The sequence below is a fragment of the Urocitellus parryii genome, chromosome 1 (assembly GCF_045843805.1).
Source record: "Urocitellus parryii isolate mUroPar1 chromosome 1, mUroPar1.hap1, whole genome shotgun sequence".
Taxonomy (NCBI): Eukaryota; Metazoa; Chordata; class Mammalia; order Rodentia; family Sciuridae; genus Urocitellus; species Urocitellus parryii.
In genome coordinates, this window is record NC_135531.1 from 179,088,025 (window position 1) to 179,159,604 (window position 71,580).

Here is a 71,580-nt window from a genome sequence, read left to right on the forward strand (position 1 = left end):
ACCATTCTCCTCTCAATGCCAGAGGTTCCCAGCTGGCAGAGCCCAGAGACGAAATTTAGAAGAGAAACCTAAGCAAGTGTCCTAGCCCCGGGTCCTCTTTCACAAGCACTCAGTTCCCTTTTTAGGTCAGATCACTCCATTCATCCTGGGTCTCCCAGGGAGTCATATGACACTGAGCAGCTAGTAAATGAACTCTGTTTTTCCCCCAAAGGGAGTGTCCCTCTGAACCCAAGTTTCTTGGGGACAATGGGCAGGGACAGGCTCAAGGGTGGAGAAAAGGGGAAGATAGATGTCCATTCTCCACATTTGCTGGGTTCAAAGTCTTGTTACTCATCAAGGGATGGGAATATCCCATTTTGGTCAATATCACATTTTTTTTATCCTAGTAAATATATATATATATATATATATATATATATATATATATATATATATATATATATATATATAACATTTACAATTTTAACAATTTCTAAGTGCACATAAGCATGTCATGTTTTCAATTTCAATTCACCCCTAAGCATTTTCTAACTTACCGTGTATGTGTGTGTGTGTGTGTGTGTGTGTTTCTTTGACACTCTGGTTGTTAGACTGTGTTGTTTAATTTCCATGTATTTGTGAATTTTCCATTTTTCTTTCTGTTGTTGATGTCTGACTGCCTCTCACGGTCAGAGAAGATACTTTGCATGACATCTACCTTTGAAAATCTGTCCAGACTGAGTTTGTGGCCTGACATGTGCTGCGTCCTGGTGAATGTGCCTCGTGTACTTCAGAACACAGAATGCAGATTCTATCATTGGGTGGAGTTTCAGTACGTGCCTGTCAAGTCTAGTGAGTTTGTTGTTCAAGTCCTCGATTTCCTCTGTCCACCTGAACTATCTGCTACTGAAAGTAGACTATTAAAGTGCCTGTTTCTCTCTTGAATTCTGTCAGTTTCTGCTTCATGTATTTTGAAGGTTGGGTCTATTCATGCTGCTATAACAAAACATCCAAGACTGGGTAATTTGTAAAAATTAGAAATTTATTTTTTACACTCCTAGAGGCTAGAGAGTTCAAGATCAGGGTGCCAGCTGATGCAGTTGTCTGGAGATGGCTGATCTCTGCTGCCAGGATGTTGCCTTATTGCCATGACCTTCAAAGGAGAAAAATATGCAGAAGGTAGAAGGGTCAGCAAGCAAAAGGCTGCTGGAACCTCTTTTATGAGTCTTAACCCAATTAATGAGGGGATGACCTAATTATCTTTTTTGGGGTGTACTGGGAATTGAACTCAGGGGCACTTCGCCACTGAGCCACATCCACAGCCCTATTTTGTATTTTATTTAGAGACAGGGTCTCACTGAGTGGCTTAGCACCTCACTGCTGCTGAGGCTGGCTTTGAACCCATGACCCTTTTGCCTCAGCCTCCCCAGCAGCTGATATTACAGGCATGCACCACCATGTCTGGCCTCATTACCTCTGGACACTTAATACCACTAGCTATTAAATTTCTTTCTTTTTTGTACTGGGGATTGAACCCAGGGGCCACTGAGCTATATCCCCAGCCCTTTTTAAATTTTTATTTTGAGACAGGGTCTTGCTAAGTTGCTTAGGGCCTCACTGAATTGCTGGGGCTGGCTTTGAGCTCACAATCCTCCTGTCTCAGGCTCACCAACCACTGGGATTATAGGCTTGAGCCACCAGGCCCAGCCAGCCATTATGTTTTAACATCTGGAATTTGAATGGTCATATTCAAAAAAATAACATTTGTAAACATTTATAATTGTCATATCTTCTTGTTGTATTGAATCTTTTACTGGTAACCAGTTTAAATTTAAAGTCTGTTTTGTTGGATAATATCACCATATCACCTCTATTTTTTATCACTTTTATGTGGATTATCATTTCATCCTTTCACTTTCAATCTATTTATGTCTTTAAATCTAAAGTAAGCATCTTGCAGACAGCATGTAGTTTGTATCATATTTTAATCTATTTTACCAAGCCCTGTCATTTGACAGGAATCCATTAATATTTAATTATCAATAAGGAAAGAATTTGTGCGTTTTGCTATTTGTTTTATTTTGCTATTTTATTCGTAAACTTTTGTGTTTCATTTCCTCTGGTACTGCCTTCTTTCTGCTTAGTTGATTTCTTGTAGTGAAACATTTTGATTTCCTTATCATTTCCTTATGTGTAAATTCCATAAATATTTTCTTTGTGGTTACCATGGGAATTCTATTTACATCTTAAGGTTTTAACAATCTAGTTTGAATTTAAACCATCCTAATAGAATACAACAGTTGTTGAAGTGCCCTATCTCCCCTTTCAGTCATTGATGTTTCTCTAAATCCTGTGCACAACAGAGTAGACTAGAAATTGAATTTTTATGCATTTATCTTTCAATAGCTTATAAAATTAAAAATAAAGTTGTAGTTCAAAATTACAATCAGGTCTATTTTTATAATAACCCTGGAATTAATCTTGTTTTAGAGATCTTTATTTCTTCATATGGCTTCCAGTTACTATGATATTTCCTTTCATTTTATCCTGAAGGACTGCCTTTAACATTTCTTGTGGGGCTGGTTTCATGGTAACAAACTCCATCAGATTTTCTCCCACCCTATCATCCTTTCTCCCTTACTTCTGAAGGACAGTTTTGCCCAATATTAAATTTTCAACTAACAGCTTTTTTTTTCTTTTAACCATTTGAATATATCAACACACTGAGTGATCTCTGATTTCTGATGAGAAATCATTGAGAAGACTTGTATGTGATGGGTGGCTTTTCTCTTGCTGCTTTGCATATTTTTTTTTCTTTATAGAAAATGTTATTCATGCCCATTGTCATGAATCTCCTTGAGTTTATCCCACTTGTTTATTAAGTGAGCTTCTTGAATTTGTAGATTTGTATCTTTCATCAAGTTTGGGCTATTTCCTAGTTGTATTTTTTCAAATATTCTTCTGATATTTTATCCCTCTTATCCTTCTGGAATTACCACAATGTGCATGTTGGTCTTGATACCCTACAGGTCCCTTAGGTCCCTGAGGTCCTATTGCCACAATGTGTGTATTGGTCTTCTTGGTACCCTACAGGTCCCTTAGGCTCTGTTCACTTTTCTTTACTCTTCTTTCTTTCTGTTCTTCAGACTCAGTAATCTCAATGGTGTAACTTCAATTGTGGGGATTCTTTCTTCAGCTTGATCAAACCTGATTTTCAATCTCTATCGTGTATTTTCTCATTTTATTATATATTATTTCCACTCAGGAACTTCTTTTTGGTCCCTTTAATATTTTATACATCTTTATTGAGATCTTCATTTTGTCCATATATTATTTGCCTCTCTTTGTGCATATCTGCCTTTAGCTCTCTGGTCCTCTCTAAGACAGTTGTTTTAAAGACTTTGTCTAGTAAGTCTGGTGTTTGGGCTTCTTCAAGCATGTTTTCTGCCCATGGGTTTTGTTCCTTTGAATGAGCCATACTTTATTGTTTTGTTGTATACCTCTCAGTTGTCACTGAGAAATGGACATTAAATCTTATTATGTTTTAACTCAAAAATAATATTCTCTCCTTTCCCTCAAATTTGCTCTTTGGTCATTATACTATACGTCTATGATGGGAATCAGTCTAAAATGAAAACTTGTGGTCTTCTCAGGTCTTTCTTGAACTTGCCTCTTTCTCTGGGCATACACAGACGATTTCTAATCGTCCCTTTACATGGGGCCATTTTTGAATGTCCAAAACCACAAGCACTGGTCTTGAAGCCTTCTGGAAGCCACTCAGTTGATGGGGATTAAAATAATCCCCAAGCCTTCATGTTTATCCACCCCTCAGTGATCAGAAACAGCAATTCATACTCAGAACACAGAAATCTAAGAATTTCTAGGGCAAGGTCCTGATTGCCTACTGTAGCTTCAGCAGCCAGGCAGGAAAAATTGGTTGCTGTTCCCACAGGGCAGAGGGGTTGGCGATGGGCAGCCACGACTGTGCTGATGGTTGCAATCGACAGAAATTAGCTGCAATTTACCAGTCAAGCTGGAAGTCTGATCTAGAAATACATTTTGGAATCAAGACACAGGTGGTATTTTAAACCTCAAGATAAGTAACATCACCAAGAAAGTGAGTGTAGTTAAAAGAGAAAAAAGGTAACCAGTAGAATCCTGTAACATTAAGAGATGGAAAAAGGAAGAAATCGGTAAAATAAGTAGAGAATGGCTCTATTCTCTGAGATGGGGAAACTATCAAGAAAGTGCTGTTTTAGAAGACAACTAAAGAGATCATTCCAAGGAGGGCATGGCCAACTCGATGAAGGGCTGATTATAAGAAACATGACTAAAATCGTGATCACAGAGTGTCCCACGCAGAGTTCATCAGAGATACTCACCAGGGCAGTTTGGGTTGAGTGAAGGTGATGAAAACCCCACTGGAGTTGTTGTAAATGAGCTTGAGAGGAGAGGAACTGAAGGCAGGGAGCCTGAGGAAGTTCAGTAGAAAGGAGAGTCAAGTACTAGGTGGTAGGTTATAAGAGAGTCAAGAGCAATTGTGTTAGGAGGGAGAAATAGCAATACGTGTGCTCAGCAGTTGAGGATGCCCTAGTGGAGACTGTGAAATCAATGCTGTAGATTTGAAGGAAGAAAGTGTCTGCTGGGGAAATGGCCTTGAATAGGTGAGAGGGGGTGGAACTTGGTGCCTACCTTGAGGGACTGGCTCTTTTTGTTCCTGTTGTTGTTTTTAGATATACATGGCAGCAGAGTGTATTTTGACATATTAAACATTACATGGATTATAACTTATTCTAATCAGGATCCCATTCTTGCAGACGTACATGATGTGGAGTTACAAAGTTATGTCCAATTCATTCTACTCTCTTTCCTATTCCCATCCTCCCTCCCTTCCCTTCATTCCCCTTTGTTTACTCCAATGAACTTCAATTCTCCCCCCTCCATACACACACACACCCTCCCTTGTGTGGGTTAGCACCCACATAGAGGATTTGGCTTTTGATCAGTGCTTGGAAATTTCATCTACATCATGAGGAGATGGCAGAATCCTTGGTGCAGATGCTGGAGGTGCTGGGAGTCTTGGAGTTTTCTCAGTAAAGAGGAGGGCAAGGTTGGCAGCTGAGAATGAAGACAGGAAATGAAATGAAGACAGATACGCAAGAGTTGCTTGGGAGAGTGAGTTGAACAAAGAACTATCATACAATTACCAGACAGGATTAATTTTCATTGACAGTTTGTGTCATGTAATTAAAATGAGATCATCAGCATGATCACATCATTTTCCCCCCAGTCACATTCAACTGCACAGAGCAGAATCAGATCTGTTAGAGTTATGGGGGGTTTGGGGGTGTTTTGTTGTTGTTGTTATTGTTGTTGTTATTATTGTTTTTTTTGCTTTTTTGGTGCTGGGAGTCGAACCCAGGGCCTCGTGCACACCAGGTAAGCACTTTACCATTGAGCTTTACCCACAGTTGTGTTTTTTTTTCTCTTTTTACCAAGTAAAAGGAGGATGAAGGAGTTGAAGATGTGTGCAAGAGGTGATTGTAACGGCTGGCCAGGAATTTAGACTAATCAAGTAGGAGACAGGACATGAAGTAGACCATGGGCCCTGGGAGAATGGTAGAAAAATAGATCAGAGGTCCTAATGACAGGGGATTGCTGGAGTTAGTATGCTAAAGGAGTGCACTGTAAGGGCAGGAGGCACAGCCAGAGGGTGGAATGGATGAACAATTGGGAAGGACTGAGTGACTAAAAATAACAGGGTAAAGCCTGACCCCAGGAGGATGTGGCTCAGTGTTTTAGTCGGGTTTTCTTGTCCATGATCAAAATACCTTACCAGAACAACGTAGAGGAGGAAAGGTTTATTTTGGCTTATGGTCCATGGTCGGCTGATTCCATTGCTGTGGGCCTGAGTGAGGCAGAACACCGTGGCAGGAAGTCAAGGCAGAGGAAAACAGCCCAGCTCATGACTACTAAGAAGCAAAGCAAGAGAGTGAAAGGAGCCAGGGATAATAGAATCCCAGGGGCACATCCCCAGAGACCTACTTTCTCCAGCCATGACCTACCTGCCCACTACCACCCATTAATCCAAATTATTAATCTGTCAAATGGATGAATCCACAGATTAGGTTACAGCTCTCACGATCTAATCATTTCACCTCTGAACACACCTGCATTGTCTTACGCATGCCTGGAGAATGACTAACCACCACCTTCCCAATAGTTCTGATTAATTTTTTGTTCTATCCCGTTTGCTCTCAAACCCGGATTGCTCAGGCAAAATTGTTTTAGATCAATGAGAATGAGCCCAGATCATCCTTATACAACTGTAAAAACTGCAGTTTCTAACAGTGGCTCTTGGCTTCTTTTGACACCTTCTTGTGCAGAGCCTCCGGGGTCAGTATTTTGAGTTCCACGTCTCCTCCAACCTGCTCAACCCCCTGAACCTGCTCAGAGAAAGGGAGAGTATTACTCATTGACACATCAGTGAAAGTCCCCATTTCCTCTCCTAGAAAGGAATGCATTTTTACATCTGATTGCTAGTTAGTTGAATCAAAAGTTCGATCCCTTGTGAAAACATCTCAGGTGCCGGGAAGGCAGGGTGTGTTATCTGGGTCCTAGAGAACTTGTGCCCCTAACGTTGGAGCAGGGAGGTAACTGCCTTCTGGATTTTGTCCTGTGTGGATCAATTTGCTTCTCTATTCTTCTGTTCTCAGAGCACAGATTGCAATCCTGACACAACCATTCCAACATGTGAGTCCTAATCAAAGGCAGGAGAGGCTCTGTGTGACCAGTCCCACGCCTGTCACCTCTCCCATTTTAGTGGTTCTCCAAAGATGAAAGATGTGTGTTGAGCTAAGGTCTGACAGTAACGAGTCTTACATCTCTTTTCCTTAATGTCTCTTTTAATTAACTTTATTGAAGTGTAAGTTACATACTGTAAAATGTACATATTGCAAATGTAAAGTTGAATGAGTTTTACAACTAACACAGAATCAAGATACAGAAATTTCCATCCCCCAGAAATTTCCTCTGTGCTTTACTGTAGTCAGTCCTCCTCAATCCCAGACTATCATGGCTACTTCATGACCCCACAGGTGAGTTTTGCTAGTTCTGAAACATATATGAACAGAATCACACGTGATATCCTCTTTGAGGTCTGACCTCTTTTGCTCAACATAAAGGAATTTTTAGAGTCATGCATGTGGTGGCTGATTTCTTGTTATGGCTGATGATTATTGTCCCGTTGTATGGCTATATTACAATTTATTCACCTGTCTAGGTCATTTGTGCTTTTGATTTTTAATTTTTAGAATTAATCGTCAGTCCTCAGACTTCTTATGCACCAGACACTGAGCTGGTCCCGAGGATGATGTGTGATCCACTGTCACTCACACTGGAAGGAAAAATAGATAGTTGATAGAACATTTTCAAAAATTTGTCCCCTATATAAAACATATCTCATCGGCTGTGCTGGGGTGTTCAGGTGGACAAGAGCATCCATGACCCCACTGTGAGTCCAGGATGGCAGGGAGGCCAGAAGAAGGGTGGAGACTTGGTTTGCCTGTTTGCAGTGAGTTTTGCTTTGGACTCTTAGGTTGGTGTGGGTGATTTTTATATCATGCAATAACATGGTTTCCCCAGTTTTGAGCTGGAATGCGGTTACTCAAGGGTCCTTCTTGCTGATTTTTCCAGGCAACTCACTCACTGAACTAATTTGGGACCCACTAGTTACTGCAAAATCGAGTTCTGCAGAGAGGCTTCTGAGAGTGGGTCAGACTCACATGGGGGTCCCACCCCCATTTCTCTTGTCTAATAAAGCACCGAGAGCCACTTGGCTGTCACTTCAGAGAACATGAGAAGTTGATGTAAGCGTATTGCGGCCTCTTCGAATAGACATTTAAATACTCCAATCCAATTATGTTCACTCTGCTGGAAAAATAAAGCCAAACACTGCATTTCTTGAGCAACCTGGTTCCCAAATGCAAATCAACTACTTTGGGGAAGAAGCAGCCAGATCTGTGTTCTAGGAGATAAGAATATAGGAGGAAATTAGGAAATGTGGTACAGTTGTGTGATTTCTGCTTGATGGAAGGTTTAAGGGGTTTTTCAGGGTGTCACATTGATGCTGACCTGGTGTTGAGTGCCACTCAGCACAGAGCCCTTTTGTTTACAAATGTGCTTACTCAACTTGTCACTTCCCTTGGTCCTCCCAGTCACCCTGTGGGCACAGTCGTGCCCTTCCCTGCAATGGGAACACTGAGACCCAGGGCTAATGAGAGGGCCGGGGCCAGGGTGAGTGTGTGAGCAGCATTGTTATAAGTGCATTGGCTTATTTTAAATGTTGGCTTTATTTTAAATGTTGCTATTTATCTGATCAAAGAATTTTTGTATAGATTTAGATTTAAAAAAAAAAAACATTTACTTTTTTAAACTATTTATCTTGAGAACTGCATCTTCACAAGGCTATTCTGGGCCAGGCTCTTAGTCTCAGGCCCTGTGGCATGGAAAGATTAGTTTGAGTCACATAAATTTCGATTTATTGCATGTGAAAAAGGGATGAACATCAGTAATTTCATATAGTTCATCCTAAATGGATTCCCCCAAGATGGGGTTAAGGGCTCCCCCATATCTGTGCTGTAAGTGGACATTTCATTACCCTCTCAGATGTCTTCCCCCTGGCTGCACATTAGAGTCACTTATTAACACCTCTCTTAGGCAGAAAGTGGGAAGCTGGCGTGTGTGTTTTCAAGAAGTTCCTCTGGTGCAAACATCTGGATTGGAGCCTCTGGATTAAATCAGAATTAAACCAGGTTACAGAGGCAAGATGTCCTGGATTCGAATTTTAATGCCAATCCTTTCTAACTGCATCATCCAAGAAAGCTAAGTTGCGAGTGTTGGCTATTTTATGCCTAGCAGATAAGTAACGACAGATCCTAGGTAACACTCCATGCTCCAGCAGCTATGAATTTGTGCTGAGGTTCAGAGAAGTGAAGTCATTTAACCAATTCCATACCGCAAATTCATGGAAGAGCTGAGTTCAAGACTCAGGTGCATCTAGCCCCAGAGCCAGAACTGAAAAGTATTTGACATCCACTAAATAATCCCTCCAAAAATAAATACTTGATAATTATCCCATAGCATTTTCTTTTTTAAAAAAAATTCTTTTTTAGTTATACATGACAGTAGAATGTATTTCGGCAGAGCACAACTTATTCTATTTAGGATCCTACTCTTACAGATCTACATGAAGTGGTTTCATTGGTCGTGTATTCATATATAAGGATAGGAAAGTTATGTCCAATTCATTCCACTCTCTTTCCTATTCCCATCCTTCCTCCCTTCCCTCCATTTCCCTTTGTCTAATCCAATTATTTCTATTATTTCACCTCCCAACCTGCCTCGTTTGGGGTTAGCATCCATAAATCAGAGAGAACATTTGGCCTTTGGTTTTTTTGGGGGGATGAGCTTGTTTCACCTACCAACCTATGGAAACAACCTAGGTGTTCTTCAATGGATGAATGGATAAAGAGAATGTGGTATAAATACACATTGAAATATTACTGAGTCATAAAGAAGAATGAAATTATGGCATTTGTGGTAAATGGATGGAACTGGAGAATATCATGCCCATAGCATTTTCTAATGAGCCCCATCCCCACCCCCATGAGCATCAGCACTAAGCTGAGGAGGAAGAGGCGGAGGCAGAAGGGAGGTACTAGGATCAAGAGTGAGCAGGTTTATCTGCCTGGGGGTTTCCCTCCCGAGGGGGAAGTCCTCTATGATTGGGCACTCTCTGCCCCAGACTTCTGGCCAGCTGCCTCAACTTCCTCATCCCAATTCTCTCCTTCAGTCTTCTCCTTCCCAGCTTCTGTTCCTGGCCCTCTGCCAAAACCAGTGACCTCCTTGTGTTGAAATTGTGGGCGCCACCAGGGATGCCTGTCTTGCAGGGGACTTCCAGTAACACACTTTTCTGAATTCCATTCCCCTTTCACTTTCTGCCATGCCCCCAGCCAAAGAGAGTGCCCCACCTTGGCTCCGGCCTCATCTGCTGTGCACTCTCTTTACCTTTTCTGTCCCAAAGAGACTCCAGATCTCACCAGCTGCCCTGCCTCAGTGAGTTTAGACTCCTTCTGTTTCCTATCTGGGAAGCCCTTGCCTTTTCTTGATCTCCAGATCAATCCCGTCAGCCCTCTAACACCACCTCCTTGATTTAGGTAGTGAAGCTTTTTCTGATAGGCCCACCTTCCTTGCCTCCCCTGCACCAGGACTGCCCTCTCAGCAGCATCTGTCATTGCTCACTGCACAGCAACTTTCTGCAATTTCATCCGTGTCCATGTCCATCTTTCATACTGGACTGTGAGCGATGTTAAGACAAAGGCACACCTTCATCTCCCTGGTACCTGCAGCTTCGCTGCTTCTCCAGGGAAGACAGCAATATGGCCATAGTGTTTATTAAGTACCAGGTGCATGCTTAGCCACCTTACGTGATTTAATTCACTCCATACAACATTTATCAGCATTTTCCTTATTTTACAAATGAGGAAAGTGAGGCCGAAAGCTTGAGTGGATTGCCCTGGTCACACAGCTCCTATGGAGAAGAGAGAGAACTTGAAGCAGGTCTTCTGGTCCTTAGTATTTGCGTCTTAACCACCATGCTAACATTCTTTGTAGGGATGGTGACAGGAGACCGAGAGGGAAAGCATCCTGCCCTCACGGAGCTCAGATCTCACCAGGGCTGCCGGAGCAAGAACACATGCACATCCACACACCCAGAACCTGGGAAAACCACAAGAAGAACTCCAGCCAGGTGCTAAAATGTGTGCTACAGAACAATGCCTTTCAAACTTTCATGTGCATATGAGTCACTTGGGAATCTTATTTAAATGTATTTGGATTCAGTCTCTATAAGGGAGTAGCCAAGACGATGCATGTCTCACAAATTCCCAAGTGATGTTGATGTCGATGGTCCAGGGACCAGGCTTTGAGTAGCAAAGGATGAGCTCTCTAAGCGTTGAAGTAGGTCAGAAAAGGGAGATTTCAGTGTGGTCTGGGGAGGTCCTGGGACAGCTAGCCTGCTCCAGGCAGAGGGGAGGAAGAGAACCCTCCTTCCATCCTTGCAAGGGTCATCCAGAGGTCTGGGAACAAGGGAGTGTCCCAAAGTTCCAAGATCACCCTGAACAGTAAGCTGCAGTAAGCAGAAGCTCCACATGGGAATGACCTGTATTTGAGAAATACCCTGTCCCCCCGATCATGTCAGAAAACATTTTGCAAATTCAGAAATCAGAGCCAAAGGGAAGTCCTATGTGGTCTACCAGTAGCTACAGCGGTTACATGGGAACGAGTGGTTCCTCTTAGGGGAGCATTTCTGCTGGCTCCAGGACTTTGTCCACCTATAAAGCTTAGTAATGGAAAATAAGGCATCCTTCAAGGAGGAAGCATTCTTGGGGAACACTGAAGAAGAAGCAGCTTCTGACCAAATCATGTTTCCTGGGATAGAGACCTTTGAAATCTGTGGTAAAGTACCCCCTCCTAATAACAGAATTATCTGGTAATTCAGTCTTTCTGTTGTTGAGCTATAAGGAGACCAGTCGATAGAAAATCTAGATTTGCACCCTTATTGGATTTTGCATCTGACTCTCACTATGCAAGTCTGGAATGTATCAGAATGTATGGAATCTCTGGAATGCTATATAATAGATGTTATATCTTTAGCATTTAAGGTTTTTTTTTCTTATACTTCGCCATTCTTTAAATCTTAATTGAATATTTTTGCCTTGAATAAATGCTAGTGCTTATTAAATGCCCACTTTTTAATGAGTATCTCATTCTGACACACAGGTTGTATGTTAAATTAATATGTAGAACTGAGGAGGTCAAAAACTTCTACTGTGCTGAAGCCAAGCACCACATGTTTTTTTGGTGCAATTCCTTTAAAATTCTTTGATAGATTCTGTTGTAACTGAGGTGTTGATCCAGAAACACAGTCTTCATTTCATGTTGGTCGGGATATGTTCATAGCTTCAGAATTAGTTTGTCCTATATTGAACACAGGTTTTAAAAATTCATTCCACCCTGTTGTCTCTATTTTCTCCCTCAGTGTTACCCAGGTGATGTGTTTTTTAAATCTCCTAGAATCTGTTAGCATTTTTAAGCCAGGGGTGGGTTTGCTTCCCACAGTCAGTCTCTGATTTTTCCCATTCTAGAACATTCTCCTGGAATCATCTTCCAAGGTGATTAGGCATTCCCACTTTCAGGTTTTCTGGACTTTGGGTGTGTGGAAATAACATCCCTGGTCTGTCCCTTGGCCTGGTCTGGAATTGGTGGATGCAGGAAGATGAAGGGTTGGGGTGCTGTCTTAAGGAATTTATGGTATAATGCAGAGAAAGGCATGTGTGTGCGTCACTGTAATCACTGTTGGCTGTTCAGAACTTTTCAGAATATAGTGTCCTGGATATGTGGCTTTTTAGGATATAGAAAGTGTTTTAGAAAATCAGCTAATCAAACATGCTACCCCCTGGGCACCAAGTGCAGCACCCAGGCAAGAGACATGAATGAACAGGACCATTGGCTTTGAGGAGTCCACGCTTGGTGGTGGTGGCGTGAGGGCTATCCATAAGCTGACCTTTCCCATACAGTTTGTCACCAGCTGTGACAAAGATTTTTACAGGAAACCATGGAAGGAGCTACCTGGTATGGGGCCTAAAAGTAGAGTCACTTCTAAAGTTAAAAGGGAAAAGAAGGTGAGTGACAGAGAGGGGAGTGTCTGGGGCAGGGGTGGGAGCCACATGTCTATATATAATAAGAAATGCAAATGGCTTTATCCTATGGGGCCAAATCTGGGAGGAGAAGCTCAGTGGAATTGAGGCGGGGACCAAGGAATGTAGACTTTATCCTGAGATGATGGAGGAGGCTGACATGGGGCTAAGAAGCACTGGTTTGCATCCGAGTTGCTCGCTGTGGTAGATGGGAGACTGGGGGACAGGCTGGAAAGAGGTGAGGACAGAGAGGATGATGGCAGCAAGAGATGATGAGGGGCAGGGGCTTTATGGAAGGAAAAGGGAGAATGTCCTGGAGAAATATTAGAAGTCAGATCAGGTACGGGGTGGTGGTGGGGGCGCTCTACAGGGAGGTGAGGGAAATGCGAGTCAGGGGCACTCCCAGATAGCTGACCTGGGTTGTGGGTGCCATGGACTAAAAATGGGACCAAAATACCAACACCCCTCCCTTATGCATGGAACATTTTCCTATCATGTGGATAACTTCCTGCCTTCTAATTCAAAGTTCATGGAACATATGGAACTTTCCAGATGAGTATCATTATGAGCTGTAATGACTGTGGGGCTCTGAAACACAGTGACCCCTCAGGGTTCGTCACATTGATTGAGACGACTTGTTTCATTACTGATGCTCCCAACGACTTTATTTCTGTTTATCCTGCTAAAGATCTTTCCTGCTTTTTTCTTTCTTCTTTTTCTCCTTTCTGTTTCTCTCTCCCCCCCCCCATCCTCTCTTCCTTCTTTCCTTTTTCCTTTCTTTTTTTCTTTCTCTTTTCTGCCACATAGAGTTGTTTGATTGTGTGTTTGTTTCTTCACCCAGAGTTCACCAAAAACATCACTGGAAAACATTGGCCAGATCATGTTCTCATTTATTTTTGTCCATTCTTGCTGGTGTTGAAATATAAAAGATTACCTTCCCCTGCTTGAAAAAACGTAAAACTTTTTTTTTTTTTAACAACTCAACAATACCATGAGGGGTGTTTTATACATACTCTGAAGCAACTTTTAGAAAGAAGCTTCAGAAACTTTTGAAATGTAACCATTTTATCTAAAATTAATCTAAAAATGGCAATGAGTATGAATTTTGCAGGTTATTTTTCAAGCAAAATAGTCTCTCTCCCTCTCTATGGCCATTGTGTGACATCACACCTTCTCCCTCCGAGCTGCCCAGTAGTAGCAAGCCCCACTCTGTTCCTTTATCACCTCCGAAAGCAGGGTGCTCTTTTTATGTTGTTCTTACCAACATTTTTGGGGGGGTTACTGGAGATTGAGTTCAGGGGCACTCGACCACTGAGCCACATCCCCAGCCCTATTTTGTATTTTATATAGAGACAGGGTCTCACTGAGTTGCTTGGCACCTCACCTTTGCTGAGGCTGGCTTTGAACTTGCGATCCTCCTGCCTCAGCCTCACAAGCCGCTGGGATTACAGGTGTGCGCCACCATGCCCAGCCTTACCAACTTTTTGTGATAGAATTGAAAAACAAAAATTGTATAGGTTTACAGTATAACTGCAATGATTTGATATACATTGTGAAATGATCACACAGTGATTGCTTTGGTACCTGAGGGGACCAGACATCCCTGTGGCTCTCGTCGTACTTAAGGTTTAACAGAAACCCAGGTCCTTTCTGGGTCTAGTGTTCTGCCCCATCTCCCACCTCAACCATGGAGCATTTGAGTTGGAATGAGAGGATTTCTGTTTATGTCTGTGGACTATATATCTTTCTGGGATGCACCTGTTTCTACATTTTTGAAAATTAGGCACATTTGTCTGGCTTGGGTCTTCCTGATCCTCCTGCTGTGCCTGTACCTTGAGGAGGACTGTGTTTCAATCAGATTTTTCATCACTGTGACCAAAAGACCTGAAAAGAACAATTAGAGGAATAAAAGTTTATTTGGGGGCTCATGGTTTCAGAGATCTCAGTCCGTAAGCAGCCAACTCCATTCCTTGGGGACTGAGATGAGGCAGAACATCATGGTAGAAGAGTGTGGTGGAGGAAAGTGGCTGGGGACATGGCACCAGGAAGCAGAGAGAGAGAGAGAGAGACCTCTCCTCACCAGGACAAAATATAAACCCCAAACGTGTCCCCAGTCACCCACCTCCTCCAACCACAACCTACCTCCCCCTACCAGGGGATTAATTCTCCAACTGAGTTAAGGTTCTCTTAACAGTCTTTTCCCCTCTGAACCCTCATGCATTGTCTCATACATGAGCTTTGGGGGGACACCTCACATCTCAACCATAATATTCCACCCTTGTCCCTCAAAGCTCATGTGTGTCTCACAATGCAAAAAATATTTAGTCCATTTTCAAGAGTCCCCAGAGTCAGCTGTTCCAGGAGTGCCCCCAAATCCAAGTTCAAAGTCTCTTTTGAAAATCAAGGCAAACTCTCAGCATGAGCTCCTGTAAAAATCAGAAGCAAGTGACATGTGTCCAATATATAAAAGTACAGAGTAAACTTTTCCCTTCCACGTGGGAGAAATAGGGGCACAGAAAGAAAGGAGGAGACCAAAGCAAGATCAAAATCCAGCTGGACAAGCAAGTCCCGTAGCTCCATGTTCAGCATCCGGGGCGCAGGGCATCCTGACATCCTCTCCAAAGAGCTTGGGTAGCTCCACCCCTATGGCTTTGCGGGTAGCAACCCACATGGCCTCTCAATTCTCTTGGCTCAATTCCTGCAGCTTTGCTAGGCAGACATTCTGCAGTACTGGTATGTCTTCATCTTGGGGGTCTCTATAGTAGCTTCAGCTTCTTCCTCACATCTCTACATCACCCCTTCAGAGGTTTCCTGCAGACTCTGACCCTGCTACACTCTGCCTGGCCTCTCTGGCCTTCCTTGAAAATCTTGATGGACGCCTCCATCACCCCCTAACTCCAGCCTCCTGCAGTCACCACCTATCCGCAGATGAATGCTCTGATTAGGTGAAGGCTCTCCTGACCCCATCATTTCACCTCTGAACATTCTTGCATTCTTGCACGTGAGCCTTTGGAGGACACCTCATATCTAAACCACAAGAGACTTTCCCACATCTGTGGGCTCTTGTGAGTCTAGCACATGGAACACAGGATTTCTCACCAACTTTAAGCTTCCTGTCTTTTTTCACAGTGTTATTTCCCCACCCATTTCAGTCTAAAGAAGAACATTTTTGTTTTGTCAGCAAAGAAGACTCCAACAAAATATCAGTAGAAAAATCAAGGCTTCATTGTTTGCTATCATTGGTATTATTTATTGGCTCCCAGCTGGGCATATAGCTGGCCCTTCTTTCTGCTCTAAAGATAACCCAAAGACACTTTTAAACATTCCCCTAAGACATCCTAGTCCTCAAGTCCAGACGGGTTCTGTTCTGCTAATGTGACTGCTGCCACTTCATGTACTAATTCTGACCTTGTTTGCCATGTTACTATTTCTCATCATCTTTTAAATATCTGATTTTACCACATACTCTTTTTTTAAACTTTTCATTGTGAAATAATTACACCAATTCACAGAATGTTGCAAAATACTTAAAGGAAGGTTTTAATGACCCTTCACCCAGTTTCCTTCAGCCATAACATCTTATATAGCTTTAGTATGTCACAGCCAGGAAATTGCTGTGATTCACAGTTTCTCCTCGCTGTTTGTGTATGCATTTGTGTGTATGTCTGTAGTTCCATGCATCTCTGTGCTTTATGACCACCCATACCTCTCAGTCCTACATAGCAATTATTAACCCCAGCAACTACTAATCAATTTCTCATCTCTATAATTTTGCTATGTTAGAAATGGTATATAAACAAATTGCACAGTATATAACTTTTCAAAGATTGATAAGTTTTTTTTTACACATAGCATAATTCCCTTGAGATCCATTCAATTTGTTGGATATCAATATAGGTTTTTTTAAAAAAAATTAATGAGGATACATTCCATGACAGGAATGTTCCACAGTATGACTGCTCATTCATCAAAGGACATTTAGGATGTTTCCAGTTTGGGGCTATTATAGATAAGATAGCAATAACCATTTATGGAAAAGTTTTTGTGTGAACATGAATTTTCATTTCTCTAGGATAAATGTCCAAAAGTATGTTGCTGGGTTCTAAGTGTATGTCTGGATTTACAAAAACCAGTCAATGTGTTTTCCAATACAACGGACCATTTTACCTTCCTACCTGCAATGTAAAGCTGACCCAGGGTCTTCACAAGCCCAGCATTTGGCATTCTATTTTTTAAATTTTATCCATTCCCATAGATATGAAGTGATTTCTCATTCTAGTTTTAATGTTGAATCTCGTTTCAGGTGCATATTTGCCATTTGTACACTCTCTTTATTGAAATGTCTTTTCGTGTCTTTTGCCTGTGTTTTAAATGGATCATTTGGGTTTTTGTTGTTCAGTTTAGGTTTGTGTGTTTTTTCCAGTGCTGGGGATCACACCCAGGGTCTCACACATGCTAGGCAATGGCTCTGCCACAGAGATGAATCCACAGCCCTAAGAGTTCTTGATGCAGTTTAGATATGAATCCTTTGCCAGATATGTGGTCTGTAGATAGTTTCTCCCAGTCTATAACTTGTGATTTTATCTTCTTAACAGGATCTTTTGCACAGCAAGCATCTTTAATTCTGATGAGGCCCATCCAATTTAACAATCTTCCCTTTGTAGTTTGTGCTTTTGGTCCAATCTGAGAACTTTTCACCTCGCCCTAGTTCTGATTGTCTCCTATGTTGCATTCTAAAATTTTTATAGTTTTACATTTTAAAATTAAATCTATGATCCATCTCGAGTTGTTTTTCACATGAGATATGAGGGGTTTTTTGTTGTTGTTTTTAATTTTTGTGTTTGTTTTCTTGCCAATGGATGCCCAGTTGTTTCAGCATCATAGGTTGAAAAGGCTGTTCTTCCCCACATTGAATTGCTTTTTCATCTCTCTGGGATTTTGATAGAAATTGTGTTACACCTGTAGGTTGACTTAGGGCTAATTGGCATCTTTACTATGTTCATGCTTTTATCCATGAACATAGTATGTCTCTTCATTTATTTAAGTATTTGCTTCTTTTTTAAGTCAGAATTTTGTAATTTAAAAAAATCAATTGGGCAAATTTATGTGAGTTTATTTCTGGTTTCTTTATTTTGTTCCATTGACCTATGTGACTATCTCAGTCCCATTATCAACTGTTTTGATTAGTGTGCTTATAAGATTTGATGTCAGGTGGATTTATTCCTCATGTTTTATTCTTTTTATTTTCAAGATTGTTTTAGTTATTCCAGGGCCTGGACTTTCCATATAATTTTTAATATCAACTTATCTTTACCAAAAAAAAAACTTTCTGGGATTTTAGTAGAAATTGCACTACTACATCTATATGTAAATGTAGGGAGAATTGCCATCTTTACAATATTCAGGCTTGAATCCATTAAGACCTAGTCCATATGTCTCTTCATTTATTTAAGTCTTTGATTTTAATTTTTTAACCAGAATTTTGTAATTTTCCATATTCAGATCCTATATATGTTTTCTTAGATTTACATCTCAATATTTTATTTTCTTTGGAGTAATTATCAATGCTACTACTGTGTTTTGATTTTGGTTTTCACTTATATTTTGTTAGTATATAGAAATAGGATTGACTTTTATATGTTGATCATAATCTTACAACTTTGGTGAATTTATTTCTTTTAAGAGGTTTTTGTAGTTCTTTTGGATTATCTATATAGTCATATCTCTTGCAAATAGGAATATACTTATTTATTTATTCTTTCCAATATCTTTTTTTTCTTTTTGCACTGGCTAGAATTTTCCAGTACTATATTATAGTAAGATGGAAAGAATGGACATGCTTAGCTTGCTCCCAATATGAAGGGAAAACATTATATTCTGCCTTTCATAATTAAGTCTAATGTTAGCTTTAGATATTTTGTACATGCTATTTTTCTTTTTAAGTTGAGAGTCTGTTGAAAGTTTGTAGTCAAGTTCTCTAGGAGGTTTTTTTTTATAGTTATTCATGGACCCACAATATCTTTGTTAATTCACTTTTATGTGGTGCTGAGGTTCAAATCCAGTGCCCACATGTGTGAGACAAGCACTCTATCACTAAGCCACAACCCCAGACCCTGAGAGTTTTCAATATGAGGTTATTTTTATGTATTATGTGTATGAATCATGTGAGTTTTGCTATGACTTATATTTTGTCAAGTGCCTTTTCTGCTTTTTCTTTATGGTTTTTCATCTTGTTGATCTGGCATATTGTTTTGACTGATTCTCAAATATTGAACTATCCTTGCATATCTGAAGAGATCCCACTTGGTAATGACATATAATTCCTTTTAAACATTGCTTAATATGATTTATTAATATTTTGCTAATATTTTTTATGTCAAAGTCCATTAGTCATATTGGTATTTAGCTTTCTGAGGACTTTTTTTTGTATACTGCCTTGTTTGATTTTCATATCATAATAATTCTGACTTCACAAAATGATTTGGGAAGTATTTCTTCCTCTTTCATTTTCTATACTATATGTATAGAATAGATCCTAATTCTTTTTTTAAATGGTTATTAGGACACTCAAACAAAACCATCTGGATCTAAATATTTCTTTTTGAGGAGCTTATAAATTAAAAATTAAATTTATTTAGTGGTTATAGATATTTGAATTATCTATTTTCATCTTGGTTATAGTTTGGTAGTTTTTGACTTTTGAAGAATTGGACAATTTCCTTTAACTTAAAGCACAAAGTTAGTATTAGTATGCTCCTACTTTCTATTAATGGCAACATGGTCTGTAGTAAAATTCCATCTCATTTTTTGTATTAAAGATTTGTGTTTTTTTCTTTACTATCTTTGTGAATCTCGCACAAGGTTTGTCAATTTTAGTGATTTTGTTCAAAGAACTCGTTTTTGTTTCATTGCTTTTCTTTTTGTCTTTCTATTTAAAATGAACTGATATCTGTTTTATCTTTAAGATTTTCCCTTGGATGATAAGGGTTTACTTTGTTCTTCTTTCCTAGTTTTTTTAAGGTAAAAACTTAATCTGTTGATGTGAGACCTTTTTCACTTTTAATGTAAGTGATTAATGCTACTCATTTCCTTTTTAGTGCAACTTTAGCCACATAAACTTTGATCTATTGTAATTTTCATTAAAATTTTCTTTGAGACTTTCTCTAGGACTCACATTTTATTTAAAAGTACTTTTTGAAAATTTCCAAATATGTGGAGATTTTCCTCTTGTATATCTGTTATAGAGTAGCCTTTTATTATTTTATTGTAAAAGAGTATACTCTGTAGGTCCTTGGTCTCTTCCCTCATCTTGTCGATGTTTGTTTTATGATTCACATCTATCTTGGTGAATGTTATGGGTGTTCTTGAAAAGAATATGTGTTCTGCTGTTACTCCCTGAAGTGTTCTCTTAGCATTCATTAGGGCCTGTGGGTTAATGTCTGCAGTTCTTCTGTGTCTTTGCTGACTTTCTATCAAATAATGACAGCAGGATATTAAAAGTCTTCATTTGCAGTTGTGGATTTTGAAGTCCTGCTGTTCAGTTTCTTAGAGAAAACATACACGCGTGTCTTGTTTTATAATCTAGTCTGCTGGTCTCTGTCTTCTGATTGGAATATTTAGGCAATTTACATATAATTCCTTATATGATAGGTTTTAAATCTGTCATCTTATTTTGTAATTTCTGTTTTTTCCCTCCATTTCTCATTCATTTATTTTTTTCTTTATTTAAGCTTCCAATGGATCATCTGAACAATTTTTAATTTCACGATGATTTATTCATAGTTTTTTTTTTGTGTGTGTGGTGTTGGGGATTGAACCCAGGGCCTTGTGCATGCGAGGCAAGCACTCTACCAACTGAGCCATATCCTCAGTCCCTATTCGTAGTATTTTTTAGTATATTACTTTGAATAGTTTTCTGAAGAGTTTCTCTGGGTATTGCAATAGGCATGCAGTATGTGTCACAGTCTATTGTTATCAACATTTTACCACTTCAAATGTAGAAATCTTATTTTCATTTGTGTGCTTTAACTTTTTCCACTTTTAAAAAATGATCATCTTATTTCCTCTGCATACATTGAACACCATATCAGATAATATTGTAATTTTTCCACCATTCAATATGATTTTAGAAATTCATGAAGAGAAAGATGGCTTAACATAGATCCCTTTTTACTATTATATTATTTTATTTCTTTTTTTTTAAAATACTAGGCACTCTTCAGTTATCATTTCCTGTTTAGAAAACTTTTTCCATTCTTCTTTAAAGTAATATCTGTAAGCAATAAAGTTTCTTTATTTTTCACTGTATGATAATGTCTTTATTTCCCATTCATTCCTGAAGGGTATTTTTGTTGACAATGGAATTCATGGTTGGCAATTGCTTTCTTAGAACACAAAATATTTTGTGCCACTTATTTCTAGTCTCCATAGTTTCAGATGAAAAATCTGCTGTCATTCATATCAGTATTGATTTATAGGTAATATGTCATTTCTCTCTGACTGCTTTAAAGATTTTCAAATTGCTCTGTATTTTTTTATATTGTATTTTTTTCCCACTTCAGCTCAGTTTCTTTAATCTGTAGATTTAGATGGGAATTTGGGAAATTTTTAAGCCATTATTTCTTTGAATACTTTTCATCCCTACACTCTTTCTGGACTTTAGTGATGTGCATGCTGGGCATTTTGTTATTGACCCAAGGCCTCTGAGGCTCTGTTTATGAATTTTCAGTTGATTTCCTCTGTTTTTTTCTTCACATTGGGTAATTTCCCTTCTTTCATTGAGTTCATTTAATGTTCCTTCTATCACATTTATGATGCTATTCAACTCATTTAGTGAGTTAAAAAAATTAATTTTATTTTTTTCAATTTGTTTCTTTTCTATATATCTTGTACTTCTTTGTTTTGAGAATATTCATGATTGCTCATTAAAGCATTAAGTGATGGCTACTTTAAAATTCTTTTTTTTAAGAGGGAGAGAGAGAGAGAGAATTTTTTAATATTTACTTTTTAGTTTTCGGTGGACACAACATCTTGATTTTATTTTTATGTGGTGTTGAGGATCGAACCCAGCACCCCCCGCATGCCAGGCAAGCGTGTTACCACTATAGCCACATCCCCAGCCCTACTTTAAAATTCTTGTGGAATAATTCCTGAAAGCTGTTGATTCTCTTTTCTTATTTGAATTGTAATTTCTTCTGTTCTTGGTATGAAGGGTAAATTTCACTGTATGCTATGCATTTTATATAGTATGTTTGGAGATTTTGGCTCCTACTTAAATCTTTAGTTTAGGTTTATTATGTAGGTTCTGGTCTGCTATCATGGGCTAAGGGTCCAATGACAGTCTAGGTTTCAGTGCCCCGTCTTGCTATTCACGTCTGCTGTTTGCTGGGTGCCCTGACATTTTTTCCCCACCCGTTGCTGGTGTTGCTTCTGAAGGCAGAAGGCATTTCTGCACAACGCCTGGTAGTATTAGCTGGAGAATAGATCACCTTTAGGACAGGCACCACTTCTCTGGGTCTGCTCAGCAGGCAGCCCACTGTCAAGTGGACTGGTGGACAGCTTGACATCCACTAGTGTGTGTGTGTGTGTGTGTGTGTGTGTGTTAGGGCAGGAGAACCTACCAAGGTCCTTCTGCTGTGAGGAGATGGCAGGCCCGGGAAGACTAGAGTTAGTGGGCAGCCATTTTTTATGCATCGGTATCTTTTATGGGATTGAAATACTTTTGTTTTCCTCTGGAGTCATATCTTCATCATGAGTCGGACAATAGAGCTGTTAGATTTCTGAAAATTCCTTCCCTAAAATCCCTGCCCAGACCCCCTGGATCACTCCAGGGAAGCCCATTCTGATTTACCACAGGCTATTCTCATTCTCTCATCTCATTCAGCCTTTCCTCATTGGCCAAACCAGCATAGAGACTTCCTTTGTGGTTTCTTCCACCCTCAAAGAGATGAAATGATCAGTGTAGAGGCTGGAGACTTCACCAGATCCTCCACTTTGTACACAGTGAGTTGGATATGACCACAGATCCCAAGTCCCCAGTTCCTAAAATGCCTCCTCCGAGGCCAGGTGGTAGCTCTGAATTGTAAAAACATTCTAATCCTGTGTGGAAAGCCATGTACTACTCCAACGATACTACCTTTCCTCTTTTCTCTCGATTTATCTTTATTCAAATGCCTTCCCCTATGCTCCCACCATCTTGTTTTAGAATAGATTTCCATGATTGCTCTCACCCGCACCCCAACCTCTGTAATACCTGTGTCCATTCTTACCACATGCTTCATTTCATTGGGTTTAGGGCTATCAAGATACTATCTATGAGACAGTATCTTGTGTCAAATGTGAGATGTCACTTTCACATCACCTGCCTCACCATGATGACACGTGGCTCCCCAAGAATCTGAGTTGCATTCTGGATGTCTTTCCAACATTCCACACTGGCTGTGTCCAACTCGGCACATGTTCAGCACCCAATGCTCTCCAGCTATTCATTTACTCACTCATTCATTTATTCACTCTGTCCTCATCCTCCAGCACTTCCTGTGTGCCAGACACCATGTGGATTCTGGAATACAGAAAAAGAAGCTTCCCAGCCATTTGGGGAGACCAACATATATACAATTCAAGATATATACAATGACCCAATTCAGGGTGATTGGTGTCATATCAGAGGAAGAAAGAGGGATGTGGGGAAGCAGAAAGTGTTCCACCCAGCCCAGGAGACCAGAGAAAGACTCTAGAAGCAGAAAAGGCTCCACTCTGCTCCCAGAGAATGAGCAGAAGCTGGTCATGTGGCAGGAAGGAGGAAAAGTCCTGTAGTTAGAGAAAGTGTTTTGATTCCCAAAGTCTGGGAGGAGGAAGATTGCTTCCACTTTATTTAAACACATGGATTCATTAATTTATTCTACAAACACCACTGAGGACATAATTTGGGTTAGATGTGGTCCTGGGGCTTTAACAGTGAACAAGATGGCGTAACATCCCTTCCAGCTGGTGACACATGGCGTGGAAGTTTGAATGCTCAGCCAGCCACACCAGGGAGTGACCAACAGTGGCCCTTGCCTTGTGGCAAAAATAAGGATCCTGGGAAAGATGTCACATCTTTGCCACATGACTTTCTAGGGAGACCTCTGCTCACATGAATGTGGCTGGTACAGGCTGGGTCCTCTGCTCTCTGCTCTCTGCAGCAGCTGTAACTGCCTGGCTTATGTTTCAGATTCAAAGCCCAAGAAGAGAAATGGGATGAACTGCTTCATGGCCATAGTGGCCGTCTACCTGATTGTGCTCACGGCAGGTGCTGCGCTGCTGGTGGTCCAAGGTAAAGTCATCTTGGTCCTGTGGGGTCCCTCCTGGGATGGTGAACTGGCTACTCTGATTCTGGGCTCAGGCTGAGAGAAGAATCCTAGGACAATTGCTGCCTATTGGCTGGCCCATTGGGTAGAGAGCCCAGCCCCTGAGCCACTACATTGTTGGAGAGGAAAAAATAGTGGGGGTGGGTAGTGAGAATGCAATTGGGGACTTGTGTGTATATGAGCAGTGAAAGATGTTCTGACTTCACTGGGGGTTTACCGCATGCATCTAACACAAAGGATTCCCAGCCTCTGGAAATCCAGCTGATCTAAGTGCCCATTAAATTAGAGGGTCCAATTGCAAATGTTAAAGTCACAAAGCAATTCCATCCACAGACACTGAAGCCACTCAAGAATATCACGTGCACAGTTGTCATAAACACTCGTCACAAACACATGAAGGTTACATTTGAATGCTGCTTGTACATCTTCAGGTCCAACCAACTTGGTTGTCATGCACTGACACCAAGAGTGTTCAAGGGGGTCTGAGTGAAAGTTGGGGATTAACAGTAGACACTGTGGGCACACTCTTAGTCCATGCAGGAATGTTCTGGGTATGTAATGCCATGCCCAAATGTACAAGAACACTTCTAGATGTGTCCTTGTACACACACACACACACACACACACACACACACACACACACAAAAGCCCTGTGCTCGAATCAGGTCACGACAGCACATGGAATTTCTGTTCAGGACTTCAGGACACACATGACACAAGAATGTCAGGGCTGTGTTCCAATGATTGGGTTTAATGAGGTCTCTAAAGGGATGATGTGGGGTGGGGGTCCAGTTCTGAATCTGCAGGAGCGCCTGTGGGCCCTGGAGTCGTACTTTACCAATACAACGCTGGCGGCGGAGGACAGACCAACCTCCTGGCTACCTTCAGCGCACCGCCAAATATTCCTGGCTCCGAGTGTATCCGAGCTGCGAGACCTGCAGGCCCAGATGGTCCAGGTTCGCGGCAGCCAGGAGCAGCTTCTTCAGCAGATAGACAGCTTCACCAAGAACCCAGGTTTGGCCTTCCCTCCTCTGGTTGGGACTCCTCAGAGAAGGATGGGGAAGGAGGAGCTGTTTCTTCATGCAGTGAGGCTTGAATCCCTTTTCCTGGCAATACGGGCTTCCAGGACCTGGGACTCTGGGGACGAGGAGGCAGGGGGTGAGAGCCTTGTGAGATCAGCATGAAAACACAGGCTTCTGGGAGGCTGCATATAGGCCTCTGGAGACAGTGGGGTCAGGAACCAGGGGACTAAGGGCACAACCCAGGTGAAGGGCAGACTCCAAGAGCCAGAGACTGCAGCCTCCAGCCCAAGGCCAATTCTGAGTTTCCAGACTGATCCAGAACATTTAGGAGAATAGGTGAGATGCAGTCTGGGACGATTCCCAGGCACACTCCCATGCAGCCGCCTACCTTGACCTGCAGTTGGAGAGAGATGGATGAAGGCTCCAAGTTGGTCCAGACAGTGTGAGGACCCGGGAAGGGGGAGGGCAGGGGGACCTACTGGGGAAAATAGGGGGGTTTAGACGATAGAAGAAAGTGGATCCAAAGGTGAACATGACAGGGATTCTCCTTCCCTCAGTCCTCTCAGATCTAGGGAGTGGCCTCCTCTATTCTCCCAGGTTGACCCACCACAGGAAGAACTCTGCCCTTGACTGGTTTGGGCAAAACAAGTGCCTAGGTGTGACCTGACTGTCACAGAGTTACACTGTGACACAAAGCTCTGGACCCGTGTCAAGAGCAAGCAGGAGCTTAGGAGGGTGGCCCTATGACTGTGCCCTGGACACAAGGTGCAGGAGAGTAAGATGCTATTTTAGTCAGCTTTTTCACTGCTGTGACCAAAAGACCTGACCAGCAAAACTGTAGACAAGGAAGAGTTTACTTGAGGGCTCCGGGTTTCGGAGGTCTCAGTCCATTGAAGGCAGCCTCCATTCCTTCAGGCTCAAGGCAAGGCTGAACGTCATGGTGGAAGAAGGTGGCCGAGGGAAGCAGTTTACTCAATGATCAGAAAGCAGGGAGAGACTCCACTGGCCAGATACAAATATATACCCCAAAGCCAAAGCCACGCCCCAATTCCCACCTCCTCCAGCCACACCCTACCCACTGACAGTTATCACCCAGTTAATCCCATCAGGGGATTATTTCACTGATGGGGTTCAGACTCTCTTATGAGTGGAGAAGGGATCTCCAATCATTTCTCCTCTAAACCTTCTTGCATTATCTCACACATGAGCTTTTGGGGGACACCTCACATCTACACCATAATAAATGCTGTGGCCTCCCCAGGAAATGAAAATGAAGGCTGAGTCAGGATGTAAGGACGGGCTAGTGGGCAGATGGATGGAGCCCAGGCTTGGACATTCAGACACCATGGGAGTCTCTTTCTTAAAACATGAAGGAGCTGGTTTTGACTGAGGCGACCCTTCCTAGACCCTAAGAACCTCTGTGAGCTGGTTTGGAGCAGAGTACCCTCTTTCCACACTCCTGTGCCCCCCAGGGTTCTACTTCCTGGGAGACTACAAATAAGATACACACTACTAGCAGAGTGTCCACTCGACATCTCCTTCCAAGAACTTTCTCCTGAACACATCCAGGGTTTGGATCTTCTCACCCAAACACCTCTAGTCTGGTTGAAGCTTCTGCTCCCCACATGGGTGGTCCCACTTTCTATTATAGATTACAGGAGATCTCTGGGGATGTGGGGACAAAGCCAAAGGGGCCCTGAGTTGGGTCTGCAGCCTTCTCTCCTTCCTTTGCAGAACAGTTCGGGATTAAAGGTGAACAAGGCGCCCCAGGTAAGTCCATTCCCTCTCCACCCATCCTGCTCCACCCACAAACATTCTCTCAAGGGCTCCTTGGCCTGGGCCATTCTGGGGCCAAGTCTGATCTGACCCTAGTTTACCTTCCAACTGTCCCAAGTCCTCATCAACTGAATTGCCTCCCTGCCCCTTGACCATGCTTGGACTCCCAGCTCCTGGGCCTCTGTCCTGCTTCTTGCCTGAAATGACTCCCCTCTCCACTCCACCCACCCAAACCTCAGCATCTTCCAGACCAGTTGGACCACCTAGCTCCCCACTCCCAACTCGCAGGCAGGCGCCCAGATTTCAAGAGCCTGTTATCTCCCACAAGTGCCCTTTCAAGGTACGGTTTACCTGCCACTTATCCTGGGAGATGCTCTGCCAACGTCCGTGGTGCTCAGCACCATGGACCCCAGAGAGCTATAACAATGTGTATATGTGTGTGTGCACGCATGCGCGTGCCTGCACCTGCAAGTTCTAATGCCAGGTCTGTGGCTTACTAGTGGTGTAACTTTGGGTCTATAACTTTTCTGGAATCTCAGCCTCTCATCCGTGGTAGAGGATAACAGAGATCGCATAGTTCGCCTTGTGCAGGATAAGAGGCCAGTGAGATAATGTGCATAAAACATTCGACAGTAGCAAGTGTTCTTTAGGACAAGGCCTGGGGCCAATTTGCCTTCTCTTCCTCCCTTAGACCACCTGTGTGTTGTGCTGCACACACACACACACACACACACACACACACACACACACACAGTTCCCCTTCAGCCCAACTACTCCACCAGCGGAGTGGTTGAAATTTCTATAACTATTCATGATGTCCTTGAGCAGAACCCTTTGTTCCCGTGACTTTAGTGACACAGCCCACATCACATCTCTGGCCAGGGAGAGCTGTGGGGCAGCCTCTCAGTGGCAGGAGCATGGCCATGGACTGGCAGACCTGGGGACAATCCAGGCTCTGTCCCCTACAAGCTGGGTGACCTTGAGAACATTGCTTAACATTTCTGGGCGTTGTCCTCCCCTGTAAGATGAGGATAAAGATAGGTTGAGTGTGGACACTAAACAATAAATACAAAAGGCTTAGTCCCATGCCTAGCTCAGAACCCGTGCTCAATAGTGTCATTATTTTCTTTGCATCATTGCTGCTATTCTGTGGGCAGCTCCTCTCATCTAAGGAGGGAATGTTCCTGCAACTTCCGTCTCTTAGGCTTAGTCTGTCCTTAAAAATCTGCCCCATCACCCACCCGGGCTCAGCACCCCAGGTACAGAGTGGGAGCCTTCCCACCCTCAGGGTACTAAGCAGGCTCTCTCCTCTCTCTGCATGAATATACAGTTGTCCTTTTATATCCCTGGGGAATTGGCTCCAAGACCCCCATAGGTGTAAAAGGTCTCAGATGCTCTCATCCCTTCTATAAAAAAAAATGCCACAGTATTTGCAAGTAACCTACACAATCCTTCTGTATTCTTTAAATCTTCTCTGGATTACTATAGAAACTGTAGTTCTATTTATGTAGCTTCTACATTATATTAGGTATTAAACGTAATAGTTCTATTTATGTAGTTCAGCATAATAATAATAATATGTGGACAGATTTTTTAGGGCATAATGACAAGAAAAAAGTCTACATGTTCAGTACATTTTCAATTTTTCCTCCAACCTTTTCTATCTAATATTAGTTGAATCTGAGGATGTAGAACTCAACGATAAAGAGGGCTGGTTTCAGAGAATTTCCAACTCTGTCTCCCATCTCTCTCAATTGCTTTCTGTCTCCTCCCCCTTCCCCTCCCCCTCTTCTCCTCCATCTCCTCCTCCTCCTCCTCCTCCTCCTTCTTCTTTTCCTCTTTTCTCTCCCTGTTCTCTTTTGAAACCCCAAAAACCAAAGTAGGGACACTGCCATTCCAGGGCTGGGGTACAAACATCTGCCTCCTTCTCAGGAGGCACCTGCTTGTCCAGGTCTCCCACCTCCACTCTGGCCCACCCAGGGCAGGCTGTGGTCCCTCTCCCCTCCCCATGGCTCGCCTTGCCTGGTCAGGGCTCCCCAAAAGTCTGTTATGAGGCAAAACTTCCTGGAGACACACAGGAAGATGTTGAGAGCCACAGCCAAGGGGCCCCAGCAAACTTCCAGCTGATTGGCTCACAGTGACCCCAGCAAACTTCCAGCTGCCAGATGATTGGCTCCTCTGCAGTGATGCTCATTGGGCTGTTTCCCCGCCCTTTCAGAACACGGAGCTGCTCATTGGGGAACTCTTTTGGCTCCGCCCATGTGACCCAGCCAATCGGCCTCAAGAGCGGGAGGAGTGGGGGGTTGAGAGGCTCGCTGAAGCCGGTGGTGGCAGTTGGGCTCTGAGGGAATTCCTGAAGAGCTCCGTGGTGAGGTGTGTGTGTTCTAAAAATAAAGTTTGTTTCTGCTTGATAAGTGGCTCATGAATTGTGCCCAGCCAGAGTGTTAAGTAAATTGTTAGAGGAAGGAGGCTTCCCAGTAAAATCAAGAGCGGTCAGGGCATACGTTGATACAATACAAAAATGTAGCCCATGGCTTTTTAAGGAGGAGTTGTTAAATATATCACAATGGAACCATCATGGTGAAGATTTAAAAAGAATAGAAATGAAAAGCCCAGGTACTCTGCCAGTTGGCACATTGCCATTGTGGACGTTCGTATCTTGTTTGCTTAGTCCAAAGCCTTCAGTTCAGACAATGGTGGAGGAAGGAGAAGACATATTGATTCAAGTAAAAGAGAAGGTCTCTCGAGCTAGTCAGAGGAAAAAATTCAAGTAAAAGAGAAGGTCTCTTGAGCTAGTCAGACAGAGGAAGAAAGTTTAGAGCAGAAAAAGCCATCAGGGGAAAAGCTACAACAGGAGACTGCTACTAACAACTTTCTATCACTGCAGAGGAGCCAATCAGCTGGCAGCTGGAAGTTTGCTGGGGCCCCTTCGGCTGTGGCTCTCAACTTCAAGCCAAGAGCGGGGAGCTGGGTGTAGAGCTCAGACAGTGGCAGCTCTGCCCTAGGCTTCCTGGTCACTGAGGGGAAGTGGCTCCTTAGTCTTCCTGGTCTCTGAGGGGAAGTGGCTCCTTAGTTTTCCTGGTCACTGAGGGGAAGTGGCTCCTTAGCCACCTGTCTCTCTCCCCCTCCCCTCTCCACTCCAGACCTGGATGCTTGCTCCCAACAAGTATTAATTTAGGAAAAAGAGACACTGTTATAGGCGCAGCTCTATATGGTCACAGCCCTAGTGACTGCTCCACAGGTTGCAGCAGATCTCTCTGTAAGGAAGCAGAGAGGGAATGGCTCTCCCAGACCAGGGAAGGCTCATGAGGAAATGCCTTTCAGCTGGGTGAATAGAAGGTTGCTAGGAAAAGCGATCCTAGGCAGAGAGGGCCTCCTGTGCAAAGGCCCTGGGGTGAAAAGGGAGCTTAGTGAGTTACAATGCAAAGAAGGAATGTCTGTGTATTTGGAGCCCTGGTACAAAAGAGCAGAGATGGGGTAAGGGGTTGGGCAGGGACAGGGACTAGGCAGGTCCAGGGAGGAGTGAAGTGGAAGGGGCCCTCTGGAAAAGTTCAAGGCACTTTCCCTCTATGCTCTGCAGACCCCTCATACTACCTCTGAGCCGTTATTGGTTATTATCCCCATTTCACAGATGAGGTTCATAAACACACTGACTTGCTAAAGATGATACAAACCGATTTGGAGGAACTGAGTTAAGACTCCTGAGCCACAGGGGAGCAGGGACAGATGGCACTGCCTGAGAGTGGGTGGGGAGAGTCATACTGATGCACGTGGGCTCCTAGGGGGGTCACCCTGGAAAGGCCCTCCTTGAGGCCTGGGCCCAGCTTGTTGGAAGGGGTCCCCCAGCTGGTGAGTGGGCGCTGCCTGTCGAACCCTGGATGGATTCTTTTCCCTGAGACACATCAACAGGGACTCTGACCCAAAGTGAGGGGTTCTAGTCCCCAGTCTGCTCCTTCCTTCTGGCCCCCTGCCTTGTATATACAAGAGGACACAGCCCTCTGGATCTTAGGCTCCATCTTGACATTTTTTCCTTTTTTTTTTTTTTTTTTTTTTGGCCTTTGCAGCCACAAGCTCCTCAGAGGAAGGAGTTTCTCCTCTTTCCCGTTTTACCCTCCATAAAGTTGAGCTTGTCCCTGGGGCTTCGGGAAAGTTCTTGGGTGAATGGAGAGCGTGGCGTTGCCGTCCCACGTGGTCACCTCACTGACACCTGTGCCTCTTCTTCTGGTCTTCCAGGTCAAAAGGGATCCCCAGGCATGCCTGGCCCGCCAGGGCCACCAGCTGAGAAGGGAGCCACGGGGGCCCCAGGACGAGATGGAGCCCCAGGTATGTGTTTCCTGGCCTGGTCACCTTTTCTCCTGCCTTCTCTGGGCCACGCTCTGAATTCCCTTTCCCTCCAGGTCTCCGGGGACCCCAGGGCCCACCAGGCATCAAGGGAGAGGCAGGTGAGTAGGGCCAGGGTGCAGAGGGGCGCATGGCCGTCTTTCTCAGTGACACTGGGCTACAGACAGGGACCCATGCCAGAGTCTGGAGGGGTCTGTACAGGAGACATGGCTGGCAGGAGGTCTTGGCTGGGCTGAGGCCAGGAGGCATGGAGGGAGGGCAGGGCTGGGCAGCAGTCCTCAGGGCAGGTGCAGATAGTGGGGCCTCAGCCTGGGCGGAGCTGGAGGGGTGTGGATGCTTCTCCTTGTCCTTGGTGCTGTGAGTCTGAGCCTGTGAGTGTCACTGGGGAAAGTCAAGCTCCCTGGTTCAGCAGGAACTTAAGAGTTTGGCCTTGGCAATGTAAACTTAACTATCCGAGTCTCAGTTTTTTGTTTGTAAAATTGGGTTGAGAGGGATCCAGGGGTTGCCAAGGGATTGGGGAAAATGATATACACCCGTGAAGGCTGCTGGGAAAGTACTGGGCCCCAGGTCTTAGGCTGCAGCCTCAGCCCGCCTGGCCCTCTGCACACGGCTGGGTTTTGGAGCTACAACTCCAATAAACTTGCCTTCCTCTATAGACTTTCTTCCGATGCCATTTGAGACACACCCCCAGGCACTAGCCAGCCTTTGGGAAGAGAGCAGATATTTTCCAGACCCTCCCAGGACTCAGCCATATGCATTCATGCATTTGTGTGTGTGTGTGTGGGGGGGTCTCTTGCTGGGTGCCCTGCCCACCTCAGGGGCAGCAGAATGCCAGCTGACTGAAGAGCCTGGAGGGCACTGACTGACCTTGAGCTCTCCCTCCCTCTCCACAGGCCTCCAAGGACCCAAGGGCGCACCTGGGGAGCAAGGAGCCACTGGTAACTCGTGTTTCCCCTGCATGGGATCAGGGATCAGTGCCTGAGTCCTGAGGCAGTTGCCCCCAAAGTCCTCTCTCCAGAGGGCCACCAGGACCCCAGAGGGTTAATGCCTTCCCCACAGTCCTATCCTTTCAGTCTTGATACATCAAGAACGCCCAGGATCCAAGCTAATGCACCCCACAGCTGTCTCTGAGGACCCCTTTCCTCTTTCCTCCAAATGCTCCCTGCTTCTTTCACCAGGAGCCCATCCCCAGGAGGACACTCTGAGCCCACCTCACCAATCCTTCTTTTGCAGGGTCCCCAGGACCCCAAGGACAGAAGGGCAGCAAAGGCAGTGAGGGTCTCATGGGCCCCAAGGGGAACACCGGCGCTAAGGGGGACAAAGGAGACCTGGGCCTCCCAGGTAAGGGCCCACTGGGGTGTTGGTGCTCATGGGGAGCCAGAGGGAGCTAGGGCCCAAGTTTTGTGACACTCCATCTACTCACTGCCCCCTGGGGAGGCCTCTGCCTGTAGGCACCCCTGAACACTGGGTGTAGCCTCTTCTTTCCAAGGGAGAAAAGACAGGGTACCATGGGAGAGGGAGGACTCGGCCAGTCCAGGTACACCCAGCAGGGGTGGCAGAGCCAGGCTGGGAGCTCAGAGAGGACGGAGAGAGGTGGGCCTGGGAGGGGACTTGAGAATTTTGCAGACTGGCAGTGAGGGCGCAGGATTTGATTCCAGGAGAGGGGATGCAAATGGCTAGCAATCCCCATCGACAGCAGGTACTATCTCCAGAGCAGCGATTCTCAGGCATGGCCACATGTGGGAAGCACTCAGGTGCTTGCTCTAAGTGCAAGTTGGGCCCAAGAGCCTGATTTAAATGCCCCCAGGTGATTCTGACCTTGAAGGTCTGGGACCACAGTTGGAGAAGTGCTGCTCCAGGGCTCTGGACTTGACAGAGAACCTTCATGCTCCTCATCTCTGGCCTCCTACAGCCTCGTCAGGGGTCTCTGAGTGCTGTGGGAGAGCCAGGCAGGCTTGGTTTCCATCCCTGCTCTGCACCTGCTCACCTGGGTGACTAGGCACCTTCCTTAACCCTTCTGACATCCAATTTCCTCATTTCAGAGAATGATGATCATTCAATTAAAATAACAATTAAATTATAAACACCTTTAAGAGCAGTTATAAGGGCTAGAGATCATGTTTTCAAGCTGTCTGCCACATGGTAAGCACTAAATAAATAATAATAAATTAGTAGTAGAAGCAGTTATCCAGTAACAGAAAGGGAAGGACTTCCATTCCAAGATCAGACAGACCTAGTTTCTGATATGGTCACTAGCTGTGTGATCTTGGGCAAATGGCTTAACCTCTTTGAGCCTCAAGTTACCTAACAAAGGAGGATAATACTGACCTTTAATAAGGATTAACTAAAAAAAGAATAGAATACATATAAGATAGGTAACACTGTACCTGGCAGATAGCAATGATTGACTTTATTAAAAAAAGGAATGCTTGACTTCAAAAAGAAAACCCTGTTAGCCATCTTCAAATGTTTGAAAAGCAGTGGAAGGGGAGAACATAGATTTGGCTCTCTGGGGTGCCCAGCAGAAGAATGAGGACCAATGAGCCAAAGTTTCAGGAGAACCAATTAATTATGCAGAGATAAGGGGCTGACTCTGATGAACTGGGCTCTCAGGGATCTAGCAGGCAGCCCCCACTGGGGAGGACAGAAGGGCTGCGCACTCCTTCCCGTGGGACCCAGGTGGGCTCGGAGCATTGCTGCTCGCTTCTCTTTGCAGATGGGAAAGGGAACCTCAGAGAATCTAGGGTGGCTCCAGAGCATCGCCGGAGGGGTGACAGCCAGGCCTTTGCCCTCTCTCCCTTGTCTGATCCACCTGGTTTCCCTGGGAACCCCCAACCAGACCCAGGCCTGAAAGCGCCCTGGGGGTCCAGAGAGGAAACAGCGACCTCAGCCCACAGGAAGCCGTGCTCTGCCCCCTCCCGCTGACCCTGAACCCCTCTCTCCAGATCTTGCACTTTTGCTTTCTCAGCGCCTGCGCAGTCCACCTAGTGAGACCAGCCCCTAGTGACACTGAGGTTTCACCTCCCCTCTTCACCCCAGTAGACCAGAACCGTCACCTGGGTGAACTTTGAAGTCATTGCAACACAGCTGCTGGTCCACACCATATTGGAAAATCACGTACAGGCAGCAGAATACTCTAACCTGATGGCTGTGGTCCAGATCAATAGGCACCAACAAATTTCCCACATGGAAATAATCCCAGTCCCCTCTAATAGATACCATTGGGCCCTTCTCCATTCACCCTGAATGGTCAAGAACTGCCTTCTCTGCTGTTTGCACCTTAGGCTGCCATGAAAGATCTCAACTGAAACCAAGTTTCTTTTTAAGTTAATTCATTCATTTTTAATTGACAAATACGTGCATGTTTATGGGGTACAGTGTGATATCTGGGTACAATTCAGGGTGTTTAGGTTACCCATCTTCTCAAATGTTTATCCTTTCTTTGGGATGAGAACATTAAAATTCCTCTTTTCTAGCTTTTCTGATTTACACCACTCGTCCCCATGCTGTGTGACAGTGCCCTGGATGCTTTCCTCCTCACTAGCTGTGTCTCTGTGTCCATGTGCCACGTCCCTTATGATGGACTTATCTCCCATCTTCTAAGTGTCCAGCTATCTCAAAGAACCCAAATTCCAAGTCTTGCACTAATTTCACTCCAAACCCAGGCCCAGCAAGGCCAGCTCTTTGTCTTCTCTTGGTAGCAATGGTGTCCCTGATCATAATTCACTGGAGGGAAGGTTGGAATCCTGCAGGACTCCTCTCCAGAGCCATCTTACCAAAATGATAAAACAGAGGGGTTTTTTTTTTTAAACAAAATCTCCTCCCAAGTGTCTATTTGAGATCCTAAAAGATTGTTTTGGGGTGATATTGTCCTTAGACCTTCATCCCACTCTGTCCCAGGGGCGTGAAGCTGGGCATCCCACTTGCTGACAAGGGAATGTCAGCAACTTAATAAACACTAGCCACCCAGTGGCCCTGTGTGGTGTGGCCAGGGAGGGCTGCGTGGCTGTCTTCCCAACCAAAAGGCACTTTGGGAAGCAGTCACAGAGACCTGCTCCTGTGAGGAGCCAGCCTTGATTGATATGCACCAGGCACTGCCAGGAAAGGAGGAGGGAGCGATGGAGGACTCAGGAGAGGACAGGGTGGATGAGCCCCGAATGTTGATAGCAAGTGGAAAATTTGGAATCCTGAGTACCAGGAAAGCCTGTGTCTGGAGTGCTGGCGGGAATAGGAGCTGGGGCAATGTTCTTTCTCTCCATCAACAATGCCCCCGAGTTGTGATTCTCAGCATTTGGGATCTGCTTTCTAGAACATTCAGGTTGCAGTTTGAGTGAGTTTAAAAAATAATTCCCCAAATGCAAAACTGCTGGTTAAGCCTGGGCTGTGTCCTCCCCTGGGGAACCAGGGCTCTGATTCAAGTCCCGAGAGCTGGCCGCAGGGCCCTCTGCCCACCACTAGCCATGCCAGGTAACTTTCCAGCCCTTCATGAGTGTGTGTCTTGCCTCTGGGGAAAGGTGGTGTGTAGTTATGTTTTCTATCTCTGATCACCAAGTAGGAGGTCAAGGGGTTTTGAGTTTGGAATTTGTGTGGGATGGCAGTATCTGAATTGGACCTCCTGGCTGGCTTCATCATGCCTGACCTTGACCTTTCATTTTCAGGAAGCAAAGGAGACATGGGCATGAAAGGAGATACAGGGCTCATGGGGCCCCCTGGACCCCCGGGGAGTAAAGGTGACTCTGGGAACTCAGGCCCCCAAGGTAAGAGGCATGTGGTCAGGGCCACTGACCTGTAGGTGTGTATTCCCCTTTTCCTCGGCAGGCTGAGCCAAAGGGAGACAATTCCTGAAAGTCCTTCTTTGTTTTAGGTCCACCTGGACCTCTTGGAGCCAAGGGAGATAAAGGTGAGGACTGTGGCGTGTGGACCAGCTGGAGCTGGGGCAGTCATTCTGGCTGCGTTGGTGCCTGGGCCGAGTCACGTCGAGGGCCAGACTGTGAACTCCGGGGACCTGGGGTTCTCAACACCAAGCTCCTCCTATGAGGAACAGAGCAGCCAGTGAAGGGCTGGCTTCCTTGCTCATCCTGGTTAGAGCTTCACCCCACTCTGCCACACAGGGCATGTGCTGGAACTCAGAGTTCCTACCACATCCACAAGTCCCAGACTCCACGGCAGTGAATGGAAAAAGGCCATTCGCTGGCCCCAGTTTTCCTCCCACTAACAGGGCTCATTTGGGTCTTGAAAGACAAATGGTTAGAGCTGCAGAGGGAGCTCTCAGGGGTTAGGAGTTGCATGTCCCACCGCCGAGAACTCAGGCATGAGGGGTGGGGGCAGCCAGACCCTCTGCCAACCACCCCCAGCCTTGTGGCCACCACTTAACTTCCAGGAGAACCTGGAGCGCAAGGTGTTCCAGGCCATCCCGGTGCAGTGGGACCATTGGGTCCCAAAGGTGAACCTGGAAGAACTGGCTCACCTGGAGTAACAGGTGAGGTCGAGCAGCCCACGGTGGGCATGGGGGGGGGGTGTCCAAGCACACACCCAGCCCAGCCCTCATGCTCTCTGTGGGGTGTGTTGTCTAGGACCACAGGGGAGTCCCGGGAGACCAGGAGACCAGGGTGTGAAAGGAAGCAAGGGAGACACAGGTAAGATGGGGTGGGGAGGTGGGGGGGGTGTCAGTGGGGACACTGCTGGAAGAGTCCTCCATGGAAAGAGACAGAGGGTCATCTGAGCCCTGACCCCTGGGGATCCCTGATTCAGGGGGTCAGAACCCCTTGCGCTCAAAGCCCCTGGGCTATTCTTCCTCTGCTCAGAGTTCCCGGAGGGCCTTGAATGTCATGACCAGACCCCAGCCTCCCCAAGAGGGAGGGCGCCTTGCCCCGGGGGGCATTCCACACAGTGTCCACTCCTGCCTGCTGAACTTCAGCAAGGTTCACTGAATTCGGGCAGGAGGATCAAGACACCCTTATTGGCATGTTCTCCCAGGGGTGCTAGAGCGTGCTGCCCTTCCCTAACCTCATGCCAACTTTGGTCAAGGTCGTGTACTGTCATGGCAGGGTATTCATGCCAATTTAGTCTTGGCCACAGGCCCTGTACCAGTGTGGTCTACTTTGTAAACCACTGTACTAATTTTGTCCAGTCTTTAGGTTTAGGCTCCTGCACTGTGTCCACTTAGTCTAGAAAGTCCAGGCCACTGTGTTGAGTGGTGGACACTCAAGATGTCCCCAGACACACAAGGTGGTGCAAAAAACAGACTTCAGGTGCGCTCTGTCGTGGAGAACTGTTGCATGCCATTTGGAAAGCAAGGTGCAGGCAGGGGGTGCTGTGGGGGTGCAGGGTGGACAGAAGGGGCCGTGTGTCTGCTGGATGTTCTGTGGATGGTCTGCTTTGACCCTGTCCTCCACTGGCGTAGAAGGTGTGCTATGTGAGGCAAGCTGGATGACTCGCCCAAGCTGTGTTTCTGACTCATATCCAGCTGGCCCTTCACGGTCCTAGTTGACGGAGTAGGCGATTCACTCATTCACACCCCACCCCCATTCATCACTGCTACATGGGAAGCCTTGGACTCTGGGCCTTTGATCTTTGGAGTTTCCTGAAGGTTATTGGGAGCCATGACAAGGACACCTTCTCTGTCCTTCTACTCCATCCAGCCTCAGAGCCATTATCTCCTTCATGGACTGTGTGTTGGTGTGGACAGGGCCATGCCAGGTGGTATCCCATGTAGATGCCACCAGAAGGCCACTAACAAGTTCTCACCTTGAGAAAATCTCCCTCTGTCAGATGTCCCTCACTTCCTAACTGTCCTTTCTGATCTTACAGTTCCACCTTCTCTGGTCCCCTCTCTTTGGGCCCATCTGACTTGGGGCCTGAAGCTCTCTTTCCCTAGGTTTTCTGTGTGGCTTTCTGAGGAAGACTGGTTTTCCTCCCTCCATTATAAGTAGTGGTCACTCTCTGCTCCTGATCCATGGCCAGACCCAGAGCTCTTGGCTAAGCCAGAATATTGCGCATACAACATGACTTGACTCACTGAGGCACTGTGCTCACCCCGAGACCCCACGTCTGGGTCTTTTCACTGTCTGAAGCAGGGAATCCCACCCTGAATGCTGCATCCTGTGGTCCATGATATTGAGCATTTCCATGACAACCCTACCAACTAAGCACTCTATTTAGTGCTGTTTTATGGTAAATTGCTCAAAACCAAGCAGCCAGTTAAGATGGGCACCCATGGTTGGAATCTAGGCTGTGCTGATTGGAAGCTTGTGGTCTTATCCACGCCCCTCCATCCTGAGGTCTTCCTCTCCAACAGTTTCTATCAGGAGACTCCGACAGTGTCACCTTCCCCCTTCATCCTAGTTCAGAAAGGATCAGAACAAAAGCAGTAGTAGCTTTTCTCAATCTTAAGAGGAGACCTAAAGCTCTAGGGCCCTACATGGTTCTTAGTCACCCATGCCAATGTTAACGTAAGATGCCACAGTCCGAGGATCAAGTCCTTGTGTGTCTGTTGAGTATCTTTATGGGTTCGTCACTAATCATCCCTAGTGATAAATATCAGCCAGCCAAACTCTAGGGGTCACTCCCTAATTCTGACTCTTCAGGTAAACACGATGAATGATGAATTACATTTTCAATTTAGGACACATGATAATGACCATATATATAAAATCAGAAAGTTGGCCGTGATCAAGGGACAGATCATCTCTGTGGACCTCTCAGAGGGGAATTCCAAGAGAGGAATATCTGGTCTGTATATCATGTCTGAGTCCACGGTGACTGAGTTTCTGGAGAGATTAGATGGGCTGATTTCTGAAGCAGGAGAAGGAGGAGTGGAGGGGAGGGGGAGTCAGATCTTCCTACCATGAAAGACAATGTACACTTGTCAATGTCAGGATGCTGGTATTCCCCAAACTAAAGTTACCATGGTGATTGTCCCATTTTGATGCATCAAGCCAGGTTTTCAAACTGATGTATTTCCCATTTTGTAAATAAAATCATTAATCTCTCAAGAGAATATCTAGGTATTTTGGATGAAAACAGAGAAATTAGAGTGTGTTGGCTTGACCTAGGTGACAGCTAGATTTCATTATTATGCATTAATTATGACTAATAAGAGCTCCATTCATTATGAACAGTGCCTCTGGGCCAGGCACACTGTGTGCAGAACTTGACTCCTACGATCTTAGTTCATCTAATCCGCACACTTGAGTGTTAGCCTTCCTACTTTGCAGCCAAGGAAGCAAAGGCTCAAAGAGGGTGAGGCCTTTGCTCAAGGGCTCCTGATTAGTATGCATTGACTCTGGGAGTTAATCCTGAAATCTGATTACAAAATTGTGCTTTTCTAGATTTGTTGTGTAGAATGGCACACCATTATTCTAATTTGTTGAACAGAAGAGCCTTGAGCTCTTCCTGAACATTTCATCCTATGATAGGTAAATCCTGGCTCAGTCGCCAGACCTCTTTCCTACCTATTTTCTCATCTGCCTCTCAATGGATTTATGTCCAACACACAACAATTAGAATCTTCTAGGACCTTCCATTTTCATATTGAGGCAAAGCCAAAGAGCAAATAACTTGAGATCTATTTTCTCATCAGCATGTTAAGATGTTTTACCATAAAGATAAGCAACAAAGATAATCCATAATAACAATTAAGCCCTATATCCTGAACATATTTCTCAGTCTATTCCATTCCACACTCAGCCCGGGAAGGTGGAATGTTCCCACTTATTTGTACCTCTTGAGGGAGATAAGTCATCTCTGTCTGATTAAAGAAAAAAACAGGAAATTCCATTTTTTCTGCTGGGAAGATAAACTCCATATTTTATTAAGTAAGACATTATTCCCAGTGGAATTTTCTCTAACGTTAATTTCCTTCACCTGTCAGTAACAGGCTCCCATCCAAATCCCCAACTTGGTTTTCCAGCTTTTTCTCTTTCAAAAGATTGAAAAAAAAAAAAAAAGAATTACTGAATTTTAGCTCTACATCCCTGAGCTACTTTGAAACATCTAGTTTGGAAACAAGGCAGGACTCAGTTTTGACTTGAAATCATGACATGACTCTTTCTGCCATCTCCCCCTCTATGAAATGACTTTAGAAGAAGTCAAATCATTTAAGCTCCAAAACACCAACCCAATCAGAAATTTTTCATCTCAATGGATTTATGTCCAACACATAACAATGAGAATCTTCTAGGACCTTCCATTTTCACATTGAGGCAAAGCCAAAGTGCAAATAACTTGAAATCTGTTTTCTCGTCGGCATGTTAAGATGTTTTACCATAAAGATAAGCAACAAAGATAATCCATAATGACAATTAAGCCCTATATCCTGAACATATTTCTCAGTTTATTCCATTCCTCATAACTGAATACTCAGGTAGTTCAAGAACTTATTAAATTTGACCAAGTCAGATTACTAAATGGTCACTTAAAAAGTCCTCCTGATTTTCCTCTATGTTTCTTAGAGACATCTGAGAAGTCTACACACATCCCAGTTGTAGGTCACCTGTCCAACATATCACTTCTTAACACACAGCTCAATTTGTCACGTATTACATTAATCCTAACGTTGTCAGGCTGCACACAGACTGTAAGTCAAGATGGTATTTAAGGAAATTTCTTAATGTATTGGGGCACTTCTACATTTAACTCAGAATCAGGAGACCTGACCTTCCACTTGGGCTTACCTCTGACTAGCTGGGTAACCGTGGGCCAGGACTTGATCTCACTGGGCCTCGGTTTCCTCTTTGGTGGCATAGGATTATATAGAGTGTCCCGGTCCCCACCAGCTGGACAGCACTCTGAGTGTGGAATAGCTATTTCCCCTCAGAGCAGAGAGAAGCTGACTTCCATCAGAGCAAAGGGAACACGCATGCTCTAACCATTCTCTAGAGGTGGGGGGATCATTTCCCTAAAAATACTTTGCAAATAAACCTTTGGGCCTCTCAGCTTTATAATTTTGTGATTTCCAGTTTGCTGGGGTTTATACCCATTCTGTGGTTGAAAAGAAAGAGCTGGTATCTGTGATTTCAGAGCATGCAGTTCTAGATCTACCTTTCAGCTCAGCCATTCCTTGCACCTATGTGTTGTAGCCAATCTAGTGAGGACACTGTGTTGGTGGATAGTGAAGTGATTACTGTCCCATGATCATTTAGTCAGTCTACCAACATCTACTTAGCCAGCAAGGCCCAGAGAGAAATCACACAAAACAAAATTCTGATTTCTTCCCCTTGAAGGAAGAGCTTTGAAGACTAAATTGACACTCATTAAACGCATCTCAGAAGGCATGTAATCAAGGACCAAACTCTGTCTTGTGAACTGTGGTACCCAGGAGAGCCCAGGATCGGGTGGGGATGGCATATCCTACATGGACAGGAAGGCTGCTCTGAAGAGGTAGGCTGTGAACTGGTCCCTAAAGAATGAATGAGATTGAGGGACAGGATTTGTAGCTCAGTGGTAGAGCACTAGCCTAGCCTATGTGAGGTACTGGGTTTGAAGCTCAGTACCACATAAAAATAAATATATTGTGTCCATCAAAAACTCAAAAAGAAAGAAAGAAAGAATGAGTAAGACTTGCTTAGGGCAGTGCTACTCAAAGTGTGGTCCCTGGACCAGCAGCATCAGCATGCCCTGGGAGCTTAAGAAATGCAGATTCTCAGATCCCCAGCCCAGTGCCACTGACTCAGCCACTCTGGGTGGTGTATTAGGTTGTTTTTCAGCAAGTCCCATCCAGGTGATTCTGATGCACACTCTAGGTTACTTCACCTCTCTTAGGGGAAAGGGATGGCCCAAAGGAATCTGGAGGTATCTCAGGGGCCAAAGGACAGCCTGAGTGAAACTTCAGCAAGGGGTAAAGCTGGCGTGCTGGTGGAGCAAAGGCAAGCGCAGGGTACAACGGGAGGCCATGCAGCGGGACTTCACCATGAAGTCCTGTTGGATAAATCACTTGGCATCTCTGAATGTCAGTTTCCTCCTCTGTAAGGAAAGGAAATAACACTACCATGTGGGGTAGGTGAAAGATGGAAGGGGGTGGCATGGGTAAAGCCCCTGGCACCGTGCCTGGTACAATGCAGTCAGCAGCTAATGCTGAGCCCCCTGGAGGTCAGGAACTGGGAAGGAAGATTGTGGGGAACAGAGTAGGGGGGTCATCAGATGGGCCTAATGAAAGGGACTCCTCTGTGGCTCCCAGCTTCAAGAGGTCATTTGTTGTACAGTGTTTTAAAGGACAGCTGGAGAGGTGTTCATCTTTGAGCACAGACAATAGGGGAGGTTACAGTACTCCAGGGTCCCCGAGCCTTGCTTCTAGTGACAGTCTCTTTGAGGTAGAGATTGCTGCAATGTGGTGCCCTCCAGGATGGGGACAGAGCATGCCAGAGTTGAGATGTGGACCATTTTCCTATTTAATGACTCCGTGGTCTCGAACTATGCTATTCAGATGTAAGTAAGCCAAATAGAGATATTGGCCACCTCTCCGGGTGGCCTCAGCTCAGTACTTTGAGGTCAACAGCAAAGATTTCCCTGTGCCTATTCAGAGCCTCCACCCCAGTGCCAGACACAGAGACACTGGCTCCTGGGGGGAAGACAGGCGTGTACAGGGTCTGTGGGGTCCCCATGACACCATTTCTTTAGCACTGGCCTGACATTCACCTCCGCCCTTAGCAAACATGACTCCACTTGGGACTTCACAACGGCTTCACGGGGCAATGGGGAGAATGAGAGAGGAAACAGACTCCGAGCAGGGCCATCCGGTTCAAGGTCACAGAGCCAGGAGAGGGCAGAGATGGACTCAACCAGGCTGCATGACCACTGGGTCAGGACAGCTAGAGCCTGTCTGCCAGCGACTGACCTCAAAGGCACCCAGAACCTCTCTCTGCCTCAGTTCTGTTCCCATCCCTAGCCCGAGGGGTGGAGTGGCTGCCCTCTGGGAACCTTCCAGGGCTTTCTGCTGCTCCTGGCTCTAATGCCCCTCCTCAGGCAGCACCAGGCCTCTTGGGCATCGTCTGGGAACCAAGATTTCTCTGGCTCATCCCAAGAAGCAGTTCTCAAGAGGCCAACAGGCCGACCAGCACACACCACAGTGCTCAGGAAATTCAGGTAGTAAGTTGGCAACAGGAGCAGGGCAAGGAGGAAGGTCCCCCAGAAACTGCAAAGAGGGTAACTGAGCTCCCTGGGGGCTCTGGTGCTCATCAGAGGGGCGTCCTGTGGTGAGGGCCGTGTCTGGGGTGGGAAGCCGGTCCAGGGCACGTCATGAGCACAGATGCTTGTGTATAGCTGTTGGTGTCCCCTTGTTACTCTCCTGGGACTGCTCCTTGGTAATGAACTTGCATTTCCTCAAGTTGGTGCAACTGTCTTGGGGAGTCCTAGGGCTTCGAAATAAGTCAATGTTTGCACTGAAAATGGAGAGTCCACGATATTGCTAAGTGAGTCAATTGTGATCCACAAAGTGGTCCCGGCAGGATGCGGGAGACAGTGGGTCTTTTGCAAAATTAATTGAATAAAGGGATGAATGGGAAAGAAGGAGGTAGAAAAGTAAAGAAAGAAGGGAGGGAGGAAGGAAGGAGGGAGGAACCTCTCACATTAACCACAAATAGAACCATCACCAACCATGTGTTTATTATTTTTCCTTTTTCTGAACATAAGACCCTTTAGCCACATGAATCTTTACCCATACTGGAGGCCACCATGAATAAGCCAATAAGTACTTAGGGAGCATCTACTATGGGTGAGGACACCCCCAACCTCTGGGTGGTCACTAAGTTCCCTCCACAGCCTTCTGGAAATGAAGATGACTTTATTTCCAAATCTTCTCTCAATTCTCTTCAATAAATCTCTCTCCATAAAATGTAGCAGGAAGGGGATTGGAGGAGACACCAAGTGAGGGTGCTGGTGGACAGGGAGGGCCGGCCGGTGAGTCTGGGGTCTGCTAATCCAGCACCCTGCTATTTATACGGCAAACACCCCCAACTCCATTTATCTGCAGCCTGTCTTCTTTTATGTTCTGCTGAAGAGGTTTTCAACAATCGGGGAGAACCAATGTATCTTTCCATCTGCATTAATCAGACAAAAGGTAGAGAGTGTCTAAGATTAAAAGTGTCTAATATCGAAGTTTTATTATCTTCTCCCCCTCTTCTTTGTTTTGATTTTAGGAATTCAAGGACAGAAAGGGACAAAAGGAGAATCAGGAGTCCCAGGTAAAGGGCTGGCTTCGTTTTAATTTCTCAGAATCATGACTGGTGAGCCCTGCGTGCTTGCAAGTTGAGTCTTGCTGACTTTGAAAGCATAGCTGTGACCTTCCCCCCAAAGTTGAGGCTGAGACTCTAGGGATCTGCCATCCAAGCCCTGATTCTTCTCCTGAAAAACCTGGAGAGGGCAGCGACTCAGAATCCGGTGTCGGGGGTGAGGCAGGGGCTGAGGGTGGCAAAGGGTGCCTCATGAGCTGCTGTTGCAGGTGCTGGCTCCAGCCTGTGTAGCCCCCATGGAGCTGGGCAACCTCCGTCTCCTACTCATGGTTGGGGGCTTCCACATCCCCTGCTTTGGTCTTTTTTCTCAGCTCCTGAAACCTCACTGTTCTCCCCCTGCTGCATCTTCTAGGCACTCAGTATCGACCTTACATACTGAGCCCTTGCTTATAGTTGGTTACTGAGCTCAGCACTTACCACACAGTATTTCTAGTCTTCTCAGCAGCTTGGCCTTAGTGAGTGCTGTTTAGTCCATTTTATTACTATAATGAAATACCTGAGTCAGGCCAGTTTTATAAAGAAAAGAGGTTTGCTGAGTTCACAGATCTGGAGGTTCAAGGGCATGTTGCTGGCCCTGGTGAAGGCCTCATGACAAATGGTATCATAAGGGTGAGAGTACACATATCTCCAGACAGGAAAAAAAAAAGTCTGGGGTCCCATAATCTTTTCTGAAGGCAGTATCCCCAGTTGGCCTAAGGACCCCTCACTAGGCCCCAGCTCCCAAAGGTCCCATGTCTTCTTAACCCTGAGGACCCAGTTCCCACACATGAATCCTTGGGGAATGCACTCAAACCATATACAATCCATAACAAATGCTGAAGCAAAATCTCTCAGACAGATTTCCAGAGCAACTTTTCTTCTTCGTGAGCAACATATTGTATGACTATGTTAATTTACTGAAGGAGACACTGTGGCCTAGGAATGTTCTAGCAAATTCTCCCCAAATGACTAGAATGTCTATAAAATTATGTCATCTGCTGAGAATGGACTGCAGGATGTCTGGAACTTGGCCAGCCGTTCCCACCTGCGTATTCTCAACAGCATGCATTTAGGATTAGGGAGCCTAGAACAGCCCCCAGCCGGACTAAGCTACTGGCTCAACGTTCAAGGAGCCCATTCACGGGGAACCTGGTGGTTGAGAGTAACTCGTGGATGAAACACCAAGATCCTTGGGTCCACCTTGGAGAAGCAGAACAGGACATCCACAGGGTGATCTCTCTCCTCTCGGCCCTTCAGGCATAAAGGGAGAAATTGGAAGAACCGGGTCAATAGGTCTTGCAGGACCACCTGGACGGCCTGGACCACCTGGACCACCTGGCCTAACGGGGAGCCCAGGACAAAAAGGTGAGGCTTGTCTTGTGATTCCTGGGTTCCTAGGAGACTGGCCTTGCTTTCAGGGCATAGGGGTTTTCAGAACCCAAGCAGGGGAAGCTTCTTCAGTCCATTAGCAGAATTATGTGCTGGGGTTGCCCTGGGCACTGAGCACAATGCAGTGACACAGCACAGCCCACCTTCCAAGAGGCAGAGCCGTGGACATGCGCTCCAGCCACCCCCAGCCATGCCCTTGGCCTCCCCATGGATGGTTCTATGCAGGAGTAACCCCTGTCCCACCCCGTGCCTCGTACCCGTCGAACATCCCTCCACAACCCAAATGCCATCCTTCCTACCATAGCTCAGGCCCATTTCTCCCTGCTCAACCATTGGTACGAGGGCACATCCCAGTCCCCACGAGGCCAGGTCACAGGTGAAGCTGGAGGAGGAACTGGCCCCCACCTCCCTCCCCAGCATCCTCCTGTCCCTGCATCCTCCAGTCCACTCCTGGCAAAGGAGAATAAGGGCAACCTGGCTCTTGTGGTTCCTTCAAATTGTGTGGGTTTTCTCCTCGCAACAGGATCTTCTGGGCCGCAAGGAGAAAAGGGAGAAAAAGGTCAAAAAGGTAATCGATATTTCCATTTTCTTTATGCTTTGGAGTCAGTTCCATATTGGAAAATTGTGTGTGCGCGCGCGCGTGCATGCGTGTGTGTGTGTGTGTGTGTGTGTGTGTGTGTGTGTGTGTGTGAGTTTCCCAGACTCCTGACAGCAGCCGGCTGGGGGATTGCTCTTCTATAGCTGGAGGAACCCCAGAAATGAACAGGGAGAGCCTGCATTGACACAGGCCCTGGGGGTTTCTTCACCTCTCCCCACATTTTCTCACCCAGGCACATCCTTCACACATGCCAGAATCGTCGGTAGCAGCAATCGTGGTCGGGCTGAAGTTTACTATAACGATGTCTGGGGGACAATTTGTGATGACGGCTGGGACAACAATGACGCCACCGTCTTTTGCCGCATGCTGGGTTTCTCCAGGGGAACGGCCCTCGGCAGTTTTGGGGGCGGTAAGTGAATCATCCAGCAGGGGCCTCTTCCTGGGGTGCCACAGTGGTGTTTTGACAACCTTTGATTTCAGGTGACTCAGTGTGGCTTGGGTTAGGAGAGGGGTATTGGCTCAAGCTGCAGAAGCTCAGTGCTCTGGACTTAGCTCCTTCGACTTGGTCCCCCCAGGGGAGAGATGCCCTCTCTTTCCCAACCCTGACAGTGAGGGCTTTACAAGGTTTAGATCAGCCTGGTTGGGTCAGTGTCCATATGCAATCAGAATGCCACATGGGTATTTTCAGGAGTTGACTCTCCAAATAAGGGAGAAAATGGAGGCCAGGTGAAGACATTCTCTGTGTCTGTCCAGAACCCAGATTCCCAGCGATCTTGGCTGTAACCATCTTTAAGGAATACCTGAGAAGGCTGGATAGCTCCGTGCTTGCCTAGCTACTTACTAATCAATTTACGGAAGATGTCTTGAGGTGATAGACATCAGATCAGCTTGTGTCTTTTTTTCTTTTATAGTCAAAGGTGAAATCATCAGCAAAGAAATTAAGTCCCCTGGCTGAGCCCCTTTCTTTGCTCCTAGGAGCTGACTAAGCACAGACACTAGGCTGGTCACCTCCCCCAAAAGCCCTCAGCCTTTACCCTACCCCAAAGTGTACACTTGCTTTTTAATCTGGATCCAGTTGGCTATAAAATGCCTTTAAAATACACATTTCCTCATATAGATTAACCTATATAAAGTCCCGTTGGTGTGTAAATGACTGTAATCAAGTAATGTAACTGTTTTCAACCTTATATCAGAAGTGAGAGGGTTTGACAGAGCTGTGGAAGCTTCAGACCCATGACATGGTGTGGTTTAAAAGGCTCTGGGAAAGGTGGAGACCGTAGCACGCTGCGGGACCCTTGGGGGAGATTTCAAGTGGGCCATGGATGTAGGACTACAGCTCTGAACGAGGGTTCTATCGAAGCATAGAGAACAGAAAGGAATCAGAGTCAGTACAAAAGACAGACTAGCTCTGAACACGTTGGGCCTGACCTCATGTGGAGGACGTGGCCATCTACCCCAGACAAAGCTCTGCTTTGACCATAATCCCTCTCCCCCTCTACCTTGCTTCCTCTGTCTTAAGGAACTGGGAAGATCTGGCTGGACGATGTCGCCTGCACAGGCTCAGAATTGACCCTGTGGAACTGCAATAAGAGCAACTGGGGCTCTCACAACTGCAATCACAGCGAGGACGCGGGCGTGGACTGCAGCTGATGGAAGCCCTGAGCTCACGGCTCTGTCCCCAAGGTGTCTTTGGGCTCACATATATGTGGAAAGGAGAAAAGCACTTGGATGGTTCCCTGGGATTGGCTGGGGAGGGATCATCAATAAAGCTCCAGGGGTGACCTGGCAATGCCGTGGGCTGTGGGTGAACACCAGAGGTAGTACCCTCCATCTCTCACTCATAGATGGTTGTGTGCCCGCTCAACATGCACACCGTTTCCTGGAATTATTACAGGCCCATGCACACGGGGATGGCCTCAACTTTTACACTAGGGGGAGATAGGCATGGAGGGTGCCTGGCAAAAGGTCACCTGTTGTCACAATTGGTCCTGACCATCCTTCAGCCATGGGCATCTCCGAGAGCTCCCTCCCTCCCGCTTGCCCTGTCTTTGGCCCGGCAGCAAATGAAGAGGCTGGCCGGCAGGTGGCACCAGGTGGCACGATCAGCACGAACTGTGGTTTTCAGCCAGGAGATCAGCTCTCATTAGGATGGGAGCTCCATCTAGGCAGGGACTTTGGTCTGTTTAATCAACCCCAGTAGGGACTCGGGAAATATTTATTGAATAAATGACTAAATTAAACTAAGTAGGTGAGGAGCTCACCCTGAGAGCCTGGCTCCCCTCCCCTGCAGCAGTCTTCCCAGGGATGCATATGGAATTCCATGGCCTCTTTGGCTGGGTGTCAATAGTGTATTTGAAGGTGGAGTCTAGCAGAGCCAACTGCATGTGCCACGTGACCACACAGTCACCATTCCCTCTTTTTTTTTTTTTTTTAGTTGTACAGGGACACAATACCTTAGTTTTACTTGTTTATTTTTTAGTGTGGCCCTGAGAATCGAACCCAGTGCTCCACACGTGCTAGGTGAATGCTCCACCCGTGCTAGGTGAATGCTCCACCACTGAGCCACAACCCCAGGCTGGTGAGGAAGCTCAGCCTTGGAGCGTTGGGAATGTTCCCCAGAGACAATTGCAAATGGCAGAGCCAAGTTAGAAACCAGGAAGGGAAGAGAGATGACTCCATCTCTCAATCGCTTAGCAACCCAGGCACCCAGGGTGAAAAGTACCCCCCCCTGCAGGGACATGTTGGGGCTCTTCCCTGTGAGACCTCATCCAGCCCCCAGAACTCAATGGCACTTTTAGATTTTAGCACCATTGCTAAAGTGGCAGGGGACAGGAATGGTCTGGCCCTTGATGAGCTCTATAATGGCAGAAGCCTCTATAATGGTGCACTTTTGGGGGACACATGGGACAAGGGAGTGGTAAGTCAGAGAGGAAAACAGACATTTTAAGCCGTTTTGTGGGTCCCTGGACTCGCTGCATAGTTTGCAAATGTACAGCTAATTCAGCTTATCAGCCCCCACCTCCCCTTTAAAACTTGATGCCTGTTCCAAGAAGCTTTTGTTCAAGAGAAGGAAAGGGCAGACACGTTCTGATCTAACAGCATCTCTACCATCTGAACCTCAGAGCTGATTTCCTCAGTCTCTTGAGGAAGAGAGAGCCAGAGAAAGAGTTGAAAGTAGAAATACTCTCCCAAGTTTTTGCATTTAGCTCATCAAAAGCCGTGCCTGGCCGACTTGATCCTGGCAGTTTAAGGGAGGGCAGTCTGAGCTGAGAAGCAAGAAGGGCCCGGGAATTGGGGGAGCCCCTCACTCCCTCCAGTGGATGGTGGGAAGGGAGAGTGAGGAGGCAGAATAGAGGGAGGTCCTTCCTGCAGGCTCAGGCCCAGCTCCGTGATCCTCATTTTCTATCCCAGGATCTGCCTCCTCCAGGAATGATGGACAGGAGTGGGGGATTGGTTCCTGCCTGGGAAACCCCTTCCTCCATTGCTAGGGATGCTAACTTGACCTTTGACCCTGACAAGGACACCAGCCTCCTGATTCTGCCTTTAGTGCCCCCTGGGGGGGCTCATTCCTGAGGACATCTTGCTGTCAGGGGACAGAACCCGTAACCCACACTCAGCGTTTGCAACCCCAGGCCTGGCACTCTGTGTGCTGTGCTCGGCTCTGGGAGAAACTCAGGGTTAATCGTAGCCATGTTCTCTGTCACAGGGACCTTTCAGAATAGCGAGGAAACCAAATTAATCAAATAATTACAAATAAATACAAACCAATGTGATGAATGCTAGGAAGGAGACACCAATGGCCCATTGGAAACAAATGACTGGAAAGGGGACTTGGTTAGAGGAGGTCCGGGAAGATGGGCTGATGTTAGCTAGATGAAGGAGGAGGGATGGTCCCAGGCAAAGGAATTGGCATGCGCAAGGGTCCTGTGGCAGGAGGAATGGGGTGAGTAACGATGTGCTGAAGAAAGACTGATGGGGCTGAAGACAGATTGGGAAGTGAACATAGCAGGACATCAGAGTCATTTGGAGAGGTTGGAACCACAGCTTGCAGTGCCTTTCACAAAACCCATGGATTCATTTTCAATCTTAATCCCAGGAACACAGGAAAACTATTACTGTGTTTATAACAAGGGAGCAGGATAGTGTGTGTCAAGAAGAAAATGTCTGGAGCGCAGATCCTTCCAGAACATTTGTGTCAGCTACTCTTCTTCGAGGTGTGCTGGTGCGCTCTCTGACTTTCTCACCTACCTTCCTTCTGAGACCCTGCTCCTCCCCTGCACCTCCACCTGGGTCCCTCAGGAGCAGCAGCTCGAGCCAGCCTCGCTGTCGGCCCCTCCGGGTCCCCACCCTGGAGACTGGCTCCCTCTACCCCATGCCCAAGGTGGAAACTGAGTGTCAGACACCATGCCTCCGAGACTCCAGCCTTCATCCCACCAAGCATCAGGCTCTACTAAGTCTGCGTCCCAAATATGTCTCCAGTATACCCAGTTCTTTCCCTCTCTGCCGTCATGATGGCCCAGGACCTGGCACCATGGCCTGGGTGCTCTGAACATCTCCTAACTAGTCTCCCTCCTCCACCTTCCACCACCTTCCTCCACGATCCTTCTCCACACAGAAGCACGAGAGATCTTTAAAATGACTAAGGTGCCCTCTCTAAAGCCTTCCTTGGATCCCCATTTCCTTAGGTGTGGGCCAGACTTCTCACCATGGCTCATGAGAAGTGCTCCTGATCATCTAGCCCAAACCAGTCCTGTAGCGGGCAGAAATGTTTTCATTTCCTGTTACATCCAGCACCTTGTTCACCCCTTTCTCTTAAGCAATGTCGCACACAACAGCCTCTTGAGAAATATTTGGGGATGGATTTCCTAAACACATGAAGGATCAAGTGAGCAAATGAAAGAATGAATGGGCGTTGACCAGAGAGCACTTAGCCCTTCTGAGCCGGGGCTGCTGCAGAGCTGTTCCTCGGCTGGGCAGTGGCCCTTGTCCCACGTGCCACTCTCTTTACATTTTTTTCTGACTCAAGGTCCCCATTCACAGATTCCCAGCCTGAAGGATTGGCTTTCTCCTCTGCCTTTTAAGGTTTATAGGTGAGCTTTCAAAACAGCATCAGGGCGCCCAAGTTTGACTACGTAGAGGGTAAATTTTAAAACGTATTTCTTTGCTGACTCCACATTCCCACGACAAGCCCACGCAGGCACCAGGGGTAGAGGGGCGAAATCGGCTCCTGCCTTAAGTTCCCCTCTTTGCCTCCTCTGACCTTGACCCAGCCACATCTGAGGGCACCAGTGAAATCCTTCCTGCCCTGGGGTTTCTCCCCTTGTCATTATTCCTTAAATGGTACAATACTATTACATAGGATTGACACTGTGTTAGGCATTATAAGTCATCCAGAGATGATTTAAAGTACACAGGAGGGTGTGTGCATGTTTTAGGCAAAGACCATGCCATTTGTTGTAAGGGATTTGAGCATCAGCAGATTTGGGCATCCACAAAGGGACCCTGGGGTCACATCCCCCCATATTGAGGATGACCACAGTAATGGCCACTGCAATGTGAATTTTCAGCCATCTGTAACGAGGTTCTTTTCCCTAACCCTAACCCTAACCCTAACCCTTGGATCTGGACTGGTCTCAAGGCTTGCTTTGGCATAGAAAGTGGCAGAAGTGCCCCATCTCCAAATCTGGACCTCAAGGTGGAGAGGGGCCACCAAGGTCCTCCTCTGTCAGCCAGCCCACAGCTAACCACAGGGACACCAGTGAACGCAGCCTCGACTGGCCACGGTCAGCTCACAGCAGAACTCGCTGTCCCACCAACCCTTAAACTCATGGGGAATTGCTTGTAGTTGCAGCTTAAAGCCACTAAGTTTGGAGGTGGCTTGTTACCCACCAGTAACCAGCTGATAAAATTAACTCCATCAGTGACACACAGCTGGTAAGGAGCACAGCTGGGACTGAACTTGTAGCTGCACTGGACCAATTGGGTCTGTGTGGCACCCAAAATGGTAAGAGAGGAAGGAGAGAAGCTGCCCCCAGGCACGTGTGCAGCGGGTCCTGGACAAGTCCCCAGGAAGTTTCAGATATTTAGGGGCCAATGTAGCAGTCGTGGTATCAGCTCCCTGGGTCTGTGGGGTTGAAGGAACTGGATAAAATCAGCAAAATGCCAACTTTATGCCGCAATCCGGCTGTACGAGCCGCCGCAATCCGGCTAGAAGAGCCGCCAGCAACCCGGCTAGACACAGAAACACTAACCGCTCAAGCGGGAAACAAAGCTTTATTTAAAAAAGCCGCTAAGCGATCCCTGAGCGTCTTACTAGCAAGCCGGTCGACCCACGTGTCTCACCGGAACCGGGCGCTTGGACCTCCCCTCGGAAGTTCCCTCCTACTATCCTTCCCCAACCAATGGGAACTCTCCCATTACAAGAGTGACATGAGTAACCCGAGTCCCGTAACAAGGAGTCCAATTTTCATATGAAATGTAAAGCTTAACATAATCATATCCTCAATGGTTCGCTGGCAGTCATCTAAACCAAAAGAGCCATGTATCAATACTTTTGCTGTGGCTCCTAGCAACTTTAGCCACTGCAGAGCAGGACTCGGGCTGCTAGAAGTTGGGCATGACCTCTGCATGACACTGCTTTGACTCTGGCCTGCAGGACAGATGACAATGTGAGCACACTGGCTGGAAGGGACAGAGACAGCAGGACCCTCAAGGACCCTCTATGGGATGCCATCTATGGTTCGTCTGTCCAGCAGGGCAAACTCAGAGGGTCTGTCCCTGGCCCTGGCCCTAGAGGCATGGCTAAGAAAGTTCTGGAACCAGATGCCTGGGCTGGAAGTCCTGCTACTGCATTCATCAGCTCTGTCACCTGGACAGTAAAGTCACTTGACTTAGGCTCCACCATGGCCTAAGTCACACTGTCAGTGGACTAGATGATTGCAATCACCATTTTTTTTTTTGGGGGGGAGGGGTACTGAAGGTCGAACTTAGGGACGCTTTACCACAGAGCTACATCCCCAGTCCTTTAAAAAAAAATGGGGACAGGGTCTTGCTGAGTTGCTGAGGCTGGCCTCAAACATATGAGCCTTTTGCCTCAGCCTCCCAGTCACTGAATTACCCTCAGGCACTACCCACCCAGCTACAGTCAGTCACTGGTCTCTCGCCCTTCAGTCTTGCTTCCTCGTCTCCATTCACTCCAAACAGCCAGAGTGAGGTTAGATCTTGTCATTTCCCCGTTTAAAACCCTCCAAAGACCACCCACTGCCTTAACAAGGAAGTCCCCAGTCCCAGTCACAGTGTAAGAGGTCTTGTCACCCCATCCTGCTGATCTCTCCATCTTTGCTGCTTTCCACCCAGCTAGGACTGACTGCAGCCAGGGGAATTTCATTCAGTCCCTGCCATCCTTCACCTCCCTCCCCCTCAGCCCCACTTCCTCCCAGGCCTGGGTGTGGCAGCCTGGTGGCCCCAGTGGAGGTCTGGAAGAACTGCTGCTCATTGCTTCTGTCTGCTCTGAGAGTGGAAGCTGGATGTGTCTTGCTGCACCCTCATTTTTAAACACAATACATGGTGCAGTGTGTGTGTGTGTGTGTGTGTGTGTGTGTGTGTGTATGAGAGAGAAAGAGAAGTACCCAGGTACCCCCAAGAAATCAAACACGTGATCAGAAGTGGGTGGGCAAGGCAAACCTTACTTCTGCCAGAATGGCATGCTACCTAACCTGGCCAGCAAATGTGCCTAGGTGGTCTACCTGCTCATAGCCCTACCACAGCACTCCCTGATGGGAGGAGCTCAGGGTCACAATCTAGGAGATTAGCTAAAATTGGGGCGGGCAAAGGGAGAAGCTATAATTGAAATGGCTACAATTGGATCCAATTAAGGCTAGATACAGTATTCTGAAAATGGGCCAGCTAACTTTCTATTTCTCTATTTCTATGGGTAAATGAATTATTTCAAATTATTTCCAAGATTATTTTAGAAATGTGAATGCCTAGGGTAAAAAAAAAAATTACTGGAAGGGATAGAAGAAAACATACCAGAATGTTTGCCTTTGGTAGATTGATTTTTTTTTTATTTAAAAAATATTTTTCCAGGATTGAGACTTGCCCACCATGACCATACATTTAGAAGCAGGAAAGAAAACGCCATTTGTTAAACAATGAAAGTATAGTTTGCATCATCAAAGAGGTCAGGCTTTGCCTCTCCATCCTCGTCCCCCTGGATCTGAGGTGTGTCCCTCCTTTAGAGAATGGGAGGCACAGGGTCCCAAGGCAGCCTGCTGGGTGGGCTGTAAAAGGAAGTGGGTCTCAACTGCAGGGAGACAGGTAGGGTGCAGAGGAGGGCTTGATATTTTATAACAAGATATACAATGTCCTGTTTGTACGTTGATAGCAATGGCCCCGGAGAGAGATTAATAATTCAGAAGAGAGGGCTTCATTTCAGGAGCCAGGTCCTTAGGAGGAGTAGAGGGCAAAGGACTCTTAGCAATCGGTGGGAGCAGGAAGAGTTTTTCCATTACAGCAGGAAAGCAGACAAAACTATGAATAAAGATGCGGTAGCCAGTGGATCTGGGAGTGGGGAGGTGAGGGACGGACGAGGGAGATCTCATCTGATTGTTTCTCTATTCTCAGAGGGCAGCCGCCAAGGGCAGTTGCTGAGCAGAGTGGAGAGGAACAGGTGCTAGGGTTGTCAGGGGAGACATGTGACTCTGGGGTAGGAAGGGGTCTGTGGCTGCCTTTATTGGGCATGTCAAGAGCAGTACGGTGGACACCCACTGGGTGCTCACCCTGAGCCAGGCTCTTACTATCTCATTTAATCTGCAGAACAGCCTGCAGGGTGCATACCACAGGGTCATTGTACAGGTGAGGAGCTGTGTGTCCAAGGTCACACAGCCGGTGAGAGGCAGAGGTAGAATGGCAGACCAGGTGTACACAGTGACAGGGGACGGAGGGTCCTCCACATGACTGAAGAAGACACCTTGCTTGCCTCGTCACGTTCTACCTCCCCTTTTCGACCCAGCCGGGCACCACTTCATGCCACTGCCAACCTCCCTGCCAAGTCTCGCTTACCAGGAATGGCAAATCTGGGGGCCCTAAAGAAGTCAATGGCTGGGGACCTTTAAATGTCCCACCACAAGGGCCCCTCACTGCCCTTAATCAGGGGCCACACTTCTGTTTTCCCACCCACTCTGTCTCACACTTGCATCTTCCCTTGTGACTTACATGTGCCTAGTATGTGTGAGGTGCTGCACTGGACACCTCTGAAACAGAGACCCAGTTCCTAACCCCCCAGGACGGGGGCTCCTGGGAAGCACCAGGAAATGTGATCCATCACAGATGGAGGGAGGGGTTGGGATGGCCCTGGGCTGATGGTCCTGTCCTCCTCTCTCTTTCATTTTTGCATTCTTAGGGACTGAACACAGGGCCTTGCATACGCTCTCTACCTCTGAGCTTTGTCCCCAACCCTTTTTTTTTTGTTTGTTTGTTTGTTTTTACATTTTGAGACAGGATCTAAGTTGCCCAGCCTGTACTGGAACTTGCAATCTTTCTTCTTCAGCTGCTGGAGTAGCTGGAATTGCAGTTGTGTGCCACCAGGTCAGGCTTCCGGCTGGCCCAGAATGTGTCCTGTGATCAGACCGCCCACCAGCCCAGGTCCAGATGGGAATGCTTCCCCTTGACCCCACTGCCTGATCCATATTGTCAAACCTTAAGGAACAATCGCAAGACTGCTTTATGGCACCTCCTCAAAATATTACTAAAGAAAAAATGAAATTTGCATGGGCAAACAGCACTTTTCTGGATTTCCTGACTGCAGTCTTCTGCTGAATTGTCCTCTCTGCCCTTCTTGGTGGGGGCTGGGAGGCACATAGGAGGCGAACCCAGGTGCACAGTAGGTGCTTGATATGGGTTAGGGAATTGACTCCTGGGGAGAACTTGGTAGACCCTGGAAGAGGACTGGTTGTGACTGGTAGTGTCAGGGCAGAAGGCTAAAGAACACTCCTGGGCTGCATTGGTTTCGGGTCCCTGGCCCCATAAACATAATCTGGGCTGCTTGCGCCCTGGAGCCTGGATATCCTTCAAGACAGAAGACTTGGGAGTTACCTGCAGTCCCGGCCGCGGTGGGAGGTCGCCAGGGGGCGCTGCAGGCCGTGCTCAGCCTGCCAGGCGCCAGCCTCCCTCATGGCCAGGCTTGTGAGTCTGCATCCCGACCTGGAGGGACTGACTGCACGACTCCGACCCAGCCCACTTCGGAAGAAATAGCTTCCTTCGTCCGCAGATAAGCACAGGCCGTCTGCCAAACCCTCCTTGAACAGTCGACATAATTCCTCAGAACGATCCCATGAGAGATCCCAGAAGAAAACCGAAGCTCAGACAGGTTAAGTTAAATCACCTAGGGCCACAGCATGAGCTGGTGAGCAGGTGGTCCATGTTCTCCTACCTGCCACCCCCTTCCCATGCTCCCTCCCCCGGGGTGAGTCCTCCTGGCAGGAGGAGGTGGCTTCTCCAGCAGGTTTGATGGACGGGGGGTGTTTGATGAGTTTGGGGATCCTGGGGGGGGGATTCTACAGTAGAGCAGCTTCAAAGGAGTGAGGGGAACGGAATTCTTGTTCTTATTGGGTTAAATACTGGTTTGAGGTCTTGGATGGTCTTGGTCCTTCTCCTGTGAGAGTTTCCAGTTTAATGCCCCTTCAGAAACCCTACCCAGGCTCATTCTCACCTCCAGGCCCTGGGTAGGGGCTGGACATGAAGGACCGTGCCAGACACTCAAGGAACTCTCTTGGCCCAGTAGGGTGACGGAACCACCAACAGACAGCGGATCAATATGGAGTCCAGGGACACAAAGGAGGACAAGGGAGCCACGCACTGGTGGAGGACATGGGAACTTTTCCATGGGAGCCCACCTGAGCAGGGTAGATGAGTAATAGTCCAGGAGGGGAGAGGACCGATCTATAGGAAGAGCAGTCATACACGCTGGGTGTGGAGGAGGTCAGCAGAGTAGCCCAGCTAGGGCAGGGGAGTGCTGAGACAGGGACAGGGGCATAGGAGGGCAGGGACCCTCCGTGCAGAGTGCAGGGGGATGTCTAGGTTGATTGCCAGGTGCCTGGCTGGGGTTCCCAGGCGTGTGTGGCACTATTTACTGCAAAGAGAATCCAGGAGGATTCTGGATGAGATGAGCTTGGGTTTGGCCTGTGCACCTGAGAAGAGCTGTCCAACTGCCTGGACGGGACGGACCCCGTGGGGCTGCCCAGCCTGCGGAGGAGGCTTTCCCAGGGCACCTAAGGAGTGGAGCGTTCTCGGAGGCAATTAAAGCAATTCAGTGACGCTGATTGTGGCCCCTGCTGTCATTGATAAAAGAGGCTGCAATTAATTAAAAATGAGCCTCCTCCCCCGGCAGCTGCGTTTACTGACACTCCCCGGTCTTGGCTGATGGCTGTTTATCTCCTGGATGAATAGACTTGGCTCTCTGAGAATCTCATGGTAGATGGTCCAGCAGCCTCTGGCTCAATCCTCGCTGGGCAAGGGGACCCAGGGTCACTGCTTGCATCAGGTTGTCCCAAGAGTCTCCCACTCCTATCCATGCCCTGTGGAAGCCTTAGCTCAATCAAAGCTGAGACGTGTGGGGCAGAAGACACAGAGGCCCAGAGGCAAAGCTCCCTCCCCAAGCTTGCAGGCCACTCAGGGCTCACCGAGGCAGGACACCACGTGGAGGCACCACACACCTGCCAAGTCCACGGAGCAGCTCCTTGGTGACAGGCACTTTGCCAGGTGCTGGATCCAAGGGTAGAAGGCAGGACCAGGGACCCAGGGAGATTGTAATCTGGTGGGAGAGACAGAGGCATCAGCAGACAGTTTTAATCAGCCATTATCATTGACATATGATAATGATAGTGACACAAATGCCCAGAGGATGAACACTGGAGAAGACTAGAAGGAAGGGGAGGGTAAGCATGAGGTACTGTCCTAACATACTTTTTGGTGCATTCATAAGAAGTTCCCTTTTTATTGAGCACCTAATGTATGCTGGGTCCCTGAGATGAAGCATCTTTTCATTATGGCACTACCTAGAAGGCACTTCAAAGGGGGAGAAACCAACCAGAAAGCATAACTGGCTGGTTCTAGACCGCAGCTGGTGAGGAATGGAAATGGGGTTCAGGCCAATGGATATCTGACTCCAGGGCCCAAACTCTCCACCCACAGTGCCACCTGCTCCAGTTCTCTGCAGGCTCAGCCCTCCAGGAGGCACCACCAGTAAACTGAAGAAATGGAAGGAAATGGAGCCAAGTCTTGAATTGGGGGCTGGGAAGAAATGTGGAAAAATAGAAATCAGACTGGGGAAGGTTATTGAAGGGCATGACTTGAGTTGGGGTCCCTCACTGTAGAGACAACTGAGGTCCAGAGATTGGCCCAAAATACCCGATGGACTGCTGGGCTGTACTGAAACTCAGGTCACCTGGTTTCCTATCCCAGGGCTCCTCCCCCACCTGTGCTATGCTGCACTTTCTAGGAGACACACATCACATGCCCAGAAATTTGCCCAAATTAGTGATTTTTCTATCTTTGGGCAACACAATAATATTTTGTGATCATGATGAAACAGAAATTGGGCTGGGATTGTGGCTCAGCGGTAGAGCGCTCGCCTAGTACTGGTGGGACCCGGGTTCGATCCTCAGCACCACATAAAAATAGAGGCATTGTGTTGTGTCCATCTACACCTAAAAAATAAATATTAAAAAAGTTGCAAATTATCTATAATTTATTAAAAAAATAATGAAACAGAAATTGCTCAGAACTAACTCCTGCCATGGCCGTGGCTGGGGGCAAGATGGGGGAGGACTTCGTAAGGGCTTCCATGAATAGATGCAGTGACAAAGGATTTCTCAAACTACACAAATAATGCGGCCCACAGGGGTAGCCAGAGAGACTCCCTGGCCTTTAGTGGCTAAGCCAGATCTTTCTCATACGTGTGCCAGCAATTCCATTAAACAAATTTTATTTAAAATAATTTAATATTTCTTATAAAAACTACTACATTCATCTGAGTAAAAAGTTCAAAGGGCACTGGGGACCATAAAACACACAATCCCAGCCTTCCTGCCACACTGAGCCTCATTCACTCCGCCTCCCAGACATTCTTTAAACGCAACAGTCAAAAGCCAGACGCATTATTTCTACCCAAAGACCTGCTCTTGCATTCCTTATCCCACTTCAACCATTCATAAGCATCTCAAGCTAGAAATGGTAGCTAGTTTTACATGTATCTTCCCTGCAAAAATCATTTAGCAGAATCCATATACAGTATACGGGCTTCTTATTAACACGAGCGGCAGCATGCTAAACACGTCCTCTGCTGCGCCAGGTGCAGGAGTCCCCCCTCATCCATCCCAATGCTGCATGCTCTTCCCCAGCACAGGAGCAGCATAATCACTGACCCCGGCCCTGGATGGGGAGCATCAGGTCCTCTGCAGTCTTTGCTATTCCCTACGGAACTGCCATAAGTGTCCCCCCCCCCAGGACACCTTAAAAAGTCTCCTGGGCCGCTTCTTGCTGCTGGAGGCACCACTGGGTTAAACGGTATATGGATTTGAAATGCCGACCTATTGCTAAATTACCTTCTGAAAAGGTTATGCCCGTTGACTCCCAGCTGCACTAAGAAGTGCCTGTGTCCCCACACCTTGGACAGTCCTGGGTAATAATGAGCACTTTAATATTTGCCCATCTGAGATGTGACTAATGAAGTCCCATTGGTGTTTCGAATTACCTTTCTATCATTATGAGTTAGGATGAAGGTATTTTCATATTTTTAAGAACTTCCTGTTCACATCTGCTCATTTGAGATATTTTTTTTTCTCAATGATTCTCTCAACATAAATTAAGGAAATTGGGCTTTCATCTCTCATGTGCATTGCAAATACCTTTACAGTTTGTCCTGAAGCATCCCCTCCCCCCCCCCTTTACAAAGGCTTTTAATTTTTTGTAATAGTTGATTTTATCAGTCTTTTCCTTTGTGGCTTCAGGGTTAAGCTGTTATTTAAATATTTTATAGCTCATTCAGTTTTCACCTGAATAAAGTGTAAGCTGCATCGAGCAAGGCCTGCAGAGGCCAGCACATAGGGAGGTAGGTAGATTGGTAAGTAGATGAATTAATAGTTAAATGATTCATAGATAGATAATTGATAGTAAGGTAGATGAAAGACAAATGGACAAATAAGTAGATAAGAGATAGAAATTAAATAGGTACAAGATAGATAGATGAGATACATGAATTTATAATTTAATAAATTTATAGATAGCAATTGATAGGTAGGATGGATAAATAGATGAAAGATAGACATTAGATGAATAGATGATTGATAGATAGATAGATAGATAGATAGATAGGATAGATAGAGATAGATTAGATAGATAGGTAATATAGATAGGATAGATATAGATAGATAGATAGATAGATAGATAGATAGATAGATAAGATGATAGATATAGATTAGATAGATAGAATAGATATAGGTAGATTAGATAGAAAGATAGATAGGTAAGATAATAGGATAGATATAAATAGATAAGATAGGACAGATAAGACAGTCAGACAGATAGATAATAGAGACGGATAGATGGATGGAGAGAGAGAGAAGGTATGTGACAGTGTTCACCATGGCTCCCTTTAAAAACCAAACGAGAAATGAAATACAGTAGATGGGGTAGAGAGAGAAGATGTGAGGGAAGGGGAGGGGGATAGTAGAGGATAGGAAAGGTAGCAGAATACAACAGTTACTAATAGGGCATTATGCAAAAATGTGGATGTGTAACCGATGTGATTCTGCAATCTGTATTTGGGGTAAAATTGGGAGTTCATAACCCACTTCAATCTAATGTATGAAATATGATATGTCAAGAGCTTTGTAATGTTGTGAACAACCAATAAAAAAAACAATTTCCCATGCACAATGGATCACGTGCATTTGAAATATACCCCCATGGTTTTGTTTGGCTCTAGCCCTCTCATCCCCTGCCTCACAGCCTCCCCTCAACCCTCCGTTCTGACTCCTTTCTTGCCCCTAAAGATTGACGGGCAGGCTCCTATTTCTTCACCATCCTGTAGCCTGGCAGGGATGACGCCCCAGGGTGGGGAAGGAGGGGGTCATCCCCAACTTTCTCCCTGCTTCCCCTCAAAGCAGATGATGAAGAAAGAGGAGGAGAGGAAAAAGATAAGCCAGGCATGTGGCTTCTCCTGCTTCAGCTAAGCTTGAGCAAGTGCATCTGCTGAAGAGTGCCATTGCAGTTGATGTCACCTAGGACTGAGCCACGTCCCCCACACAGCCTCCAGCCAACTGTGGCCTCCCAGCACCACGGTTGCTGCCCCTCCCTCCTGCCACCGGGCCCCCTTGCTCTCCGCTGCACCCTCTTCTTTCTCTGGAGGCCCCACAAATGTCTTCAAGCCAACAGTCCCAATCTAGGGACTTCCCCACGTCCCACCCACCAGCGCATTCTGCCTTTCCTGTGAAGGCAGATGCCACCAGTCGTGTGGTCTCTCAGAGAGCCAGCGAAGGGGCTTCCTCCGGTTCCCCAGTTCCCCTCAGACCCTCTCTGATTTCCCAGCGGTTGCTGTCTTAATCCAGTCCTCTGTCCCCTCCCACCCCAGCCAGCCTCCAGCTTGTCCCCTGCCTTGCTTCTTGCCCTTTGCGGGGTTTCAGCTTCCCCCAGGCCCAAGGGTTTTCTCAGTTAAAATCTACCCTCCTCCTTCTCTTGGCCCAGCCCAGGACCAGGCAGAGCGGGCATCAGACAAATGCTCCGGGACCCTCAGTGAGATCTGGGGACCTTAAATGGTGGAGCTCCAGCAAATGCCCCCCATGACCTCAGGACCGTGTCAGGCTCTCCACGTCAGGGCCTGCACGCGGCGGCTTCCTGTCTGTAGTGGTGGCATGAATGACTTTTCCTGGCCTGGCCTGCCTTCCTTCAGACACTGCCTCTGTGCTCTGCTGGCCACCTCGGCCCAGAGACCTGAGAACCTTGGTTCTGTAGGAAGCCCTCCAGAGGGGCATCTGCTGCTTCAAGCCTGGGCAGCAGCCTGCTCCGGCCCCAGGGCCCCTGGGCGGGGACGTCAGGTAGGAAGAGAGTCGGAATAGGGTCTCTGGAACATGATGGGGTTGCAGTAAAGTCTCCAAAGGCCTCACTTCCATTTTGAAAAAATTATTATCAACAACGGGGAAAATGAAAGCAATAGGGCAGAAAATATGGGGAAATGTCGCTCAGACCTCCCGATTCACATGCCTGGTCTCAGTGAACAGTTTCCTGTGTCCCATCCAAAATGTATTCTGTACCTACCAAAGCACATGTGCTTACCTTCCACACACTGTCAGCTTCTGGATCATCGTGGCTTGTTGCAGTCTGCTTTCTTCATCACAGTGACCAAAAGACCTGACAAGAGCAATTGGAAAAGAGGAAAAGTCTATTGGGGGCTCACAGTTTCAGAGGTCTCAGTCCATAGGCAGCAGGCTCCATTGTTCTGGGCCTGAGGTGAAGCCGATCATCAGAGCAGAAGAGTGTGGTGAAGCAACGCAGCTTGGGATGTGATGATCAGGAGAGAGGGAGGGAGAGAACTTCTGCTCCACTCTCTAGGGACAACCTATACCCAAAGCCTGGCCCCCAATGCCCCCTCCTCCAGGCACACCCTCCCTGCCTTCAGCTACCACCCAGTTAATCAGGGGGTTAATGCACTGATTAGGTGAAGGCTCTCCCAACCCAATCATTTCACCTCTAAGCCTTCTTGCCTGCTCTCACACCCGAGCTTTTGGACACCTCACATCTAAACCATACACTGTGCACATCACTTTTCCCCTTAATGACCTATCAGGGAGATTGTTGCCTATCACTACTCATTACTCTACCCAGCTCTGGTCCTTGGAGGCCTGATATTCTGCTAAATGAGTGTATCATAACCAGTTTAACTAGTCCTTTATCAAAGAACAGTTAGAATTTCCAAGTCCTTTCTTGTTACAAATACTGATCTCATAAATACCTTTGTGGATCAGTATCACTCCAATATGAACTCCATGAGGAGGGGGAGGCAGGACCATGGACCCCAGAGGTGTCCATGTCCTGGACCCCATACTGGTGAATGGGTTGCCTCACATGGCAAAAGGAATCTTTTTATATATGATGATTAAGGATCTTGAGGTGGGAAGATGATCCTGGATTATCTAAGGGACCCAATGTAATCACAGGGTCCTACAAAGAGGAAGAAATGTCAGAGAGAAGATGAAGGGGCCACAAGCCAAGGAATGCAGGCCATCTCTAGAAGCTGGGAAAGGGAAGGAAACAGATTCTTCCTGAGAGCCTCCAGAAGGAACTCAGCCCTGCAGACAGCTTCATCGCAAGACTGCCGACCTCTGGAATTGGAAAAGAACACATGCGTACTGTTTAAAGTCACCAGGACTGTGGCAACTTGTTACAGCAGCAATAGAGTACTTATACTGGTGGAACCGTATCACCATGTCCCCACATTATGTCCCCAGTGCCGAGGAGAGTGTGTGGCACACTGTGGGAGTTTACTGCAGACTTGCTGGATGAATAGAGGCACGTATGGGTTACAGACGTCAGATAGCTCCCCAGGGCCCTGGCCCTGTCAAAGGGGCTGCGAATTCAAGGCACTGAATCTTGCTCAAGGGTTCCAAAAGGCCTGACCTGGCCCACCTCCTGAACACACCCTCCTCCCCAGCCTCATGCCTACGCCAGCCGCCACGCTGCAGTAGTATCTTGTCACCTTGTCATCATTATTTTGCCAACATGATTGTGCAAGGCGGCAGCTCATTGTCTGGATGGCATTTCTTAATGATGAGCCGGGCTGACTCCTTTTCATATGTGCATTGGCCACGTGTGCCTCCCCATTTGTAAATTGCCTATTTGGGTTCATTTCCCTTTTTAGAAAAATTGAGTTATTGTTCTTTCTCACTCATTTGTAAGAGCCCCTCGTATCACACCACTGTGAGGTCGTCGTCGACACATTCCCTTGGTTTGTCCTTTGTGGAATTTCTTTGCCAGAGAGAAAAATTTTAATTTGACAAAGGCGTGAACGAGGTGCTGGTCCTCCCCGTTTGGCAGAGACGAGAGGGGGATCATTCAGTGGCACCTGACAGGAGCCAAGGCTCAGAGATAAGAAAGAACAAGGAAGATTAATATGACTGGAGCAGTTAGGGGAGAGGAGGATTGATGAGGTCTGGGTTGTCAGGGCGGGGGGTGGGGGGGACAGGAGAGCCGCCGTGGAGATAGCTAAAAGCTGGAAGGGGAAATTGGAGCATCTACTTCTTCTAAGCAAGTGAACAATCTTTTATTTAAAAAAAAAAAACATATTTGATTCCTTGTAATGTTCTAGGTGCTGCGTTCAGTATTTGAAACTGCTCATTTAAAACCTAAACAAATGAAGATTCAGAGAAGTTCGGTCATTTGTCCAAGGTCACACAGGTAGTTAAGAGCAAAAACACAACTGCCTGACCTCCCAGTCTATAATTCCCATCGATGCTCTCATGATAGTTTTGTGAAGCATAAGCTTTATAGAGGAAGAAGCTAAATCTCAGAGAGGTTAATTAACTTGCTCAAGGTCACACAGTTTGTCAGTGGAGGAATTAGGATTTGGATTCAGGCCTGCTGAACCCTAAGCCCTTGCTGTTCTTATTCTCTCTCTTTGCCCATTTTCTGAATGCAGAAGTCTCCAGAGAATCTGATTTAACTGGTCTGGCATGAGTTTGCCACCTCCAGTTCACTCCAGTGTACTCTGCCTTGTCACAGGAAAGCAAGGTCTAGGGACAAGCGCTAAATTGCCAGACTGTAGAGTGACCTCTGCAGCTGTGGCCTCCCTAAGGAACTGCCATCACCACTCACACCAAGCCCTTTGCCCAGCTGCAGACCAGACCAGCCCACAGCCATTAGGCTGAATGCCGGACAAGGCAGATAATTCAGCCTTCCATTCAGCACAGGTTTAAAATCCCCTCCAGTATTTTCTTGGACAGGGTGGCCCAGCTGACCCTGTGCCTCAGGAGTCCCCACTTGGGGGTGCTCCCCTTAAAATCCCTTGGGTACCTGGGGCCAGCAGGGGCTGGAGATCTGCCCAGACAGAGCGTCCTAGGACCAGATTGGGTCCTGCGTGGGTCCCATTTCCAGAAGCACCTTCTTGACATTTTCGAGGACTCCCTCTGGCCTTGAGACCCCCGTGGCTGGCAGAACTCTCTGTGCAGGCCACCCCTTGCCTGGGCTGGCTCGGGCCTCTGTCCACTCCTCTCCCTTCCCAGGGACTCTCAGACCCTCGACCCTGCATGTGAAGTCTCCAAGACGCAGCAGGAGCTCCAGGTCCTGTGCCCAGGGACTGCCCCAGGTCCCCTGCCCGGGCCCTCGTTCCAGGCAGGGTTTGCTGAGGGGACTCCACTGCTAGCCAGGACACCACTCCTTTCACTAGACAGCATGAGCCTGGGCCCCCAGAACAGTGCTGCCGAGCTGACCTGGGGGACTCTCGCTCTTGCCCAGCAGAGGAGGAACTCAGGGCTGAGCCGCCCGCAGACCCTTCCTCTGTGTGGATCTACCCTGGGCCCTTGACCGCGAGCCACCTTGGTGGGCAACACAAGCAGCCTGTGTGTGGGTTTTTGCCAGGTGTGTCCACCACGGTGTTGCTTCAGGTCTGTGGCATCCAGGGGTGGCAGGGGTGGTGGCAGGCACCTTGTGCGCTTCCCACCACTGGGATGGGATGGTGCCCTGACCTCCCCCTTCCCAGCTCCATGTCAGGCACCTCCTGTGGGTGGACGTGCTCATCTCCTCAGACGACTTTGGAGACAATGCTTGTCTAACTGATGTGTCTCTTGCTGATGGGGTGGTGACATCATGCTCCCCCTGGCCCATCTTAAGACATGCCAGAAGCGGCATGGGCACTCCCGGCACAGACGCACGTGCCTTCTCTCTCCTGCTTCACCTGTTTCGGATCCTCCACGCTGGTGGCCACGTGTGGGGGCAGGGACAGTGACCCCAGCCTGATGAGCTCAAGGGAAGACGTGGGTGGAAGACAGGGCGTGTGACACTCGAGCTACAAAATTCCAAATGGTACATGTCGCACCACAGGAGACAAAGCTGCCATTCACCATCCCCTGCATTCCTGGATCGAGGCTTGCACATGTGACCATCAGTAATCGCAGGATAAGAACTCGGAGAACATTATGGAAGTCGGTACTCGAGGCCAGGACCATGGGGGACAGTCTCAAGAATAATGACAACCAGCACTAAATACATAACAGGAGGGAGCTGTGGGGCAAAGGGTTTGTTGGTTGCTAAAACATGCCGTTTCCAAAAAGCCACAGCACGGTGGGATGACGTGGAATCACCACGTTGCTGTCACCGTGGAGAATAGGGAATGGGCTGGGGATGTGCAGCTGACGATACCGAACGCACAGCGGCGGCTCTTGGACCCAAACAGGGAGCCCAGCACCTGGCCACGCGGAGCAACCTCATCACCACTGACTGCACCATGAACCCACGTGCAGTGACTCCGAATCTTCATCAATAAGTCATCGTACTTCCCATGAACTTGATAACACAGTCGTTAACCAAGTGTTCCCCTGGGACCTCCTGCACCCTTAGGACCGCTCCATTCTTGGGGCTGGTTCAACCCCTGAAGTCGCACCTGTGCGCATGCGTGTGATCCCCGGCAGGCGACCCGAGTTCCCGCGCTGTGCCTAGCTGGGATGAGCCTCATTTCATTCCGTCTTCACAGCAGGGAGGTCGCAACCAGGGAGGAAGAGGGGGAGCCTGCCGAATCCAGCAGCCAGTGCCCGGGTACCTGGAACAGGAGGCTCTGGGAAAGGTGATCTGCTCCCCTGCCCTGTGGGCTTTGGAGAAGAGGGGTCCTTGGCAGGGTTTGGTAGGAACTCCAGGACGGGAGGGGGATTTGGTTGTACATGTGCAAAGGCTTAGGAGAGCCAGCATGGGAAGAAGGGACAGGGATAGCACAAGCAGCCTGAGCATGTCATGTGGCAGTGGGTGGGACATGTCGCCACCACCCCTACTTCAGTCACGCCTCCAAGCCCCAAAGACACCCTGCTTGCTAAGGTTCTTCTCTTCCTTTCAACCAGCAGCCACTGATAACCTGTCCTCCCCACACAGCCCTCAGCCCCCTGGACCTCCCGCCATCGGGGCTCCTGAGTCTGTCTCAGGTCTCCATTGTGCCTGGACTTGGTCTTTTGGAAGGGAGTTCAGTTCCTAGCGGGAGGACTCCTCTCCATCTCTGGAAACTCTGCAAACTCCGGCAAGGGCAGAGGCCAGGTGGATCCAGGTGACATCTGGCTGGTGGCAGATGCGCCAACTGCTTGTCAGGCCACAGAGAGAAGACTCAGTAACTCGGATGCAACTGGGAAGCCACTTCCAGGCTGCCTGAGGGCCAGTCCTTACGGGGGAGGGGACCAGCCCGAGGGAGCACCAGGCACTAGATATGCAGTTAGAATGGGCTCTCGGCCCTCCCCGGGGAAGACCCCAGGCTGGGATGCAGAGCCAAAGCAGGAGTGGGCAGGGAGCTGGGGTGCTTAGCAGAGCCACCAAGGGAGAGCTCACAGCTGCAGCTCCTGGGCTCAGGAAGGCCCCAGCAGGCAACAGACAGAGGCAGGACACAGGGCATGGTGTTGACAGGGCTGGGCACCCAAGGAGGGGCTTCCGTTTCCACACTGGGGGGCCCAGCCTGGCTGTGCACGTTGACCACCAACACACTGTTCATCCGGCATTGCTTGAGCATGGGCTACGGGGCAGAGGCCGTGCAGAGCTGAAGAGGAATAGCCCTCCCTGCTTCTCCTGGGCAAAGAGGGTAATGAAGTGTGTGGGTGGGGGAAGCCCTCCCTCCCACCCCCTGATCAGCTGCCTGTGATCAAGAGGGAGGGAGATGGAGACGGTTTCATCAACAAGCACTTGAGCAGCCAAGACATGAGAACTGCTGATCACATAGCCCAGAGCCGCAAGGTAACACCTGCCACCTGTGTGTCCCTGTAGCACGTTACAGTCTCGGGAGCTGGCCAGCCCTGAGCCAGCAGAGCCTGGCTGACCTCTGATGGCTCCTCAGCCTCACGCCATCGAGACAATCATCCCAACAAATGGATGACCCCCTACCCTTACTTCTCTAGCCGGCCTGGCTTCTCTAAGCTCTTTTTTACATTCTTTAGAGTAGGCTTGTGTTTTACTGGCGATAAATGGAAGCTTTAGTGGCCCTACACGCTCCATTTATTCACTTACTCATTCATCCTCAGTGACTGGGAGTTTGCTCCGTCAATAATGCGTGACCAGGCTCTCTGGAGAAAAAAATCCACACAAGAAATTCATGCCCTCTGTAGACTTCTTGAAGTCGAGAATCATGTCACACTTGCCTAATGGTGCCCAGCCCAGAGCCTGGTGCGTAACAGATGGCCAATGTGTGTGGAATGAATATTTGTTATGGTTTGGATAACTTTCCCCCCAAAAGGCCTGTGTTTGAAAGCCTTAGTCTCCAGGGTGACACTAATAGGAGATTGTTGGAACTTTTAGGAGGAGTGGCATAATGGGAGATCTTTAGGTCATTGGGGGTGTGTCCTCAAAGGAAATAGTTGAACCAGGCTCTTCTTCTTCCTCTTTTGCTTCCTGGTCATGAGGTGAGCAGTTTGCTCCACCATGTACTCCCCACCATTGCCATCCAGCAGCCCCATCAGAGGCCCAAAGCAACAGATTCATCCAATCATGGCCTAGAACCTCCAAAACTGTGAGCCAAATAAACCTTTTCCCTTTATAAGTTAATTATCTCGGGTATTGTGTTATAGTGACAGCAAGCTGATGAACACAATGTTCTCAGAGGTCTCTGGTATCCTCAAGATATCCTGGTTTGAAAGCTGAGGTCTCTGTACCACATAAGAGTGACAAGAAAGATGTGGGTAAAATGTTGGCCACCTTGTGCCTGAACTGTGGTAGTTCCTCTGAGGTAGATTTCCGAGGCTCACCCCAGAGGGGCTGCCTCACTTGATCTGAGATTAGGCCTGTGCATCTACATTTAGCAACCATCCCTAGGGATTCCGATGCTGGAAGTCACCAGAGCACACATTTCAATGCACCACTTTTGCCCAACCAAATCTCAGAGGTCTGTGGGGACATGGTTGCCTCTTTCTCACTCTGTGAGTGGGACAATTCTTCGACTGTTCTAGGTTCAAACATGAACACTACCTCTTTCCTCATAGCCAGCCATCTTTGGACAAAAATAGTAATGACAGTGGTTTTTATCAACCAGACTCATCATCTCTTCTGATAATCCCCTACCTGGCCCCATCTCCACCCCTATCCCACCTACAGAGAGTCTCTGGGGAAACTGACCTTCCCCATACCAGGTGCATCACCAGCAAGCCGGTCATGGTACCGCTATGAGGGGTCTGGGGCGTGGGCAAGGAACCCCAGCAAGGTGGAGGGTGAGAGTGTGCATGGGTGAGCCAGTCAGAAGTGGGCAGGCAGCAGGGTGTGCTGCAGGCTCTGGGACCATGTCACCAGAGTTCACAGAATCTTGCTGCCTTTTAGGGAGCTGGCTAAGATTCTTCTCCTACACTCCCTTTCTTGCTTAAGCTACTTTGAATTGGGGCTTCTGTCACCAGAACCTGGAAGAATTCTCACCTCATTGGTGCTGTGTGTCCTCACTGGTAAAATGAGGATAGTGGTACCTGTCGGGTTTCTTTTGTGAGAACTGCTACTCAAGAGCCCCTAATGCTCTGAAGATCTTAATTCCTTGCATCTCAGTTTCATACCACCTAGCTCTTCCTTGGGATCCAGCTGGACTCCCGGGACTTGATGAGCTGTCTGTGTCCCATGTTGAACCAGCAATCCAGGTGGGCATGTGACTTTGTCCCACACTCAGGAGATGCTCAGCAAGTGAACCAACTGGGGCTCCATTGTGCAGATCCAGCACGAGGGGAGAAGAGGTCTCACATTTTAAATGTACAGAGCCGTGATTTCTCTCTCCTGCAGTCTCAATCTATCTGCCTATAGAATAAGATTTGCACAGTGGTGTGGGGAACTGAGCCGCTTGTGATTTAAGGATGCAAATTGCTTTTTAATTTGGAAGGGAAAAAACCACTGGGTCTCGCACAGGGCTTCTCTTTAGACGTACAGCCCGTCCTGGTGAATTACCCTTCTGGCTACAGGGCATCAGTTAAAGACTCTCTGGTGCGCCCTATAACTCTGGGAGGTCGGTAATTGCCGCACTAACTCCTGAATTCCCCTCCGGCCAGAGCACTACGATCCATTCTCATTTAGCAAATCTACTCAGGATTTATGACTTCCTTTTAGACTTACTTCAACCTTAAATTTTCCCCTTTCATAAAGTCCTTGATGTTCTCATTTGCACCCTGGAGGCCACCCCACACCCCACACCTCTGCTAAGTGCATGCATGTATGTGTGTGTGTGTGTGTATGCGTGCACGTGCCTGTAAATGCATGTACATTCCATGTGTAGGCATTTATTTGTATACAACTGCTTATATGTGTAGACTTGTAAATTATATGCATACATCTATGGAAAATATGCAATATATTATGAATATGAAGTGTATATGTAGATAAACACACATATAAACATGTGCCCACTCACATACATATGTCTGTATAAATGTATAAGTTACGTGTGAGTGTGACTGCATCCTTAAGGAGAGGTAGATATGACCTCCCATTTAATCGGTGGGGACACCGAGGCTCAGAGATGGAGAGTGTTTGTGTGCGTGGTGCTGCTGGCAATGGGACAGAGCCTCCTGCCTTCATCCTAAGCATGCCCCCCACCACTGAGCTATTCCCCCAGCCTATTTATTTTTTTCTTTTTTGATTATCCACATAAGAAGAGAGAGCTAATATTTAAGAATAAAAAGTTACTTTGAATAAAAACCTGTACCTTTAACGACCATGCCTCCCTGTCCTCCCTTTGAGTCAAGCAGAGCCTGGCTACAAGCACCCCTTGTGGTGGACCACTAGAGACCCTTCCTGATGACACAGGTCCGCACAGGCACACTCCTCAGGGGCACCTCTTCAGGCCCAAGAGGAGTCCTGACTGCCACGTAGCCCTCATGCTGCCACCTGGTGGACCACATGACCCTCAGAGACTGGGAAAAGCTTGGTCCAGACACCCTGACCTGCCAGCTCACCGTCTCCAAAGGA

General features: G+C 47.1%; 1 protein-coding gene across 1 annotated transcript; it reads left to right on the forward strand.

Annotated features, from left to right (window-relative positions):
• The first annotated feature begins 11,387 nt into the window (after positions 1 to 11,387).
• On the forward strand, positions 11,388 to 48,134 carry Marco (macrophage receptor with collagenous structure). The gene is made up of 18 exons (XM_077798175.1): positions 11,388 to 11,496; positions 23,950 to 24,051; positions 24,878 to 25,099; positions 26,842 to 26,881; positions 28,982 to 28,994; positions 31,125 to 31,206; positions 31,281 to 31,325; positions 32,118 to 32,162; positions 32,458 to 32,565; positions 35,883 to 35,981; positions 36,089 to 36,124; positions 36,605 to 36,703; positions 36,798 to 36,860; positions 44,358 to 44,402; positions 45,687 to 45,794; positions 46,342 to 46,386; positions 46,649 to 46,825; positions 47,936 to 48,134. Exons 1-18 carry the CDS (start codon positions 11,388 to 11,390, stop codon positions 48,064 to 48,066), a joined length of 1,569 nt encoding a protein of 522 aa, XP_077654301.1. The 3' UTR covers positions 48,067 to 48,134.
• Positions 48,135 to 71,580: the final 23,446 nt, after the last annotated feature.

What these genes read in the sequence shown, in the direction of transcription:
- Marco (XM_077798175.1), top strand. Translation starts at nt 11,388, where the DNA reads ATGGAAAATAAGGCATCCTTCAAGGAGGAAGCATTCTTGGGGAACACT. An exon ending in TGGGAACTCAGGCCCCCAAG is followed by an intron (nt 35,982 to 36,088) that starts GTAAGAGGCATG and finishes TCTTTGTTTTAG; the next exon opens with GTCCACCTGGACCTCTTGGA. An exon ending in TGGCTCACCTGGAGTAACAG is followed by an intron (nt 36,704 to 36,797) that starts GTGAGGTCGAGC and finishes TGTGTTGTCTAG; the next exon opens with GACCACAGGGGAGTCCCGGG.